A 72,089-nucleotide genomic window follows, 5' to 3' on the forward strand; every position below is an offset into this window, starting at 1 on the left:
GATGCCATGATCTTCGTTTTCTGAGTGTTGAGCTTTAAGCCAACTTTTTCACTCTCCACATTCACTTTCATCAAGAGGCTTTTGAGTTCCTCTTCACTTTCTGCCAAAGGGTGGTGTCATCTGCATATCTGAGGCTATTGATACTTCTCCCGGCAATCTTGATTCCAGCTTGTCTTTCTTCCAGTCCAGCGTTTCTCATGATGTACTCTGCATGTAAGTTAAATAAGCAGGGTGACAATATACAGCCTTGACATACTCCTTTTCCTATTTGGAACCAGTCTGTTGTTCCATGTCCAGTTCTAACGGTTGCTTCCTGACCTGCATACAGATTTCTCAAGAAGCAGATCAGGTGGTCTGGTATTCCCATCTCTTTCAGAATTTTCCACAGTTTATTGTGATCCACATAGTCAAAGGCTTTGGCATAGTCAATAAAGCAGAAATAGATGTTTTTCTGGAACTCTCTTGCTTTTTCCATGATCCAGCTGATGTTGGCAATTTGATCTATGGTTCTTCTGCTTTTTCTAAAACCAGCTTGAACATCAGGAAGTTCACGGTTCACATTTTGCTGAAGCCTGACTTGGAGAATTTTGAGCATTACTTTACTAGCGTGTGAGATGAGTGCAATTGTGTGGTAGTTTGAGCATTCTTTGGCATTGCCTTTCTTTGGGATTGGAATGAAAACTGACCTTTTCCAGTCCTGTGGCCACTGCTGAGTTTTCCAAATTTGCTGGCATATTGAGTGCAGCACTTTCACAGCATCATCTTTCAGGATTTGGAATAGCTCAACTGGAATTCTATCATCTCCACTAGCTTTGTTCGTAGTGATGCTTTCTAAGGCCCACTTGACTTCACATTTCAGGATGTCTGGCTCTAGGTCAGTGATCACACCATCATGATTATCTGGGTCATGAAGATCTTTTTTGTACAGTTCTTCTGTGTATTCTTGCCACCTCTTCTTAATATCTTCTGCTTCTGTTAGGTCCATACCATTTCTGTCCTTTATCAAGCCCATCTTTGCATGAAATGTTCCTTTGGCATCTCTGATTTTCTTGAAGAAAAAAGTCTAGTCTCTCCCACTCTGTTGTTTTCCTCTATTTCTTTGCATTGATCACTGAATTACTCAGCCATTAAAAAGAATACGTTTGAATCAGTTCTAATGAGATGGATGAAACTGGAGCCTATTATACAGAGTGAAGCAAGCCAGAAAGAAAAACACCAATACAGTATACGAACGCATATATATGGAATTTAGAAAGATGGTAATGACAACCCTGTAAGCGAGACAGCAAAACAAACACAGATGTATAGAACAGTCTTTTGGACTCTGTGGCGGGGGCGCGGGGGGATGATTTGGGAGAATGGCATTAAAACATGTATAATATCATATAAGAAACGAATCGCCAGCCCAGGTTCGATGCAGGATACAGGAAGCTTGGGGCTGGTGCGCTGGGATGACCCAGAGGGATGGTATGGGGAGGGAGATGGAAGGGGGGTTCAGGATGGGGAACATGTGTACACCCGTGGTGGATGCATGTTGATATATGGCAAAACAAATACAATATTGTAAAGTAAAAAATAATAATAATAATAATTAATTAAAAAAAGAAAAATTGATCTCTTTATGGAAAGTAAAAAAAAAAACAGAAGACATAAAATCTGAAATCTTAAGCATTTCTATTAAATTTAGAAAATTTTTAAAGATTATTTCTCTGAAAGAATGTTCATTATTCTAGTATTATCCAGGATTTCTTCTTCTGGATCCCTGAAGAAGGAGATCCCCCAAAATTCTGGATTCAATCAGATCCAGATTCTGATCTGGATCCCCCACATTCATTTTGAATCTTCTAAATCTTTAATCCATATTCTCACTCTCTCTTTCATATATGTCTCCCTGCTCTATTAAGCCTATTCTGTTTTTCACATTATTCTATCCTTTTTCTGCAAAGTATAGTGTTTCGGTGAGGAAATATAGTTAAGGGCAAACACTTGTTATGTGTTCACATGTAAATACACATATTTATGTGTGAAGTTTGCCATAGAATTTATCAGATCTTCTTTTTGCAAAAGTAAAAATGTCTATATTTCTGAGACTCTCTACTATATTTGAATTCCCTGTGCACAGCAATGGAGCTTCATCCATTAATGAAGTTATTTAAATAAATGGCACTCTATAGGATGCTTGCTTAGTATATGCCATGGCATAGAAAATGTTTGAATTTTAACTACCTTCTAACTCAAAAGTGGTGCTGTCTAAAAGACAGAAACTGGTTATATGTGGCTACTGAAATTTAAATATTGATCAATTAAGTGTAATGAAACAATATATTTATCTTATCAGTCATGCTGGTCATTTCAAATGCTCAATAGCAACATATAACTAGCAGTTATTATATTATCAGACACTTCATATACAGAACATTTCCATCACTGCACAACGTCTTACTGGTTACTGCTTCTCAAGAGGATGATATTTCAACATTATCTGTTATATTGTTGTGCAGTGACTCAGTCGTGTCTGACTCTTTGTGACCTCATGGACTGCAGCACACCAGGCTTCTCTGTCCTTCACTGTCTCCTGGAGTTTGCTCAAACTCATGTCCATTGAGTCAATGATGCCAACCAACTATCTCATCCTCAGTTGCCCCTTCATCCTCCTGCCTGCAATCTTTCCCAGCATCAGGGTCTTTTCCAATGAATCGGCTCTTCGCATCAGGTGGCCAAAGTATTGGAGCTTCAGCATCAGTCCTTCCAATGAACACCCAGGACTGATCTCCTTTAGGATTGACTGGTTTGATCTCCTTGCTGTCCAAGGGATTCTAAAGAGTCTTCTCAACATTTCAGTTCAAATCATCAGTTCTTCAGCACTCAGCTTTCTTGGTTATATATCTGGTTATATATATTTTATATATATATATATATATAATCCATAATTTTACAGTGTATTGTATATGTGCTAAGTCCTCAGTCATGTCTGACTTGTGAGACCCTATGGACTGTAGCCTGCCAGGCTCCTCTGTCCATGGGATTCTCCAGGCAAGAACACTGGAGCACGTTGCCACACATTCCTCCAGGGGACCTTCCCAACCCAGAGATCGAACCTGCATCTCTCATGTCTCCTGTACTGGCAGACAAGTTCTTTACCATTATAGCCACCTACAAGTATATCTTAAATTATCCCTAAACTATCCCTAAGACTGATCGAATTCAGGGGTCTTGGCATTTGAATCTTAAAAATAAACAAATAACCCATTAATCATCTTGAAATAGTCTAATGGGCAATTTTAGATAAACCACAGGATGCATTCAAACAACCAGTGAAAATCCTTAATACTGGCAGCATAGGAAAAAATGATCATGTTTGGAATGAAGAGACAGATTTGTTAAGTATCAGTTTGATAATGCATTACAAATGTCATAGCCCAAAGAAGGATATGATTAATACTTTCCTGGTAGGGAGAAGATGACATATAATGTTGTCTTGAGTAGAGTCTGAAAAATGGAGTAGCTATTTGCTACTTCTGTTTTGTGCAACAGGGAAGGAGAGAAGAAGTGCATTCAGGAGTAAGGAAGAAATGAACAAAGTCCAGGGTATATAAAGAATGACAAGTATGAAAAATTGGAAATATTTGAGTATGGCAATTCAAAGTGTGTGTGCCATGCATGAGCAAGTGGAAGCTGGAGAATGAGACAAAAATGTATCCATGAAGAGCTTTGGATATCTCTATGGCCCACGTTAGTTATTAATAAATAATCACTGAGAACACCACAGTTACTCTTATAGGAACATGCATAATATAATAATGAATAGTAGTTTATACAATAAAATTATATCTCTTGATGTTACTCTGTATGTTTCTTTAACTAGTTTGTGTAAAAGCACCATATAACATTTTTATCATCTGTTATATATTAACAGAGAAAAAAGATCTTAGAATAAAATGTGTAATACCAGTCAGTTCAGTCTCTCAGTCATGTCCAACTCTTTGCAATCCCATGGACTGCAACATACCAGGCTTCCCTGTTCATCACCATCTTCTGGAGCTTGCTCAAACTCATGTACATTCATTCGGTGATGCCATCCAAACATTTCATCCTTTGTCGTCCCCTTCTCTCCCTGCCTTAAATCTATCCTAGCATCAGGCTCTTTCCCAATGAGACAGTTCTTTGCATCAGGTGGCCAAATTATTGGAATTTCAGCTTCAGCATCAGTCCTTCCAATGAATATTCAGGACTGATTTGATATTGCAGTCCAAGGGACTCTCAAGAGTCTTCTTCAACACCACTGTTTAAAAGCAGTACTTCTTTGGCACTCAGCTTTCTTTATGGTCCAACTCTCACATCCATACATGACTATTGGGAAAACCATAGCTTTGACTACATGGACCTTTGTTGGCAAAGTAATATCTCTGCTTTTTAATATGCTGTCTAGGTTGGTCATAGCTTTTCTTCCAAGGAGCAAGAGTCTTTTAATTTCATGGCTGCAATCACCATCTGCAGTGATTTTGGAGCCCCCAAATATAGTCTCTCATTGTTTTCATTGTTTCCCCATCTATTTGTCATGAAGTGATGGGACCCGATGCCATGATTTTAGTTTTCTGCCTATCGAGTTTTAAGCCAGCTTTTTCACTCTCCTCTTTCAATTTCATCATGAGGGTCTTCAGTTCTTCTGAACTTTCTGCCATAGTGTGGTACCATCTGCATATCTTAGGTTATTGATATTTCTCCTGGCAATCTTGATTCCAGCTTGTGCTTCATCCAGCCCAGCATTTCACATGATGTACTCTGCATATAAGTTAAATAAGTAGGGTGACAATATATAGTCTTGACATACTCCTTTCCTGATTTGGAACCAGCCTGTTATTCCGTGTCCAGTTCTAACTGCTGCTTCTTGAGCTGCATACAGATTTCTCAGGAGGCAGGCATTCCACAGTTTGTTGTGATCCATACAGTCAAAGGCTTTGACATAGCCAATAAAGCAGAAATAGATGTTTTTTCTGGGACTCTTTTTCTTTCTATGATCTAATGGTTGTTGGCAATTCAATCTCTGGTTCCTCTCCTTTTCTAAATCCAGCTTGAACATCTGGAAGTTCTCTGTTCATGTGTTGTTGATGCCTCGTTTGGAGAATTTTGAGCATTAATTTGCTAGCGTGTGAGATGAGAGCAATTGTGTGGTAGTTTGAACATTCTTTGGCTTTGCCTTTCTGTGGGATTGGAATGAAAACTGAATTTTTTCTGCTTTGTGGCCACTGCTGAGCTTTCCAAATTTGCTGGCATATTGAGTGCAGCACTTTCACAGCATCATCTTTTAGGGCTTGAAACAGCTCAGCTGGATTTCCATCACGTCCACTAGCTTTGTTTGTAGTGATGCTTCCTAAAGCCCATTTGACTTTGTGTTCCAGGATGTCTGGCTCTAGGTGAGGGATCACACCATCATAATATCTGGGTCTTTAAGATCTTTTTTTGTATAGCTCTTCTGTATATTCTATAGGAAAGTGAAGTGAAGTTGCCCAGTCGTGTCCAACTCTTTGCGACCCATGGACTGTAGCCCACCAAGCTCCTCTGTCCATGGGATTCTCCAGGCAAGAATACTGGAGTGGGATGCCATTTCCTTCTCCAGGGGATCTTCCCAACCCAGGGATCAAACCCAGGTCTCCCACATTGCAGGCAGATGCTTTAACCTCTGTGCCACCAGGGAAGCCCAAGAATATGCTTATTACACATGTAAGATACACTCTCATGATGTTAAGCAACAGCAAGGAGCTGCAACTCCAGTAACCACATGATCACAGGGTAAACAAACAATACACTTACAACCATTCTGTACCCAGGCAGCCATTCTGTTTTTCACTTTCATACTGTATTCAATAAATTACATGAGATATTCAGCACTTTATTAGAAAATAGGTTTTGTGTTAGATGCTTTTGCCAAATTATAGGCTAATCTAAGCGTGTAAGTATTCTGAGTGTGTTTAAGGTAGGCTAGGCTAAGCTATGATGTTCTGGAAGTTACATGAATTAAGTGCATTTTTAACATATACTATTTTCAACTTTCAGCGGGTTAATCAGGACATAATTCCACGGTAAGTCAAAGAAGATCTGTGTATAAAACTAGAAGGAAGAGTGACCTATCACTCAGCTTTAACTATCTTAATCACATGGCCAATCATGTTTCAGTATACTCCCTTACTATTGCATTATTTAAAATCAACCCAAGACAACATATTCCTTTTGTAAATTTTCATTATGCATTTCTAAGAGATAAGGGGTTTTGAAAAGCATGAATGCCATTATCATATCAAAGTGAATTAAAATTTTTTATCTTATAAAATACCCAGCCAATATTTGCATTTAGCCAGTTGTCTTATAAATATTTTTTTATTTGGTTGGTTGATTTTGCCATTTGCTTGAAATAGGATCCAAATAAGGTCCAGATAGTACAATCTTTTAACAAGCATCTTAAGTCTTTCAATCTTTAGGTTCTACTTTTCTCTGTTCTTTTTGCTTGCAATGTTTGTTATTCTTGCTATTGAAGAAATTAGATTTTTTTATCATGTTTAGTTTGCCATGGTCTGAATTTTGCTGATTATAATCTTGTAATGCTTTTCCAAGTATTTTCCTGTTCCTTTTTATACCTGAAAATAAATTAGAAGTTTGATTAAGAGGCTTAATCAGATTCCATTTCAATGTTATATAAGAGGGATGATATACTATATTTCCACTAGGAGTGCAAGTTTGAATATCACTCTTTTTGGTGTACCAACCAGTGAGGATCATTGTCTGGATCCTATTAACTCACGATGAGTTGGAAAAAAATATGTATATTCTAATTCTTTCCTTTATTTTCTTACGTTATCAATAATATATCTCTAAATTAACTTCAATTTATTAACTATTTTGGATTGTCCCTGGTGACTCAGACAGTAAAGAATATTCCTGCAGTGAGGGAGACCAGGCTTCTATCCCTGTGTTGGGAAGATCCCCTGGAGAAGGGAATGGCAACCCACTCCAGTATTCTTGCCTGGAGAATCCCATGGACAGAGGAACCTGGTGAGCTACAGTTCATTGGTCACAAAGAGTCAGACACAATTGAGTGACTAACACAACACTTATTAACTATTTGGCTAAAGGATTAAGGCATTTAGTAAAGATAATTAAGATATTTAATAAAAGGCAAGAAGGCAATGGCACCCTACTCCACTACTCTTGCCTCGAAAATCCCATCGATGGAGGAGCCTAGTAGGCTGCAGTCCATGGGGTCGCGAAGAGTCGGACACGACTGAGCAACTTCACTTTCACTTTTCACTTTCATGCATTGGAGAAGGCAATGGCAACCCACTCCCGTGTTCTTGCCTGGAGAATCCCAGGGACAGGGGAGCCTAGTGGGCTGCCATCTATGGGGTTGCACAGAGTAGGACACGACTGAAGTGACTTAGCAGCAGTAGCAAGGTAAATGATTGCTTTATTATTATTTTTTTTAATCTTATAGCATGTTCTGAATTTTTAAAAAAAATTTCCAAAGATTATGAAAGCAAACTAGGATACTTTCACATGTATTAAGAACTTGTGGATTTTTTAAAAATAATTTTATTTATTTATTTCTGGCTGTGCTGGGTCTTCGTTGCTGCAGGCAAGCGGGGGCTACTCTCTAATTGCTGTTCCCAGTCTTCTCACTGCTGTGGCGTCTCTTGCTGTAGAGCATGGACTTGAGGGCATACAGGCTCAGTAGTGGCTCCCAGGCTCTAAACCACAAGCTCAATAGTTGTGCTGCATGGGCCCAGTTGCTCAAAGTCATTTGAGATCCTCCTAGATCAGGGATCAAAACTGCATGTCCTGCACTGGCAGGAGGACTTCACCAGGGAAGCCCTGAACTTGTGGATTTAAAAACATTTAATATATATTTAATCTATAGCAGTGATTATTCTTGTTGATATTTAAAATGTTCCAGTTTGGTCAATGAGTGGCTTCTTAAACTTTGAGACGTTTCTTGATATGTAGTCATGAGCCATATCCATGACAAGTATCCATGATCAGTAGTTTTTGAAAACCAACTTATTTTCTTTAATGTCAAGATATTCTGGAATCACCATGTACCCTATATCCAGAATCAGCAATTTCTCTAAGATGGGCCGGCTACTTATAGTGAGAAATAGTAAATACTGATCCCCATTTTTGTACTAGGGTTGCTTGGTGCTCTGGTTTGATTCAGGTTTCAAGTAATTTTCAATGGATGAAACTAGGAAATATGTATGTTAAGGATAAGATACATGAAACCATGAAAAATTTTCAATTCAAGGCCAAAATTTTTATATAACTTTAAAAATCTATATCGGAGAAGGCAATGGCACCCCACTTCAGTACTCTTGCCTGGAAAATCCCATGGGCGGAGGAGCCTGGTAGGCTGCAGTCCATGGGGTCGCTAAGAGTTGGACACGACTGAGCGAGTTCACTTCCACGCATTGGAGAAGGAAATGGCAACCCACTCCAGTGTTCTTGCCTGGAGAATCCCAGGGATGGGGGAGCCTGGTAGGTTGCCATCTATGGGGTCGCACAGAGCCGGACACGACTGAAGTGACTTAGCAGCAGCAGCAGCAGCAAAAATCTGTGCTACTCCGAGGCAGGGGAAGTCTCTGTTCTTGATGAACTCTCAGAATTACTCATCTGTTTTATCTAATGCATGTGCATGCTAAGTTCCTTCTGTTGTGTCTGACTCTGCAACACTGTACCATAGCTCACCAGACTCCTCTGTCCATTGGATTTTCTGGGCAAAAATACTAGCATGTGTTGCTGTGCCCTTCTCCAGGGGATTCTCCTGATTCAGGGATCAAACCTACATTTCTTATGTCTACCTGCATTGGCAGGTGGGGTCTTTATCACTAGTGCCACCTGGGAAGTCCTGTTTTATCTTATAGTACATTGACAAATTGATAACACTCTGAGAAAAATCAAGAACTAACACAAAAGATATTGCTACAGAGAAAAATCTGCTGAGAAATGTTTTAGTTGTTCAATACTTAAATTCTATAACAGCAGAGTCAAAAATTGTTTTACAGCATTTTAAAGGCATATATTTTCTACTTTATTTTTATTTAATTTTCATGATTCTTTTTAAAATTAAATTTTTATTACAATTATGCAATATGATCCATGTTATAAATTCAACAACAGTATGTTCCCAGAAATCTGTATTCTACTTTATTCTTGTCCTCTCAAATGTGTTTATTTACTTTTATAGTTAGTTTTTCTAATTTATACTTTTTTCTTCCATTTTTTCTTTAATGTGAGTAGATATATGAATACATGCATATGGCTAGAAGTGTGAATTTATACATATGTATCAGTATATGTTTAAATAAGGAGGGCACAGCAAACCACTGTAGTATTCTAATCTGGAGAGTCCTTTGGACAGAAGGGCCTGGTGGGCTACAGTCCACAGGTTTGCAAAGAGCTGGACATGACTGCAGAGACTTAGCATGCATGCATACATTTATATATTAAAACTGTAACACATACATATATATTAATTGTCAAGGCCCTAATCTTCTTCCCCAGTGATTTGCCATTCACTCAATTGAAAGCTTCTCTCTCTAGCCCTATATCCTGCTTCTATCTAGTATCAGAATTATCATTTTTGTTGTTGTTGCTCGTATTTGGACATTAGCAATTAACATTAAATAATGACACAAATTCACTGACCTGTTAAACATGTGAAACTTCATACAACTATGCTTTGATCAATCATAACCATATATATTAATACCATACATAATTCCCAGCATCCCAAAATGGAGTAAAGCAGTTCCTTGCCAATCTTTGTTTTCAACTGCAGTCTTGCAAGTAAAGACTGAAGATTTTATTTAATGGAAGCATGGTGTTGGTTTAGTTGCTAAATTGTGTTTGACTCTTGAAATCCCATGGACTGTAGCCTGCCAGGTTCCTCTGTCCATGGGATTCTCCGGGCGAGAATATTGGAGTGGATTGCCATTTCCTTCTTTAGAGGATCTTCCCAACCCAGGAATCAAACTCTGGTCTCCTGCATTTCAGGCAGATTCTTTACCAACTGAGCTATGAGGAACAAAAAATTCAAACACTCTACTTTTTAATTTGATATGAAATTCCAGAGATCATTTACTATTTTTATATTTCTTTTTTTAAAAAGTTGACCTATTGTGGTCAACTTTTATAATTATGAAATTATTATAATTTCAAATAGTAACCTATTATAAATTCAGTATAATACATTCAACCCATACGCTAATAATGAACAACTGTGCTGGTCATAGAATCATGATAGATTCTATGATAGATAGTGATTCATAGAATCTCTGTTAGAAACAGTGCTGAAAATAACAGTCATGAAAAGTATCACTTTTCATAATTTTACTAGTGTATCTTTAGGATAGGCTTCTAGTTCCAGAGTTATAAATCTTATGTAGAGGTTGCATTATTTTTGCAGTCCATACCTACAACATATGCGTGTTTGTTTTCATGCAGCTACAGCAAAATTAGAAAAAACTTGATATTTGATAAATAAATCATATTGTCAGTGTACTTTTAGCTTTCATTTCTCTTACTTTGATCAAACTAACAGTTTTTCGTACAAGAAAGAGAAATTTGAAGTTAAATTTCTTTTTCTATTGATATTCTTTCCCTGTCTCTAGTTATAGCGTTGTTGACTATTTTATTCTTTATTTGAAGAAACATTTTACTTATTACAAATATCAATTATTTTCTTTAATTTCTAAGACCCCTTGGACCTGCCCAATTTTTTTCAATATTAAACAATTATCTCAGTAAAATACTGTTCTATAATGTAATTTTAATTTAGAGTGGGAAAAATGCTTCCCACATTTTTATCACTGAGCCTTTGAAACATTTGAAATCTTTGAAATATTTATCTTAGAAAATAAATATTTATATCCCCAAGCTCTGTGACAATGAGAGTATAGTCACATGACATAATCAAGCTTAAAAAAAAAAAAAAAAAACCTGAAGAAGCAGGTACTTCTTATAATCTATCTTCAGGAAAGGGCCCAGTCTATTGCAATGAACGTGGCAGTGTATAATGGACAACCTCAGTTAGGTGAACTGTACTATGCATGTCCTGGGACAGCATCTATGGGTCATGGTTGATAGTAACATTAGTATTATTATGTGACTAGAACTCCAAACTTTTATCCTTTCAACAATTCTATGAAATTATATCATGTAACTAATGTTGATCCAGATTAGAAAAGGCAGACGAACCAGAGATCAAATTGCCGACATCTGTTGGATTATCAGAAAAGCAAGAGAGTTCCAGAAAAACATCTATTTTTGTTTTATTGACTATGCCAAAGCCTTTGACTGTGTGGATCACCAAAAACTGTGGAAAATTCTTCAAGAGATGAGAATACCAGACCACCTTACTGGCCTTTTGAAAAATCTGTATGCAGGTCAGGAAGCAACAGTTAGAACTGGACATGGAACAACAGACTCGTTCCAAATAGGAAAAAGAGTATGTCAAGGTTGTATGTTATCACCCTGCTTATTTAACTTTTATGCAGAGTACATTATGAGAAATCCTGGGCTGGATGAGGCACAAGCTAGAATCAAGATCGCCGGGAGAAATATCAATAACCTCAGATATGCAGATGACACCACCCTTATGGAAGAAAGCGAAGAGCTAAAAAGCCTCTTGATGAAAGTGAAAGAGGAGAGGGAAAAAGTTGGCTTACAATTCAACACTCAGAAAACTAAGATCATGGCATGTGGTCCCATCACTTCATGGAAAATAGATGGGGTAACTGGAAACAGTGACAGACTTTATTTTTGGGGGCTCCAAAATCACTGCAGATGGTAACTGCAGCCATGAAATTAAAAGACGCTTGTTCCTTGGAAGAAAAGTTATGACCAACCTAGATAGCATATTAAAAAGCAGAGGCATTACTTTGCCAACAAAGGTCCGTCTAGTCAAAGCTATGGTTTTTCCAATAGTCTTGTATGGATGTGAGAGTTGGACTGTGAAGAAAGCTGAGTGCTGAAGAATTGATGCTTTTGAACTGTGGTGTTGGAGAAGACTTAAGAGTCCCTTGTATTGCAAGGAGATCCAACCAGTCCATCCTAAAGGAAATCAGTCCTGAATGTTCATTGGAAGGACTGATGCTGAAGCTGAAACTCCAATACTTTGGCCACCTGATGTGAAGAAACTGACTCATTTGAAAAGACCCTGATGCTGGGAAGGATTGAAGGTGGGAGGAGAAAGGGACAACAGAGGATGAGATATTTGGATGGCATCACTAACTCAATGGACATGAGTTTGAGTAAACTCCGCAAGTTGGTGATGGACAAGGAAGCCTGGGGTCCTGCAGTCCATGGGGTCGCACAGAGTTGGACATGACTGATCGACTGAACTGAACTGACTGAAACTATAGTTGGTTAACTACCAACTCTATGGATATAGAATTTGGCCCCTGAGATGGATTATTGTAGGTAACACTCTTATGAAATGAGATTCTGATATTTCTTATGTTTTTGTGAGTCTGAAAGGCTTTAAATTCAGCCAGGAAAAGATGAGAATCTGGTAGGCTTTGACATGAAACGGGCAAATGCATGTTTTAGAACAAAGCCTGTTTGTGTTTGCCTATCAAATATAAGGTCTTAGGAGAAATCAGTAGGTTCTACCAAAGAACAGTATGTGGGACATGGAGAATATGAGGATCCAGTATGTGTTAGGTCTTCTAATTAAACTAGAGAGTTTAAATAAATAAGTTCATATGAAGTATGGCCTGATAACCAGTAACTTTCTCTGACTTGATGTGGAAGCTCTATCCTAACTTCCAAAGGGCTGAGTTTATCAGGAATTCAAAATTTAAGCACCCAAATTATCAAAATTTTCAATTGTCAAATTATATAATTTTAATAGATTTGTCAGTTTTTAATTTTCTTCTTTACTTTTTATTTTGAAATTATTTCAGACTTGCAGAAAGTTGTGGAGATCTGTCAACTCTTCATAATGAAGCTAAGGCATTTCTTAGGAAAAGATCAGTGACCTGAGAATTGAAAAAGGAGCAAATGCAGGAGTTAAAGGAATCAAATGAATGTCCCAGTTCTCCCTAATTCCCATTCCTCTGCAGAGACAGCTTCTTCCCCACCAGAAGATAGTATTAGCTTTTCTTAATGACCATGGGGCAGACTTCACAAAGGAAAGCATATCTCATTAGGCTGAACTCTCAAACTTTTCTGTGTTGCAGCACTCTGAACCCGTAATTAAACTCATATCTCAGTATACTCTGTAGCAGACTATAGTACAAATACATAATGGAATACTATAATACTTAGCCATATAAAGAGTGTGAAATAATGCCATTTTCAACAACATGGATATAACTAAAGATTATCATTCTAAGTGAAGTAATTCAGAAAGAAAGACAAATACCACATGATATCACATATATGTGCAATCTAAAATACAACACAGATGAACATATCTATGAAACAGTAACAGAATCACATACATAGAGAACAGTCTTATGGATGCTAAGAGGGAGGGAGTTGGTCTAGGGATGGAGGAAGAGGTTGGGGTTAGCATATGTAGCTTTTATATATCGAATGGACAAAGAACAAGGTCTACTGTATAGCACAGAGAACTATATTCAATATCCTGTGATAAACCATAATGGGAAAGAATATATATATATATATATATATATGTATATGTATATGTATATGTAGTGTGTGTGTGTGTGTTAGTTGCTCAGTTGTGTCTGACTCTTTGCAACATCATTGAAAGTAGACTGCCAAGGCTCCTCTGTCCATGGAATTCTCCATGCAAGAATAAGTGGGTATCTTACTGAGGATCTTACTGACCCAGGGGTTGAACCTGGATCTCCTGCATTGCAGGCAGATTTTTTACCGTCTGAGCCACCAGGGAAGCCATATATATATATATATATATATATATATATATATATATATATATATATATGTTAAAAATAATATATATGTGTATATTTATCCTATATATCATGTTAAATATTCTAAAACATTTCTAAAATATGTTTTGAATGCTGCATGTTAAAAATAACAATAATTGAATAAATAAATATTAATAATAAAATGTATTCTGATGGTGTTAAGACATTGAAGCTAGAATTTTATATCAAGTGAATGGAAAAACATGAATATACTTGTTAGAGTTTACAGTTTAACATGCTTGCTCTTGCTGTCAGGAGAGGTTTTTCTCATTTATTCATTTGAAGATTTGAAACAAGAAATCTCAAAGCTCTTCCACAATAAGTGAATTTGAAACGCTAGGGATTTATGAGTATTAGGTGGAGAAGAAATTAAAAAAAAAAGAAAAAAAAAAAAAACCTCAGAACAACAACAAAAAAGAATAATGTATTTATCATGTGTATTTATCATGTTGAGCCATTCACCAACCTCTGACTTTTACCTCAGACACTTTTACATGACACTGAGGAGAATGCCAGAATCTCTGCAACACCATATTGTTTTTCCCTTAGACTACAGGTAAATGAGAAACTCTGTAATTAAAATATTCTTGTGGCTATTGTGCTTTAGTGCTCAGCTTTCAGTTCTATCGCTTTAGTGCTCAGCTTTCAGTTCTATCTCTTTTGATACTTAGCTTGACTTTCAGAGACCTAAAGGCTAAAATCGGTTTCGTTGTATTTTGTTTGTCCTCACAGGACCCACTGGTGCTGTTTTAGGATTTAATTTGTTTTGTCAGAGATATGCACTCCAGACAGATGTGTAAAGTAGAACTGACACAGAGGCAACATATTCCATATCTTGGAAGATAGCTTGCACTTAAAAAAAATCAGTAAGTGGCAAAGTTTAATGGAGGTCTTGTAATTATAGTTTGCAAAACTGGAGTCCGGATGCTGGCAAAACACTCTCTGTCTTCAAATACCCTTTCTGCTCTAGTTATGAAGTTGTAACCTCTATGGAGTTAGATTGTCTAAGGTCCCCTTATAGGTGGTGAAAGTTATTTGTGATTTCTGGTCCCAGAATTTGTGACTCAAGAACTTTCTTCTGCTCTCCTTTGAGTGGGAACTAATCCTGGCTGTTGGCTTTGGAAACATTTCACCTCACTGAAGGGGTAAATTGTAGTCTTCTAATAGGACGTTCCCATACTGCAATTAGTTGTTTCTGAACCAGAAGTTCATAGTAAAACTATGAGAATAGTTATTCATGAAAAGGAAATGTCACATACAATCAATGGAAAAAAATTAACTTCTGAGGAAAAAAGAAAAACAAAACACTGAAAACCTGAGCAGCAATTCAACTGCTGCGTATAGAACTGATTCCACCAGATATTTAACAAAAACACTGTTCCAGTGGGGAATGTTATCCACAAGTTTGATTTTACACATAACAGAGCATGATTCTGTGATGGAACTTAAAAGATGGGCAAATTCAAAAGCCTGTAGCAGCAATTCACTATAATTACACCAAACTGTTGGCAGCACATGGTATTATATATTCAATGTAACTGATTAAGCTCAAGTTCTTTGCCAGAGAATATGTGATTCTGAGATCCACTGAAATATACCTCTCTTATGATCTGAGTGCTAATGTTAATAACTCATAGAGATAGATCCCTTGACTCCTCAAGGACTGGATTATTCAAAGGATATCCATCAGTTCAGTTCAGTTGCTCATTTGTGTCCGACTCTTTGAGACTTCATGGACTGTAGTATGCCAGGCTTCCCTGTCCATCACTAGCATCCATAACATGCTCAAACTCATGTCTATCAAGTTGGTGATGCCATCCAGCCATCTAATTCTCTGTAGTCCCCTTTGCCTCTTGCCTTCATTCTTGCCAGGATCAGAGACTTATCCAAAGAGTCGGTTCTTCCCATCAGGTGGCCAAAGTATTGGAGCTTCAGCTTCAGTATCAGTCTTTCTAATGACTATCCAGGACTGATTTATTTTAGGATTGACTGGTTCAATCTCCTTGTAGTTTAAAGGACTCTCAGGAGTCTTCTCCAACACAAGAGTTCAGTTCAGTTCAGTTCAGTTCAGTTACTCAGTCGTGTCCGACTCTTTGCGACCCCATGAATTGCAGCACGCCAGGCCTCCCTGTCCATCACCAACTCCTGGAGTTCACCCAAACCCACGCCAATCGAGTCAGTGATGCCATCCAGCCATCCCATCCTCTGCCGTCCCCTTCTCCTCCTGCTCCCAATCCCTCCCAGCATCAGTCTTTTCCAATGAGTCAACTCTTCGCATGAGGTAGCCAAAGTACTGGAGTTTCAACTTTAGCATCATTCCTTCCAAAGAACACCCAGGACTGATCTCCTTTAGAATGGACTGGTTGGATCTCCTTGCAGTCCGTGGGACTCTCAAGAGTCTTCTCCAACACCACAGTTCAAAAGCATCAAATTTTCAGCGCTCAGCTTTCTTCACAGTCCAACTCTCACATCCATACATGACCATTGGAAAAACCATAGCCTTGACTAGACAGACCTTTGTTGGCAAAGTAATGTCTCTGCTTTTGAATATGCTATCTAGGTTGGTCATAACTTTCCTTCCGAAGAGTAAGTGTCTTTTAATTTCATGGCTGTAATCACCATCTGCAGTGATTTTGGAGCCCCCCAAAATAAAGTCTGATATTGTTTCCCCACCTATTTGCCATGAAGTGATGGGACCAGATGCCATGGTGTTAGTTTTCTGACTTTGAGCTATAAGCCAACTTTTTCACTCTCTACTTTCACTTTCATCAAGAGGCTTTTTAGTTCCTCTTCACTTTGTGCTATAAGGGTGGTGTTAAAAAGTATCAATTATTCAGTGCTGAGCTTTCTTTACGGTCCAACTCACATCCATATATGACTACTGGAAAAACCATAGCTTTGACTAGATAGACCTTTGTCGGCAAAGTAACATCTCTGGTTTTTAATATGTTGTCTAGTTTGTCATAGCTTTTCTTCCAAGGAGCAAGTATCTTTTAATTTCATGGCTGCAATGATACTGCAGCCCCCAAAACTAGAGTCTCTCGCTGTTTCCAGGCTTCCCTGATAGCACAGTTGGTAAAGAATCCTGCAATGCAGGAGACCCAGTCCTATTCCTGAGTCCAGAAGATTCCCTGGAGAAAGGATAGGCTAACCACTCCAGTATTCTTGGGCTTCCCTTGTGGCTTAGCTGGTATCTTGCAATGCAGGAGACCATAGTTTGATCCCTGAGTTGGGTGGAGAAGGGAAAGGCTACCCACTCCAGTATTCTTAACTGGAGAATTCCATGGACTGGACAGTGAATCAGACATGACTCAGCAACTTTCACTCACACTGTTTCCATCATTTCCCTGTCTATCCACCATGAAGTGACGGGACTGGATACCATGATCTTAGTTTTTGAATGTTGAGTTTTAAGCCAGCTTTTTCACTTTCCTCTTTCATTTTCATCAAGAGGCTCTTTAGGTTAGTCCTAAAGGAAATCAGTTCTGAATATTCACTGGAATGGCTGATGCTGAACTTGAAGCTCCAATACTTTGGCCACCTGTTGGGAAGAATTGATTCATTGGAAAAGATCTTGATGCTGCAAAAAATTGAAGGCAGAAGGAGAACAGGACTACAGAGGATGAGATGGTTGGATGGCATCACCATCCATGTACATGAGTTGAGCAAGCTCCAGGAGTTGGCAATGGACATGGAAGACTAGTGTGCCACAATTCATGGGGTCACAAAGAGTAGGGCACGACTGAGTGACTGAACTTAAGAGGCTCTTTAGTTCCTCTTTGCTTTTTGCCATAAGGGTGGTGTCACCTACATATCTGAGGTTATTGATATTTCTCCCTGCAATCTTGATTCCAGGCTGTGCTTCATCCAGTCAAGCATTTTGCATGATCTACTCTGTATAAAAGTTAAATAAACAGGGCGACAATATACAGCCTTGAATTATCCCTTTTCCAATTTGGAATCAGTCCATTGTTCCTTATCCAGTTCTAACTGTTGCTTCTTGACCTGTATACAAATTTCTTAGGAGCCAGGTAAGGTAGTCTGGTATTCCCATCTCCTTAAGAATTTTCACAGTTTGTTGTGGTACACACAGTCAAAAGTTTTAGTGTAGTCAGTGAAGCAGAAGTAGATGTGTTTCCTGGAATTTTACCTTTGCCTTTTCTGTGACCCAACAGATGTTAACAATTTGATCTCTGGTTCCTCTTCCTTTTCTAAATCCAGCTTGAATATCTGGAATCTCTCAGTTCATGAACTGTTGAAGCCTTGTTTGGAAAATTTTAAGCATACTTTGCTAGTGAGATGCATGCAATTGTGCGGTATTTGAACATTTTTTGGCATTGCCTTTCTTTGGAATTGGAATGAAAACTGACCTTTTCCAGTCCTGGTTTTCCACTGCTGAGTTTTCCAAATTTGCTGGCATATTGAGTGCAGCATTTTAACAGCATCATCTTTTAGGATTTGAAATAGCTCAACTGGAATTCCATCACCTTCCCTAGCTTTGTTCATAGTGATATCCCCTTGACTTCATAATCCAGGATGCCTGGCTCTAGGTGAGTGATCACACAACTGTGATTATCTGGTCATTAAGATCTCTTTTGCATAGTTCTTCTGTGTATTCTTCCCACCTCTTAATATCTTCTGCTTTTGTTAGGTCCATACCATTTCTGTCCTTTATTGTGCCCATCTTTGTATGCAATGTTCCCTTGGTATTTCTAATTTTCTTGTAGATATCTCTAGTCTTACCCATTCTATTGTTTTCCTATATTTCTTTGCACTGATCACTTAGGAAGGCTTTCTTATGTCTCCTTGATATTCCTTAGAGCTCTGGTATGTGCTTAGTCACTCAGTTGTGTCCAACTTTTTGCAACCCCATGGACTGTAGCCCACCAGGCTCCTCTGCCATGGGTATTCTCCAGGCAAGAATACTGGAGTGGATTGCCATGCCCTCCTCCAGGGGATCTTCCCAACCCAGGGACTGAACCCAGGTCTCCCACATTGCAGGTGTACCTTTCCTTTTCTCCTTTGCCTTTAGCTTCTCTTCTTTTCTCAGCTATTTATAAGGCCTCCTCAGACAACCATTTTGCCTTTTTGCATTTCTTTTTCTTGGGGATGATCTTGATCTCTGCCTCCTGTACAATGTCATGAACCTCTGTTCATTGTTCTTCAGGCACTCTGTCTATTAGATCTAATCCATTGAATATATTTGTCACATCCACTGTATAATTGTAAGGGATTTGATTAGGTCATACCTGAATGGTCTAGTGGTTTTCCCTACTTCCTCCAATTTAAGTCTGAATTTGGCAATAAGGAGTTCATGATCTGAGCCATAGTCAGCTCCTGGTCTTGCTTTCACTTACTGTATAGAGCTTCTCCATCTTTTGCTGCAAAGAATATAATCAATTTGATTTTGGTATTGACCATCTGGTGATGTCCATGTGTAGAGTTGTCCCTTGTGTTTTTTGAAGTGGTGTTTGCTATGACCACTGTGTTCTCTTGGCAAATCTCTGTTAACCTTCGCCTGCTTCATTTTGTACTCTAAGACCAAATTTGCCTGTTACTCCAGGTATCTCTTGACTTCTTACTTTTGAATTCCAGTATCCTATGAAGCAAAGAACATTTTTTTTTGGCAGGGGTCGGGGTAGGGGAGTGGTGGTGTTAGTTATAGAAGGTAATTGCAATTAATCACTGAACGACTGTCAAGAGTAGAATACTGGATCCCACCAAAAAAAGATAACCCATGTCCAAGGGCAAAGGAGAAGCCCCAACAAGGTGGTAGGAGGGGTGAAATTGTGTTTAGAATCAAGCCCCATGACTGCCAGAGACACTCAGAGGGCTCCAACAAAACCTTGTGTACACCAGGACTCAGGGACCCCACAAGAGACTGAGCTAGACCCATCTTTGTGTATTTGAGTGTCTCCTGCAGAGGCATGGGTCAGCAGTGGCCTGCCACGGGGACAGGGGCTCTGGCTGCAGTAGACCTGGGAGGCATGACCTATGAATCCCACCACAGAGCCACTGAGCAGACAATCCACAAACTGGAGAACAATTATATCAAAGAATTTCTTGCACTGTTGTGAAAGTTCTAGGGCCCACAACTGATTTCTCAACCTGGGGATCTGGCAAAGAGACTGAGAACCCCCAGGGAATTTGACTTTGAAGGTCAGTGGGATTTGATTATAGAACTTCTTGTGTGCATCAGGATCCAGGAGAAAGGAGCAGTGACCCCACAAGAGACTGGGCCAGACTTCCCTGTGAGTATCCAGGAGTCTCTGGTAGAGGTGTGGGTCAAGAGTGGCCTTGGATCACAGCCTTATCTAACTCAATAAAACTATGAATCATGCCATGTAGGGCCACCTAAAATGAACAAGTCATGGTAGAGAGTTCTGACAAAACATGGTCCACTGGAGAAGAGCATAGCAAACCACTTCAGTATTCTTTCCTTGAGAACCCCATGAATGGTATGAGAATGCCAAAAGATATGACACTGACAGATGAACTCCTCAGGTTGGTAGGTACCCAATATGCTACTGCAGAAGAGTGGATAAATAGCTCCAGAAGGAATGAATAGACTGAGCCAAAGTGAAAACAACACCCAGTTGTTGATACGACTGGTGATGGAAGTAAAGTCCAATGCTGTAAAGAACAATATTGCATAGGAACCTGGAATGTTAGGTCCATGAATCAAGATAAATTGAAAGTAGTCAAACAGAGCATGTCAAGAGTGAACATTGACATTTTAGGAATCAGTGAACTAAAATGGACCGGAATGGGCAAATTTAACTCAGATAACCATGATATCTACTGTGGGCAAGAATCCCTTAGAAAAAATGAGTAGCCCTCATAGACAACAAAAGAGTCCAAAATGCAGTACTTGGGAGCAGTCTCAAAAATGACAGAATGAACTCTGTTAATTTCCAAGGCAAATCATTCAGTATCACAGTAATCCAAGTCTATAACCCAACCAATAATGCCAAAGTATATCCATATGAAGAGCCAACTCCAATGGGAGGAAATACAACAGGTATGAGCCCTTAAGAAGAGGGAGTAAATGGAGGAAAGCAACTTGAAAAAGTAATTATTTACTAACTTACTAATACTGATTAGTATTTACATTAGCTCTCTGGGTCAACACTTGAATTCACAAGGAAAACAAAACCACCATGAAGGAATTTAGTACTAAATAAGGGATTCATGCCTAATTGATCAATGCTCACAAAATAGAAGCTATTTTTGAGGTTCTCCAAGGACACAGATATTGAGATATATTAGCAAATAATTTGTGGACAAGGACAGTTTGCATTTCTCAGACAGCTTTGATAAAATATACACTTTTGAACAAGAATCTATAATGTATTTTGTCATATGTATTTTTCCAGGATGTGGAATTATTATGCTTCCTGCAGGAGAAGGCAAAATCCACATGCAATTAAAGCCCTGCTACTGCTGCTGCTAAGTGCCTTCAGTCATATCCAACTATTTTTGACCCCAAGGACAAGGGCCACCAGGCTCCTCTATCCATGGAATACTCCAGGAAAGAATACTGGGGTAGGATGCCATGCCCTCCTCAATTAAAGCCCTAAATTACCATATATTTTTTCCTAAATACTAATATTCCTTGATATTATAATTCAATTCAATTCAGTTCAGTCGTTCAGTTGTGTCTGACTCTTGGCGACCCCATGGACTGAAGCACACCATGCTTCCTTGTCCATCACTAATTCCCGGAGCTTGCTCAAACTCATGTCCATTAAGCCGGTGATGCCATCCAACCATCCCATCCTCTGTCATCCCCTTCTCCTCCTCTCTTCAATCATCCCCAGCATTAGGATCTTTTCCTATGAGTCAGTTTTTCACATCAGGTGGCCAAAGTATTGGAGTTTCAGCTTCAGCATCAGTCCTGCCAATATTCAGGACTGATTTCCTTTAGAATGGACTGGTTGGATCTCCTTGCTGTCCAATGGACTTTCAAGATTCTTCTCCAACACCATAGTTCAAAAACATCAATTCTTCAGTGTTCTGCTTTCTTTATAGTCCAACACTCACATCCATACATGACTACTGGAAAAACCATAGCTTTGACTAGATGGATCTTTGTCAGCAAAGTAATGTCTCTGCTTTTTAATATGCTGTCTAGGTTGGTCATAACTTTTCTTCCAAGGAGCAAGTGTCTTTTAATTTCACGGCTCCAGCCACCATCTGCAGTGATTTTGGAGCCCAAGAAAATAAATCCTCTCACTGTTTCTGTTGTTTCCCCATTTACAGGCCATGCAGTGATGGGACTGGATGCCATGATCTTAGTTTTCTGAATGTTGAGCTTTAAACCAACTTTTCACTCTCCTCTTTCAATTTCATCAAGAGGCTCTTCAGTTCCTCTTCACTTTCTTCCATAAGGGTGATGTCATCTGCATATCTGAGGTTATTGATATTTATCCCTGCAATCTTGATTCCAGCTTGTGCTTCATCCAGCCCAGAATTTTGCATGATGTACTCTGCATATAATTTAAACAAGCAGGGAGACAATATACAGCCTTGATGTATTCCTTCCCCATTTTGGAACCAGTCTGTTGTTCCATGTCTGGTTCCAACTGTTGTTTCTTGACCTGCATACATATTTCTCAGGAGGCAGGTAGGGTGGTCTGGTATTCCCATCTCTTGAAGAATTTTCCACAATTCGTTGTGATCTACAAAGTTAAAGGCTCTGGTGTAATCAATAAAGCAGTAGATGTTTTTCTGTTATATTCTTGCTTTTTAGATGATCCAACAGATGTTGGCAATTTGATCTCTGGTTCCTCTGCCTTTTCTACATCCATCTTGAACATCTTGAAGTTCACAGTTCACGTACTGTTGAAGCCTTCCTTGGAGAATTTTGAGCATTACTTTGCCAGCATGTGAGATGAGTGCATATTATAATTAAGTGAGCACATTCTTTTTGCAGCTGTAGCTAGCCAAGAATGGACTCTATGGCATAGAATTAATTAGTTATTCCAGGTCTCCCATTACCCAATGGCAACATGGAAAGACTAACAGCTTCCTAACAGTAACTTTTACAGACTAGTTGATCCACCCCACTTCTGATGTTTACACTCTGAACATTAATATAATCTGCAAAGGTCTCTGTGAGTTGGTCAAGTTGGTTTTTTTTTTTTTTTTCTAGTATAGTAGGGAGAAGCGATGGAAATAGTTCTAGCTGATGTATTTCCATAGATACATCCCCATAGACCTAAAATTTCCATATCTTATCTCTGTGTACTCATCTCTACTTTCTACTCCCAAAGTGACCACAGTGAATGGCCCAGGAGGTTCACATTGTTTACAATGAGGATGGCTTGATGAACGCAAACTTTAATTAACCTTTTTCATTTTTCAGAATGGTACCTTTGAGGCTCTCCTACTGTAGGTACAAGTTGAACATTAGTTATAACTGGAGTATTTGTACATTTTGTTGAATTTCTATTCTGAAAGAAGAAATTATTGTCCCATTTCTTATTCATTTTCAATGAGTTCATGTGCCCTGAAGTCACCCCTATTCATTTTCAGGAACATTCTTTGTTGCTCCAAGAAAAGGATACAGGTATGCTAATCCCCAGCAGGAATGGTAAAATTCTGGTGGCCAGGAATGGACAGGTCTTAGTCACAAAAGAAAGAAGGAAGTTCACTAGGGAAGAGGGTGTTTACATTGAATAATTCTATTTTTCTTATTTCATATAACATGAATAGGCAGACATTCTTGAACAGCCTGTGCAGTCAAAATGCAGCATGATTTTCTTGAAATGTTATTATTAGCATAATATGACTCAAAAAGATATCTTCTTTAAGAAGATAAACATCCCAGATAAGGCTTTAAGAATCCTCTCTTTCTGAAATTAACAGAAGACCTTGTTGCCTATCTTGGTGCTCTTCCTGACAGTCATATAAACTGTATCGAACTCTGTCTTCTCTGGCAGAGTAAGACTCATTTTCTCCTCTTATCTCCCAGGGTAATTGGGCTTCTAAGACTATGAACAATTGCTAAAGATCTCATTTAGAGTCATGGCCATGAGGTTTCCCTACTCACCACACCATCTTACTTAAGAATTTCAAATCTTCCAGCTGATATCAATAACATCAATATATACTTTCCCTAAGTTGCAATGTCTCCTCAAGGTCATTACCTGGGATTATTGGTCTCTTGTTTTTTGTTTTGTTTTTGTTTTTTTTTTCTGCAGGAATCTCTTCATAGTACAACTTTCTCAGCTTCTACTGCAAACTACTCTATTGAATGCTTAGGGAGTCTAAAAGAATTCTATGCACTTTGGTTTACTTCACTTAGACACTCTCAGTCTAATGATCACCATTGTGTTTTATTTACAGTGTGGATGACTGTACCCCTCGAAAAATATGCACTAAAATCTAAAGAACATAACACTTTTTATATGGGATGACTGTGGAGAGAACTTCAAAGATAAGATTCTGTAATTGATTATCTGCCCTAATTGGTAGAATGGTAGTGTATTCAAGAGGGAAAGATACCAAACTAAGTGACACAATGGAAATGAGAAATGTAAGCAAAGTGAAGGCAACTAGCTGATTATACTAGAACACTTTAAGGGAGAAAATGTCAGCACAACTTTGAAATTATTCAACTGAAATTGGCAGCAAAATAAGTTGTTGAGCTACCACTATGGAGTTCCAAATCCCTTAAGCATTCATAAAAAGTTTACATGTTGAGAGCCAGGGTTCCCTTGTTTCTATAAGATAAAACTTGAAACGTAGTTTTCTTTTCCTTATTTTTTATCCATTCCCTAAATATACTTTTGCAATTTTCTGTTGAGAATTTACACTCAAGGGTGAAAGTATGTTCAATTTATGCTCTCCCTTCAGCAAAAAATGGCTTAAATGATATTTCTTCCCACATGCTGCAATAATCTTTATGGCAGATAAATGGGAACTTCAATGTCTGAGCAAATGTAATATTCCAAGCATTTTGCATGTTAACTCACATAATTCTTCTGAACAACTCTATGAGTTGAACATTATTTTATCCCAATTTTACACTTGAGGAAACTAACACTTACATAGGTTAAACAACTTGTTCAGAATTGAAACACCCAAAGAGAGTTTTAGAGTGAAATTGACTTGTTTGCTAAGCTAAGCTTAATGCCTCCTCCATCCTTATAGGCTGCTTTAACATTCATTCAACCAGATACTGTGTACTTTTGTATCTTCATGGACTGCTGTTCTATGTTTTACTCATGGCTCCCATATTATTATTTTATCCTTTTTCCTAGTCCAGTGAATTTTAAGCAGAGTGATATGACACATTGATATGCCAATGTGAATAAAGTCCAACATGGAACTTCTGTTTCTGGCCAAGATGGAGTAACAGGAAAGATAATCTTACATATGAAGCTATAAAATAAATGGGCTAAGTAAATGAAATACAGGTATTTCCTGCTTTTCAAAAATTCACTTTATGCCACTTTTATGAAAAACTTACATTAGTACTTGTTGTGGAAAACTGAAGGAAATTTAAAGATTTTCATTTTTACAAAACTAGGTTATTGCCCCTTTGCTTTATACCATTTCAGATTACAAAAGGCTTCATTAAAAACATTCTATTTTCAGATGTGGGGAGAGACCTGTAATGGTTTTCTACACACTACATCAAGAAAAACAAATAATACTTACCCATGAGAGATGGGAAGCAAACAGGTTGAACACTGTGAATGTCCCAGCTTACTGCCTTGAGAGAGTTACCAGACTGTGGAACAAGAGAAACATCCTCAATAAATACCAAGGATTGAGTTCATAGTCCAGGAAAACAAACATAGATAGGCACCAAACAGGAAAAAGAAACACAAATATTTTAGAAAAATGTCCAGAAATATTCAGCACAATAATGAATGGTACACACAAGAGAAAATTATCCAAGACTTGGGCAACACTATTCAGAAAGATAAGAGTGCTTGCCACATACACAGTTTAGTTCAATTACTCAGTCCAGTCCAACTCTTTGTGATCCCATGGACTGCAGCATGCCATGCTTCCCTGTCCAACACCAACTCCCGGAGTTTACTCAAACTTATCCAACCATCTCATCCTCTGTTGTCCCCTTCTCCTCTAGCCTTCAATCTTTCCCAGCATCAGGGGTTTTTCAAATGAGTCAGTTCTTCACATCAGGTGGCCAAAGTATTGGAGTTTCAGCTACAGCATCAGTCGGTACAATGAACATTCAGAATTGATTTCCTTTAAGATGGACTGGTTGGATCTCCTTGCAGCCCAAGGGACTCTCAAGAATCTTCTCCAACATCACAGTTCAAAAGCATCAATTCTTCGGTGCTCAGCTTTCTTTCTAGTCCAACACTCACGTCCATATATGACTACTGGAAAAACCATAGCCTTGACTAGACAGACCTTTGTCAGCAAAGTAATGTCTCTGCTTTTTAATATGCTATCTAGGTTGGTCATAACTTTTCTTCCAAGGAGCAATTGTCTTTTAATTTCATGGCTGCAGTCACCATCTGCAGTGACTTTGGAGACGCCAAAATAAAGTCTCTCACTGTTTCCACTATTTCCCCACACACAGTATGGGGAATGCTTCATGTTTCAATCAGCTATACTGAAAAAATTTTATAATTGAGTAGAATTCTCAGAAGTATCTTCCAAGGAGAATAATCAACACTATACTAAACACGTCTTTGGTTATTCCTTAACAAATATTAATATCAGGACTACAGAGTGATGTTACTGTCTACAAGTAACTAGCCTAAAACCAGAACAAAGTTCAGAAATGTTTATTTAAATAAAAATATTCAGTACACAACTATGTAAAATTCACAATATCTTGCATCTGATTAAAAAGTATAAGACATGCAGAAACAGAATTTTACAACACAAGGATGAGAGATATCAATCAATAAAATATGATCTACTGGTAACAGAGGTGTTAGAATGAGCAGCCAAGGATATTAAAACAATTTTTTCAAGTATATGCTATTTTTTTGTTAGGAGATAAATGTATGTCATGAAAGGAGGACCTGAATTTTTTGGTGGTACAAACAAACTTTATTTAACGGTAATTAAAAGGATAGTCTCCATTCAGATAACTGAAAAATGAGGAAGGCGGGAAGAAGCTTTTACAGTAAAGAGTAAAGAACAAAGGACAAACAAAGAAAATATCTGGCTGGGGCCACTTAGCCACCTTGTTTGGGGTGAGAAGGTCCAGAGTGGTCTTGGTGTTTGGGATTTTGTTGACTGCATATAGTGTATTTCTGGTGCAGTAGAACCTTTCAGTTCAGTTCAGTTCAGTTCAGTCGCTCAGTCGTGTCCGACTCTTTGCAACCCCATGAACCGCAGCACGCCAGGCCTCCCTGTCCATCACCAACTCCCAGAGTTCACCCAGACTCATGTCCATCAAGTCAGTGATGCCATCCAGCCATCTCATCCTGTCATCCCCTTCTCCTCCTGCCCCCAATCCCTCCCAGCATCAGAGTCTTTTCCAATGAGTCAACTCTTTGCATGAGGTGGCCAAAGTACTGGAGTTTCAGCTTTAGCATCATTCCTTCCAAAGAAATCCCAGGGCTGATATCCTTCAGAATGGACTGGTTGGATCTCATGCAGTCCAAGGGACTCTCAACAGTCTTCTCCAACACCACAGTTCAAAGGCATCAATTCATCGGCGCTCAGCCTTCTTCACAGTCCAACTCTCACATCCATACATGACCACAGGAAAAACCATGGCCTTGACTAGATGAACCTTTGTTGGCAAAGCAATGTCTCTGCTTTTGAATATGCTGTCTAGGTTGGTCATAACTTTCCTTCCAAGGAGTAAGCGTCTTTTTATTTCATGGCTGCAGTCACCATCTGCAGTGATTTTGGAGCCCAGAAAAATAAAGTCTGACACTGTTTCCACTGTTTCCCCATCTATTTCCCATGAAGTGATGGAACCAGATGCCATGATTTTCATTTTCTAAATGTTGAGCTTTAAGCCAAGTTTTTCACTCTCCACTTTCACTTTCATCAAGAGGCTTTTGAGTTCCTCTTCACTGTCTGCCATAAGGGTGGTGTCATCTGCATATCTGAGGTTATTGATATTTCTCCTGGCAATCTTGATTCCAGCTTGTGTTTCTTCCAGATAATTGCTTAGAAGGGGGAAAACTGAAAGTGTGCTATTGTAGTTTTTATACATTATGTAACATTGTATAATGTCACACTGTATTGTATGTCAAAAATTCTTTACACCTGAGTTAGCATAGCAAATAGTTGTAGCAATAAAAATACCTCCAAATGAAATAATAAACACATACTTAGTAAATAAAAGAAGTCAGCAAAAGAAAAACAATAAGCAGAAAATGATAGAAAAATAGAAAAATGGATAGGACCATGACAGAAGCAAACATAACTACATCAATCATATATAAATAATATAAACATCTGATTAGACAGCTGAAATTTTTGAAATGGATTTTTAAAAAAGACTCAACTATATAATGCCTTAAAGAAAGAGACTTTGAAAATAAAGACACAAATATATTATAAATAAAAGGATGAAGATAGGCTAACAACAATCAAAAGAAGTATGGAGTAACTTTATTAATCTCAGAATAAAATAGATTTAAGATTGAAGATTAATTCAAGATGAGATTAAAGATTAAGATGAGCGATTAATGATTCAATTGAGCAAGAGGTATGACAATTCTAAAGTTTTTTTCAACTAATAATAAAAACAAATATGTGAAGTAACTATGTGCAAAGTAAATAAAAGAACTTTTAAATTTACACATTGAAGAGATAACAGAATTTGAAAATAGTTTGAACTGAATGAAAATAAAAACAAAATATTGAGCTGCTGTTATATTAGTACTTATTGGTGAATTAGGAAAAATAAAAGGTCTCAAATGAATGACCTCATTTTTGAATATAATAAAATAAACACAACCTAGGTGTAGGTTCCATGCAGGATACAGCATGCTTGGGGCTGGTGCACTGGGATGACCCTGGTACAGGGAGGGAGTGGGGAGGGGGATTCAGGATGGGGAACATGTGTACACCCATGGTGGATTCATGTCGATGTATGGCAAAATCAATACAATATTGTAAAGTAATTAGCCGCCAATTAAAATAATAAATTTAAATTAAAAAAAGAAAATAAATAAGGAAGAGGAAAAATCAGCTAAATTAAGAGAGAAGAAAAAATCAATTAAATAGATAAAAAGAATAAATGGAACCAAAATCTGGTTCACTGAGATATTTATTAAATCAATAAAATTAATAATATGAGATGATAGCTTAATATATTATTGTCCATCAGAGAGAAAAAAAATTATGCTAGGTATCATCAATATCTTATTCCAAAGTATTAATGTGAAACTCACAGACAAGATCACCAATCTGATCATTAATGGAACCAGTCTAAAGAGAGGTTTCCTGTACCTAGACTAGTGCTCACTCAACATATCCATGATGTAAACAGTTTTCACCATAAATCAAAGGAGCATTTAAATGGCTCTATATAAAATAAAAGAAAATAAAATATAATTTTTATTAACACAGTGTCATAATCACCAAACTATTTTCCTAAAACATATTTTCATTCATTTGTATTATATTTAACTTATAAATACATAGAGAGGAAAACAAGAAAAAAACATACATTTGCAAGTATAAGGGGCTTCCCTGATAGCTCAGTTGGTAAAGAATCCACCTGCAATGCAGATGACCCCAGTTCAGTTCCTGGGTTGGGAAGATCCACTGGAGACTGGATAGGCTACCCACTCCAGTATTCTTGGGCTTCCTTTGTGACTTAGCTGGTAACAATGTGCCTGCAATGCAGAAGACCTGGGTTCCCTTGGTTGGGAAGATCCCCTGGAAAAGAGAAAGGCTACCCACTCCAGTATTCTGGCCAGAAAAGTCCATGGGGTTGAAAAGAGTCAGACATGACTGAGCAACTTACACTTTCACTTTGCCAGTATAAATCAGATGGTAAAATAAAAATTTTATTTTCTATACAACATGCTAATGGGATTGAGGGTATAAATTGTATTTACAAAAGTATTATTTGTTTTTAATATGTGTAATGTGTGTAAAAAAAGGATTTTTTTAGGGTGATAAAACTATTTTGTTCAATACTGGAATGATAGACAAATAACAAGTTGGTTAAAACCCATATAACTATAAAGCACAGAAAATGAAAACAGATGAATGCAAATTAAAAAATATATATATTTAAAAGTTTGGAAATCCCAGGGTAGAATTCAAAATTCACAAAGTTTGACTATTTTAAAATGGATGAAACAACCTCATATATAAGAGTTCTGAGGGGAGGTGAGGTGCTGATATACATAACTTTGGATATTAGTGGGAAAGCAACTGCACATAACAGCTGCACTTTAGTTGATAGTTGTTTCTATGCATGTACAGGTTAATAATTCAGAACTCACTATATATATATATATATAGTAACTAAAAAGTTTAGTAAATGGATGTCTAATGATTGGAATAAGGTTTCTCACTCATTGTGAGACAGACAAGCAAGTGGAGAAGGCAGTAATTACTACCTTTTAAAATTACAAACAGTAGTATTTTAGAGTTGGGGATATAAGAATGGATTTATATTACCTTAATACACATACAGATGAATATTGAAATATTTATAAATAAGTATAATGCACAGATTTGTATACTTCATATATTGTGTTACTCTGTCAACTGAGAGTGCCTGGAAGCAAAGACACCTCAATAGTAATGAGCACACATAGAGCTCAGATCTTGGTTTCTAATACCATTATTCAGTAAAAAGGAATCAGAGCTCCTTGGAAAGATGGCTTAATCTTAAACTAGAAGAATTATACAAGACAAACATGAAGCATCTTGTATTGATAATAAGTAAAGACGTACTCAAAAACAAGAAAGCAAAGAAACAAAGCCAACTCCTAAATGGGGTATGTCAAAGGGAGTTAGAAGCAAAGAGAAATACTGGCCAGTGGCCAAACCTGAAAATAATTATAAGCAACAAAATAAATAAAATAGTATTGGATTTTAACCCTTACTATGAAGACAATACCTGTAAGTCTATATTTATATAAATAAATGGTTGAATAAATAAATAAATCAGGGAGGATGGCAGATCTCCTGTGCTGAAGAATTTAAGTGATTCAATTAGCCCCTTTCTCCTTCCTCACTCACTCCACACTCTTATCTGAGCTGTACATAGTGATTTTCTTTCAAAGATTATACCATGAAAAGGATGAAAAAAGTAACTTCACAGGAGGGAGACATTAAAAAGTATTTCAAGAGAATAATATTTTATATTTTAGGTAACAATTTTGGTAATATTTACAGGTGAGAAGAAAAACACGGAGACCAAAAGATGGATTTGAAATCTATGCATAGAACAGCTAAGAAATGGCAGTGTTTCTCGAACTACTCAGGGTAAATGCAATTTTTATGTTTCATCCTCAGTATATTTATGTGATTTTAAAATTATTTCAAGTTTTTTATCTTTAAGTAGGTGAAAGATGGTTGGATGGCATCACTGACTTGGTGGATATGTTTTTGGGCAAGCTCCGGAAGTTGGTGATGGACAGGGAGGCCTGGTGTGCTGCAGTCCAAGGGGTTGCAAAGAGTCAGACATGACTGAGGGACTGAACTGAACTGAGGTGAAACATAACAAATATAGGTGACTATTCTGTTAACACTGAATAGTTATGGGCCCTTAATTGACCAGTAACTAGTACACATGCACTCATACATATTCCATTTGAGCAGTACTAGATACCATGATCGGAGAAGGCAATGGCATCCCACTCTAGTACTCTTGCTTGGAAAATCCCATGGATGGAGGAGCTTGGAAGGCTGCAGTCCATGGGGTCGCTAAGAGTCGGACACGACTGAGCGACTTCACTTTCACCTTTCACTTTCATGCACTGGAGAAGGAAATGGCAACCCACTCCAGTGTTCTTGCCTGGAGAATCCCAGGGATGGCGGAGCCTGGTAGGCTGCAGTCCATGGGGTCGCAGAGTCGGACACGACTGAAGCGACTTAGCGACTTAGCAGCAGCAGATACCATGATAAAGACAAGCTCATTTATATTGCTTTTCCTAATCTATATGAAACTTATTGACTATTAAAAATCAAATATTTTATTTGGAGTCACTTTGTTTCTTTCATGATCATTATGTTAAAACTCTTATCATGTGCATTTTGTAACAGATCAAGCAAAATAATCAAATAAGGTCACATACTTAACTATTTTTACTTATTGATAATTGCTTATAGTTTATTGGCTTTCACCTGGACTTGATTATAAAGTTGAAGTGAACAAGACTACGTCTTTACTGAGAATTATGTATTCTTAATACATTCTAACAATTGAGTCTGAAATATCAATATCAGCTAACTTGTGGTCTAGTGAAAGTGAAAGTCACTCAGCTGTGTCTGTTTCTTTGCTACTCCATGGACTATAGCCTGCCAGGCTCCTCTGTCCATGGAATTCTCCAGGGAAGAATACTGGAGTAGGTAGCCATTCCCTTCTCCAGGGGATCTTCCCAATCCAGGGATTGAACCCAGGTCTCATGCATTGCAGGCAGATTCTTTACCATCCGAGACTCCAGGGAAGCTATTGCATTATTTTAAATATCAATATGCTTTGCTTTTAATACACTTCTAGATCAAATTTTATGTGCTGTTATTGTAATATATTATTATGTATTTCCCTGATGCAGATGCATAATTATCTTATTTAACTTGGGTCTACTCTGAACAAATGTGATAATCCATACGAACTTGTTTCACCATTTCAGCACTCACTTAAATTTGTCAAGTGGAATGTACTCCATTAATTCAGAGACACACTTTGTCAATTTGATTGCCTATCTTGTTGGTACAGCTGCTTGTTTTCATAATCCAATTGCATATTAGGGTATTTGAGTCTGTAGTTACATGACCGATCTTGTTTATTTGCTGATGATTCTCTGCTTTAATAATTGAAGTCATTAGTATGAAAATGTGTGTTTTCAAACACTATGATCTGTTGGCCAAACTGTGTGTTGGTACACTAATTAATATAATCTATATCAAAGTGCTTTAGTGAAAATGTGGTGTTACAAAATATCAGTTTTATGGCATATATTGTAATGTAAATATATGAATCAGAATAAAATATATACCAATCAATATATGTTGAGATACATCCTTCATTAAAATAGAAATTTTTAGTCAAGACAATCATTTCTCAGGATTCTTTTTTATTAATACAGCTAAGAATTCAGTGCAAAAGAATGTCTGCAGTGGCAGTCTAGGAATACAATGATTCCACGGTAGTTTAAAACATAATTTCTTTTTATTCATTCTAAACTGCCATGCTCAGCATATCATCTTGTCTTCAAGCATGTCACCTTATGTTCATTATGTGATGTAGCCACTGCTCTTCCAGGCATTGTAGCCTCATTCCTGACTAAGTGAAGAATGGGAATGGAAGCAAAGTAGGAAAGGGTAGAAAGTTTTCCTGCAAATCCTTAGTTTTAATCTCTGAAAACTTGCCACTAACTGCAGTGAATGCTGGACAGCATGTAAATTTGTCTTTATATTTGAGAATAGGTTTCAATTTACAGAAAAATTTAGAAAATTGTATGGTGAATTTTCATATACCCACTCACCTAGTTTCTCTTTATATATAATACCTTACATTAGTAGGGAGCTCTCTAGTTTCTCAGTTGTGTCTGACTCTTTGCAGCCCCATGGACTGTAACCTGTCAGGTTCTTCTGTCCATGGGATTTTTGAGGCAAGAATACTGGAGCAGGTTGCCATTTCCTATTCCAGGGAATCTTGCCAACCTAAAGGACTGAACCCACAACTATTGCATCTCCTGCATTGGCAGGCAGATTCTTTACCACTAGTGCCACCCGGGAAGCCCTAATACTATTGTTTAATAAGATCATGGCATCTGGTCCTATTACTTCATGGGAAATAGATAGGGAAACAGTGGAAACAGTGTCGGACTTTATTTTCTGGGGCTGCAAAATCACTGCGGATGGTGATTGCAGCCATGAAATTAAAAGACGCTTACTCCTTAGAAGGAAAGTCATGACCAACTGAGATAGCATATTCAAAAGCAGAGAGATTACCTTGCCAACAAAGGTCCGTCTAGTTAAGGCTATGGTTTTTCCAGTGGTCCTGTATGGATGTGAGAGTTGGACTGTGAAGAAGGCTGAGCGCCGAAGATTGATGCTTTTGAACTGTGGTGTTGAAGAAGACTCTTGATAGTCCCATGGACTGCAAGGAGATCCAACCAGTCCATCCTAAAGGAGATGGGTCCTGGGTGTTCATTGGAAGGACCGATGCTGAAGCTGAAACTCCTATACTTTGGCCACCTCATGCGAAGTGTTGACTCATTGGAAAAGATCCTGATGCTGGAAGGGATTGGGGGTAGGAGGAGAAGGGGACAACAGAGGATGAGATGGCTGGATGGCACCACCTACTCGATGCACATGAGTTTGGGTGAAATCCATGAGTTGGTGATGGACAAGGAGGCCTGGCGTGCTTCGATTCATGGGGTTGCGAAGAGTAGGACAAGGCTGAGCGACTGAACTGAACTGAACTGAATCATAATTACACACTTGTGTCCAACTCTTTGCGACCCCACGGACTGTAGCCTGCCAGGCTCCTCTGTCCATGGGATTCTCCAGGCAAGAATACTGGAGTGGATTGCTATTTCCTTCTCCATATATTACTATTAATGAATCAATATTAAATCCAGTATTTATTAGAAACTGAATCAAATATTAAATAAAATCATTCAGTTCTGCTTAATGTCTTTTTCCATTCCAGGACATTGTTTTAAATTTCATCATCATGTCTCTTTATGCTTCCTTTAGCTGTGACAATTTCTCAGAATTCTTGTTTTTCAGTAACCTTGAAAATTCTGGAGAGTATATAGGTCAGGGATTCTGAAAGATGCTCTTCTAATGAAATTTGTCTATTTTCCCCCCACATTTAGAGTGGCTCTATGATTTTTCAAGAGAAAGATCAAATATATAAAGTGTGATCTTCAACAATCTATCATGAATATACACTGTCAGTTTGATTTTATAGTTGATGATATTGACCTTGATCACCAGGTTGAGGTGGTGTCTCTCAGCTTTCTCCGCTGTATGTGCATTGTATTTTTCCCTCATACATGTGTTGTACTCTTTAGAAGAAAGCCCCATCCTTGAGGGTGAAATATCTACACAAATTTAGAATTTTCCTATAATAATTATTTAGTTTTTTTCTCTTAAACTTACTATTTATTCACTTGTTAATTTATAACCATCAAGGACACAAGCTATTTATTTTATATTTTGAGTTATAAAGCAATAATAATTTGTCATGCTGCTCAAACTGTTCCTGGTTTTGGTTTTGGGAACTCATTGGTTCTGAGTCTCTTCCTTTAATACATCAGCATCATTACAGATTTTTTTCTTTTTATTTTTAAGGATAATTTCTAATATCACAAGATACTTCAGGCTTCTTTTGGGTATTTCTTGCTCCAATATCAAAATCAATCACTTTCCAAGGAGTCTTGGTTGCTTTCATCAGGTAATGATATTAGAAATAAAGATCTGGATGATAGGCATGCTCATTGCTAAAGGGATATTGTTTTGTTTAAGACTGCCCAGCTCACACAGCAAAGAGATATATCAGCTTACTTGCTGATCTGCACAGATGTATAAATACTTCTGTATGTAACTCTTGCATCCATATTAAGCTAAATATGAACTCAAACTCATAAGTCATTGCCACATGGATAATTCTAGTCTCACTTATTGGCAAATTACCATTCCAACCATGAGAAAGCTTGCTCCCACAATTCACCAATCATTTATTTAATAGTCTAGGTTATGAATCTGCAACTCCCTCTGATGAAAATATTTTTCTTCTGATTTTATTTAGCTGGCATCTTTTCCTAAGGTGTAATTCAATTAAAATCCTTCCTCCTTAGATAGGGCCTCCCTAACAAACTGGATTACTTGTTACCTCCCAACATCTACCTCATTTTCTATCATAATATCTATGTTTTATTTTCCTTCTAACCCATATAAAATCTCTGATCCTTACATTTTTGTTATTACTTAATTTCTTCACCAGAATATAGTTTGCTTTTCTCTTTATCATGCCCTCAACATGTATCACTGTGTGTGTGTTAGTCGCTCAGTCCTGTCTGACTTCTTTGCAATCTGATACACTGAGCCCACCAGGCTCCTCTATCCATGTAATTCTCCTGGCAAGAATACTGGAGTGGTTTCCATTCCCTTCTCCAGGGGATCTTCTCAACTCAGGGATCAAAACCAGGTCTCCCACACTGCAGATTCCTTAATGTTTGAGCCATCAGGGAAGCCCCACATATATCACTGGTTCAGATTCATTTTAATTTGCAACAAATATTTGGTGAATGGATGAACAGATGGAAAAATATTTCTAAGTGACATATATAGTCACTTGTGCAGAATCATATCCATAGCTCATAATTTTCTCCTTTTTTAAGAACTTTGCTCATTTTTCATTCCTTAACTCAAAGTTTATTGTCTTCTTGAGGGCATTTAGATTACTTAAAAGTACTTTATATTTCTCTCCATTGAATCTACATAGTATTCTTCTAATAATTGTGTTTTTTCTTCATTATAAGTCTTAATTATATTTTAATTAATCCTATTATCAATTCTTATTAATCTATTGTGGGTGTGTGCACTTAATCATGTCCAACTCTTTGCAACCCCATGGACTGTAACTTGCCAGGCTCCTCTGTCCATGGATTCTTCAGGCAAAAATAGTGGAGTGGGTTGCCATTCCCTTTTCCAGGGGTTCTTCCTGTCCCAGGAACTGATCTCAGTCTTCCACATTGTGGGCAGATTCTTTACCACTGAGCCACCTGGGAAGCCCGATACAAATTAAAAAGAAAACTATGATGTGCCTGATTTTATTATGCAATATCTATAATTTCTCATCCCAAATAACTGAAAAAAAGTTTATATCTTTTAGCTCTACTTTACATCACAGCATTTAACCAGTGAAAATGTGATATTTCTCTGCATCACATTAATGAAATTGTCCTAGAAGTGTACTCATTCCATGGTCTATCTGTATCCAACTTTGTATGTACAGTAAATATTCTGATAAAGACTAGAGATTACAATGAAAGTAAATGTTTCCTTTTTTATTCCATTTTATATAAATAAAAATGATAAATTCAATATCTTAATTTTGCAACTGGTATGTGTTACATGCTTAATGACTAAATTATTGACTAAATAAATGCAAAGGGCATAACTTTTTACACTTTACAGTTCTTACAGGATGGCTTTTTACATTTAAACATCAAATTGAATTAGGTAAGAAAATAGTAAAGAAAATAATTAATAGATAAGCATCACTGCCTTTGGAACAGTATAGAAGTGACATATTCTACGTAATATAAATTCCAAAGTCAGCACAATAAATCCATATCTTACTGAGGGATAAAGGATGAATTATAGTCCTATGTTTTCATCTTTATTATATAAATATGTTGATAATCATAATTTCTAGTTAATTAATTACTGCTGTATACAAATATACTATCTATGCATGTACTCTGTTAGAATTCTCATAAGTGTGTGTTTTCTAATCATTAAATTATCTATTTATTCTCAATTTTATGTATTCTATGCATTACATGTAACTGATATCCTTATGGTTTTGTAATAAAATTTGAAATTAAAAAGTTAGAATTTAATTCTTAAATTTTCATAAGATTTTAGCATGAATTTTAAACGTATTTTCAATGCATTAACACACTAATCACTGACAACCCTATTCATAGAAAATCTTATTTCTCAGATTTATGTATTTGCAAGATTTCACAATTTTGCAACACCAGTAATTTTTCCGTTTGATATAATTAAAACCTTATTAGGGTAGTTGTAGACTTTATTCACTACTGAAAATTATACTTCTAAAATTGTTTTATTAATATCATTATTCCTAGTTTAAATTCCAATGAAAGGCAATATGAGAATTAGCCTAAATACAGGGCAATATTTTTTCAGGTTGGTTTACAATTTACAACAAAAAGAAAAAACCTGCAGTCATATACTGGAACTTTTAGCTAATAAAATATATATATATATATATATATATATAGAGAGAGAGAGAGAGAGAGAGAGAGGGGATCTTATGAGATATATTGTCTGACTGATTGAAAAATTTAAAGAATTAAGTTTCTCAACTAGGAAAAGGCAACCTTTATTACTTTTACTATACCTTATCTTGCTTTAGACATATAGTACCATATGAAATAATATTATCTTTATGAAAATGGTCAGTAAATGCATGTGTTTAGATAGTATGAGGAGTAAATAGAGTTTGAATTTAATTTTCAACAGAGGGACTTCTTCCAAGCTGATTATATTATTCTATTAATACGTATTCAGTACATGTCATCATTCAGAAAAAGAATAATCTGCAAACCATTTTTATGAGCCAGTACTGCAAAGAAGATTAGATATAAAGTTAAGTCTTTAAAAGCTGATAGTTTAGTGGGGCAAAACAGACATCAAAATAATCAAGCAAAACAGACATTAAAATAATCAAGCAACCATACATTAACATAACTACATAAAAAGTATAATGTGAGCTGTGGAATTATTAATCTCTTCCCTAGAGGCTTCACCAGTGGGCAATTCTTTACTATGATATCTTAGATAAAACTTGGCCAATACCTCTGGAGATCAAAGATGTAAAGATGATAAAGATTTAAGATACACCCAGCAAATTAGCTTATTATAACAGCATGGCACACAGTCCCTGAACCTGGACACAGATTTAGGATTCACTATTGTGTCAAAAGTTAGGAATTTACAATTTCATAATTCATCATGGATTATTAATATAAGAAACTCATGAGAGATACTCACTGAACAAGAATCATTAGTTTTACAATATAAGGTATTAATGTCTTATGAATACATCATTCCAGCTGTGTCTATTTATATGAAAATTCTAAGCTGCTTCACTACTATTGGGATGTAACTAACTGGTGCACCATAGATAATTTTAGACAAAAATAATTTGAAATCTTTATTTGCTTTTGTACAACAAATACAAATATAATTAATGAGAACTGATAGTATATCAGTTCAGTTCAGTTGCTCAGTCATGTCTGACTCTTTGGGACGCCATGAATCACAAAACGCCTGTCCATCACCAACTCCCGGAGTTCACTCAGACTCATGTCCATCAAGTCAATGATGCCATCCAGCCATCTCATCCTCTGTCGCCCCCTTCTTCTCCTGCCCTCAATCCCTCCCAGGATCAGAGTCTTTTCCAATGAGTCAACTCTTCGCATGAGGTGGCCAAAGTATAGAAGTTTCAGCTTCAGCATCAGTCCTTCCAATGAACACCCAGGACTGACCTCCTTTAGGATGGACTGGTTGGACCTCGTTGCAGTCCAAGGGACTCTCAAGAGTCTTCTCCAATACCACAGTTCAAAAGCATCAATCTTTGGTGCTCAGCTTTCTTCACAGTCCAACTCTCACATCCATACATGACCACTGGAAAAACCATAGCCTTGACTAGACAGACCTTTGTTGGCAAAGTAATGTTTCTGCTTTTGAATATGCTATCTAGGTTGGTCAGAACTTTCCTTCCAAGGAGTAAGGGTCTTTTAATTTCATGGCTGCTATCACCATCTGCAGTGATTTTGGAGCCCCCCAAAATAAAGTCTGACACTGTTTCCACTGTTTTCCCATCTATTTCCCATGAAGAGATGGGACCAGATGCCATGATCTTAGTTTTCTGAATGTTGAGCTTTAAGCCAACTTTTTCATTCTCCTCTTTAACTTTCATCAAGAGGCTTTTTAGTTCCTCTTCATTTTCTGCATAAGGGTGGTGTCATCTGCATATCTGAGCATATAGGTGCAGTTTTAAAAAAATCTAATGTATAACAAAGTACCTCCCAGCTAGCATAAGGTATTAAATATTAAAAAGTCAGATAAAACTTCTTTATCCCTCCTGTATCATAACATCTTTGGATTCTCTAACAAATATATATAAGCTTTTGAACTATCACAGTCATTTGCAAACTTTTCTAAAGTAGTACATTTTAACCTTATAGTGTATTCTCATGGATGTTTTATACTATTTTAGAGGCATTGTCAAAGAGGTCAGTGAAATATATTCAGCCCTTGAGCTCATGCATGCATGCTCAGTCACTAAGTCATGTCCAACTCTCTTGTGACCTTGTGGACTATACTCTGCCAGGCTCCTCATCCATGGTATTTCAGGCAAGAATACTAGAGTAGGTTGCCATTTCCTCCTTCAGGGGATCTTCCCAATTTGGAATCAAACGTGTCTCCTGAATTGGCAGGCAAATTTTTTACCATTGAACCACCTGGGAAGCCCTATATTCAACCTTACAAGGATGAATATTTAACATGATGTGGAAAGTAGCAATGACTTCTCCTATATAAAATTAATTATAAATATAAGTGAAGACAGTCAGTGGAGGTATGCTTTCAAATTTTAACTAAGGGTTTTATGAAACAGGATGCTTTTGCATTTTGACAAATACTTGCTTTCTTTTGACAGTAAGAAGAAAAGATTATATTTTTATTTGAAACTATAGTTAAATCTATGATAAAATTTATAAAATTACACTATTCTTACTTTATCATAAATGAGCTAAAATATAATAATGCAGCTATTTTAAAAAGAAAGACAATACTACAAGTATTTTTCAGAGGTTTATCTAGAAGTGGTAGCTAATAACTCATTTCTATCATTCGGCAACTATTCATTCCTTAATCCAAGGTCCAACTATTTGAGAAGGGTATAATCTTACTCCCTTAATATACTGTTTTTAAAAAATAAAGTATGAGTTTTTACTTTTATTAGTAGTTTGATAAACATTATCAGGTAAGGCACATATTTCTGTATAGACTTTGCTTCATAATCTTGTGATATGGGTAAAGTTTGACACAATATTTACTCTGATCTAAAAAGGACATTGAATTTGCTCTAAAGAGTCAATAAACCAATTTTTATTACTTTTCATAGCGTAGACTTTTATTTATTTGATGAAAAGCCCCTTTTTCTTAGTCTGATAACTAGGAATAATCAAGACATTCAATAGCAGCAATACAGAAAAAGACAGTTCTAACACAGGAACTCAAAGAAGGCTTTGCATTGTAGAAAATGTGTTATTTGATCTTTTCTTTAAATAATTCTCTAAAGAGATACAATTCAGATTCACATAGTGATAGGCAGATGAGTCTTAAACTCATAAACGAGTACTTAGTAAGTTCATGGTAAGTACAGTGGGCTTCCCTGGTGATTCAGACAGCAAAGAATGATTCACCTGCCAATGTGGGAGATCCAGGTAAAAATAGGTCTCTTGAATTGCAGGTGGATTCTTTACCATTTCTATTTTTACTTACTTGTTGGAGTAAAACAAAAGACTGAATATAGACTATCAATTAAAAGTGAACAAAAATTAACATAGATATCACTTACAGATAACTTACTGAAAATTTTATATATATTTTTATATTCCTAAGGAAATGGCAACCCACTCCAGTGTTCTTGCCCGGAGAATCCCAGGGACGGGGGAGCCTGGTGGGCTGCCGTCTATGGGGTCGTGCAGAGTCGGGCACGACTGAAGCGATTTAGCAGCAGCAGCGGCAGCAGCACATTCCTGTAACTTGTGCACGTGCACGTGCCTGTGCATATGTTTGAAATAAGGACCTTAGTGTATATTTATATTAAAAAATTAGGATTATGTGCTACATTTAAATAAATTATTTTGATATCTACAGATCTTTATTATTTACCTAATTATTTTTGCTTTTTGCTAAGGAAAATTGATGTTTGCCTCCGGTCTACTTTAACAGTGTATCTTGTAGTGAAAAGTAGACCACTTTTCCCTTAATATTAGCACAAGGCAAGGACATGCATTGTCATTTTTTCTATTCAATACTATAGTGGATTCCTAGATATTAAATAAGGATATAAGGAACCCACTTATACCTCAGAAAGTAGTACAACTGTCTCTATTTTCAGATGATATGATTGCTTATATGCGGAATCCTAAGGAATCTGTAAAAAATAATCTCCTAGAATTAAAAACTACAGTAACAGGGTATAGAATTTTAAAAATCAATCATTTTTATAAAAAAGAAAAATTTAAATACAATGTCAAAAATTCATTTTATATCAGTGTCAAAAGCCAAAAAAAAAAAATGTAGGAAAACAAATATGTGCAAAGTGCCAAGATGTTCATATTAAAAACTAGAAAGCATAGATAAGAAAAATTCAAGAAGACTTGAAATAAATGAAGAGATACACCTTATTCAGAAACTGGAAGTTTTAATATTGTTGTGATCTTAATTTTCCCCAAATTTGTGAATAAATGCAACAGGTTAATAAATGCAAAAATATGCTAACAGGTTTTTGGCAGAATCTGACAAGTTTCTTCTAAAAATTCTATGAAAATAGAAACAAGAGAAGAAATGGGAAAAAACAAAAAGTTTACAATTAAACAAAAAGTAAAGATAAAAACAGTTTGAAGATCAGTTTGTCATTTATTTAAAAATTTATTTACCCAATCAATGCATTTCTAACATTTATCTTGACAATCTTTTTATAGGATCTCAAACTTTTCAGAGGTGGCAGTGATCTAGACAGAACTCATTTTTGGATGTGGGGGAGATTTTGCTATCCAATTTCTGGAAATGAGGAAGTAATCTCTTAACTGGTTACTAAAAGCCCACTGTATTACCCTGCAATTTTCTTACTGGGAATTTCATAAATGTATTCTTTTTGGCTTGTTAATAAGGAAAAGCCAGCAGCTCTCTGAGTGAAAACAGAGGCTGTGAAGTTAGAATAATATGAGTTTAAATTTCAGCCTGGGACAAATCACTGACATCTAAAACATAATTTTATCATCTGTAATGTGTAATACAATTTCAAGTTCACAGGGATTAGAATAATACCTTGAAGACATAATGCACAATAAAGGCTTTCTGCTATTTGTTTTCCCCCAAAGAATCAGTTATTTTTGTGACTGAAAAGACAACATAATATCAACTTCGCAGAAATTTCTCAAGTTAATAACAGTCTCTGTGCTGAATCTACTTGATATGTAATTGGAAATATAAACAGATATTTAAATGCCCATAAAGATGACTTAACTTAAAAATATTTTTGAAAGAAATGAGAAAAGTAAAAGAAAACATTTAGAAGGAACTGTAATGTTGCTAAAATAATGTTTTATTTTAAAATCCCCCGTGGATTTTAAATAGTCCTTTGATAATGATGAATCAAGACAATTTTGAGGTGACCTATTGTAGAAACTTTATACTACATTTATATTTTCTGAGGCAAAAATAAATTTTAGACTCTGTGTAGTAATATTTCAAAATTATACTTTAAAATATTTATTATTGAAATTTAAATAAACCTCTTCTAAAATAAGAATAAGCAACAAACTAATATATCAGTTATATAGGTGGAAATGAAAGACGAATGTTGGCAATCATTTTTTCTTTTTCCTTATGGAAACATGACTTCATAGTCAAGGAAAATTTACTTTGTTCTAAACAATTTATTACTAATATGCTGTTATATAGCTGAATAGTGTGATTATTTTGGTATTGAATTTTGGGGTAGAAAACTTTATCATATATTTCCCATATTACATCACAGTATACTAAATAAAAATGTTAGCTACATGTCTCAGAATAACAAATATTTGATAAAATACACATAATAACCAAATGTTAACTAATATCTTCAATATTCTCAGTACATCAGTTTCCTTCCAAAGAAAGCACAAGATTTGGGGGGAATAATAAAGCATTTTGCTTTACAAATACATATTTACCTTTTTTAAAATTAATTTATTGATGTTTCAATTGGAGGATAATTACTTTACAAGACTGTGGTGTGTTTTGCCATACATTGACATGAATCAGCCTTTATACAATATATAGCACTGTGTAAGAACTTAGTTCTAAAGAAGCTTATAGCCATCGTTTTTTGTGACTATGCCCTGGTTTTGTATTAGTCTTTCCACAATTTATATGACATCTAGCTTTCTTTATACTTTATTTACAAAACTATTTCTATGAGATGAGTTTAAAAGTAGGATTAAGAATATAAATGCGTTCACCAGAGTTGTAGAAGACAAATTATCTTTTTCAGTATTTAAATATGCTTGATTATCAGATTTGATATTTAACTTGAAAAATGAGAGTAAATATATATGCCAGTGTATTTTTCCTTGTTACTTCAATTTATTTTTTGTCTCCTTAGTTTCTCTAGTAAAAGTTTCTCTAGTTTCTCTAGTTTCTCATTATATTTTTTAAAAAGGTAGATCATCAAGGATGGTATAAAATACATAAATTTAAGATTATTACTCATAATACAAAACACTTTTCCACAGATAAAGTATATATTTTCTAAGCATTTCTCACATTATGTGAGAAATACTTTCATCAAATGTTTTTTGGATGATTCTGTTTCTCACACACTCAACTACATATTAGAGACATGTGCAGGTAGAGACTACAGATGTAATTTCTGATTTCTGGCCCTGTTGTGTGAATGGAGGGCACAGGCACCAACAAGGAAATAAACATACCAGTTATTTCACATAGTGATAAACATCAAGGCAAGTAAAGCAGGAATACAGGGTGGAAGTAAATGTTCTGTTAGTATTTGCTGTTTGTAGAATGACGATAATAAGGTATTGTTATATTAAATATAAGTACCTCATATAAAACAGAATAAGCTGGCATATCAAACATATGGAATTTATCACGAAATATTTTGTAATAGGTTTAAAAGTATTTCTAAAAAGTAGTTGACTCATTGGAAAAGACTCTGATGCTGGGAGGGATTGGGGGCAGGAGGAGAAGGGGACGACAGAGGATGAGATGGCTGGATGGCATCACTGACTCAATGGACGTGAGTCTGAGTGAACTCTGGGAGTTGGTGATGGACAGGGAGGCCTGGCGCGCTGCGGTTCATGGGGTCACAAAGAGTCGGACATGACTGAGCGACTGAACTGAACTGAAATAAAATAAACTAGGTTTCATAAAATACGTGTTCAATTATGAGTCATCAATTACAAATAAATTTAAATGTTCATACTAAAACAACTTTTTTCAAAATAAAAACTATATTCCTTAAACTTTTAGCACTTTTGATATGACTATAATACATGTAATGCAATCAGTCTCTGAATCAACTGAATTAATGTATGATATTGTATTAATGAGAAATTTGACTTTCTTTTATGGTTATAAATATTTTTAAAAATAACAAAAGCAAATCAAAATAAGAACAAAAACACTTTTTCTGCTTTAAATAGAGCCTAAATATTTGTTTTTTCAGAAGTGTTTCCACATATGAATATTGAAACCAAGTGACATATTAGGGGTCATATGGTTTTCATAATCAATATTTCATCTCATATATACCCACAGTAACTAATGACTGCTTTTAGTGATCATATTGTCTTTGGAACAAGAGGAAACATTTGTGAGGGATGGAATTTAGTCATATCTCATATTCCCAGGGTTAATAAAAGGTGAGAAACATTACCAGGGAAGATATCCCAGAAACATGAAGAAGATCTACATTAATTTCAATATTAAGAGTGGTATAAATTAAGTAGCCCATGAGGCAAAGGTAATTGATCAGCAATTTTATGTTGTTTCATTTTGTAGCCTCAACCTCATGGTGTTTGCATTTTCCATGTTTATATTTTATTATAATAAAATTGATACCAATCACACTGTCCACATGACATGGAGATGTAAAGGGGAATAACCCATCTACTTAATAAAAGTAGTCAACACATAGAGTCTATCGTGATTGCCTAGGCATCAAGGCAAGTACTCTTTAAATACATAATTTTGCTTAATTTTCACAAAATTCATGAGAATTCTAACAGGGTAAATCTTATAATCACCCTTTTTAGTAGCTGAGGAATTTGAGACCTTAATTTCAATGACTAATGTTACATAGTAAGCAAATGGGTTAGTTATTAGTCACACTCATGGCTTTCTAATTCAGAAACTACATTGTGTATCTCCTTTGTACCACTGTGATGATGACATAATTGTAACACACTGCTATTTCAAAGTTAATTTTAATGCTTTCCTCAAAGGGTAAATATTGAATGAATTATCTTTAAGAAGAATTTAAGTTTCATGATGATATAATATATTCATGTAGAAAAGGACAAAAATGAGTATAATGAACAGAATTTTATTCAGACTATAATTTGGCAAATTGATATTTTCATGAAACAATATGACATATAGAATGAGTAATTATGAATAATTAGATAATTTGATATTAGCATACCATTGTACTTTAGGTTATGTCACTAAACAAGTGAAAAATAAATGATGTTTTTTCACTTATCTCTGAATACAAACAAAGACACTAGCTCTGGCTAATTTCAGAAGCACAGAAAAGACCAAGAGAAAACTAGAGATTTCAAAGTAAAGCTGAATATTCAAATCTCAGAATGGGGAAAAGGCCATGAAATCTAAGATGAGATCTAATTAGCAAGAATTAAAGGTAATGTCCTTGGACAACTTTCAGGATAAGTAGTGTAACAACTTATTCTTACATTATTTCTCATGAGGCAAACACTAAAAGACAGAGGCTGAGGGACTAATTTTGAATCCCATGTTCATGAACCAAATTCAGGGAAACTGAATTTACCGCATTTAGCATCAATTGAAGAAGAACTAATTCTTCAATGGAATACTCAGGAAGCAGAAAATGAGGACAAAAATGACTAGAGGTTATATAGGTAGAGAGGGAGGAAGGAGTCAGGAGCCATGAACGAAGAGAATTTCTCCATGCCATTAAACGAGGTTTTGGTTATATATTGTTTTTGCTGTGTGGCAGAAGCTCACAGATAAACCAGACTGTCTTCTAATATTTTAATCCTCTATATCATGAATTGTGGAGACAGCAATGGCACCCCACTCCAGTACTCTTGCCTGGAAAATCCCATGGATGGAGGAGCCTGGAAGGCTGCAGTCCATGGGGTCGTTAAGAGTCGGACACGATTGAGCTACTTTGCTTTCATTTTTCACTTGCATGCGTTGGAGAAGGAAATGGCAACCCACTCCAGTGTTCTTGCCTGGAGAATCCCAGGGACGGGGGAGCCTGGTGGCTGCCGTCTATGGGGTCACACAGAGTTGGACACGACTGAAGTGACTTAGCATAACAGCATAGCATATCATGGATTGAGATCAGTCTAGTCAAGGCTTGGGGACTGTTTAACTCAGCAGGTTCTAGCCACATTACTTCCTAGCTGAGACCAGATCTGAGCTCTCTGACTGATGTGGGACTGGCTCAATCTTTGTTGAGAAGTGCACTTTAAGTGGCTTTCCAAGTGGCACTACTGGTCTCAGCTAGGTGTGTGAGGAGGGCTAACAGTCAGACCAGTGTTTAAGTAGCTGGAAACAAATTCTCCCAGTTGTTACTTAGTTACTGAGACATATTCTTATGTTGCCTCCTTTTTCAAGGCATAATTTTAGGCATATAGAATTGTGTTTGATATTTATTTTTATTTTAGTACTTTAGTACTTTAAGCTGTTTTTCAACTGATTTCCTGTCTCCATTGCTTTTGACAAAAGGCTAAGCATCGCTCATAAATCTCTGGGGTTTTAGTGTGTAGTTTGTTTTATTCATCTGAGCATTTTAAAGTTTACTCTGCTTTTACTTTTGAGCAGTTTGGCTGTTTTGCATAGGTGTGGTTTTCTTTCTATGTATTTTGCTTGAGTTTTCCTGAGCTTCTGGTATCCGTGCTGCTGCTGCTGCTAAGTTGCGTCAGTCATGTCCGACTCTGTGTGACCCCATAGACGGCAGCCCACCAGGCTCCCCCGTCCCTGGGATTCTCCACGCAAGAACACTGGAGTGGGTTGCCATTTCCTTATCCAATGCATGGAAGTGAAAAGTGAAAGTGAAGTCGCTGTCATGTCTGATTCAGCGACCCCATGGACTGCGGCCTACCAGGCTCCTCTGTCTGAAATCCATAGGCTTATATTAAACAATTTGGAAAACTGTGCATCATTATTACTTCAAATACTTTTTTACTTTGGCATTTTCTCTCATCTTCTTGTAGAATTCAAATTACATATATGTAGGTTGATACTGCCCACTTATCAATGAGGCTTTTTTTACTTTTTGCCAAAATTTTTCTTTTTGGTCTTCAGTTCAATAATTTAATTTTACCTATCTCTAAGTCAATTGGCCTTATCTTTTTCATATACAGTGTAATTCTACTCAGTTAATTTTTCATTTCATATATTATAAATTTCATTTATAAAAATGTTAATTTTCTAAATGTTTATCTACTAGGATTCCTGATGTATTCTTTCTTTATTACCCTATTATCCTCTACATTAAAATATATTATAACTGGATTAATGCATTTTATGCTAATTTCATTATCTGAGTCATTTCAGGTTGTCTCTTTTGCCATCTTTTTCCATTGACTAGGCCATATATCACATTCCTTTTGAAATCTATTTATTTTATATATTTTATTATTTTATACTAGACACTGAATATGGTATGTCAAAAAGATGCTGATTTTATTATTATCTTCTGAAGAGAGATGACTATTTGACTGTGCCCTGGATTCATACATGATATGACATGCTAATTTGTTGTATAAAGACCAAAAATATATCTATTTTCTATATGTGCATTTTTATTAATTTAAACATGTGCACAGTTATTTTCCAGACTACTGTAGCTCTTCAGTAATAAATAGGGTAGCATTTTTTATGAAATTTCTGGAGGATATAGCTCCCATGAATATATCTCGTTGTCTATTGCTAATAACAGATTTGGCTAAAACTTGGAAATATTTTTACTAGATCTCACACTGTTTTAGCAAAATGTGGTAACCAAGCCTAACAAAACAATTATCTAATAGGACACACTGGGTTTGTTCCACTGATTACATTTAATTAATTCTTTATTTGGCAATTAACACAGTTTTAGAAGGAACGTTTGTATTGTTCAGCTACTCATTTATAAACTGAAATACCAGTTAAATGCTAGGGTCCTGAAGACAAAAAAGGAAACTTAAAACCAGAGGCCAGGGTTCCAGGGCTTAAATTTTTGGCACAAGATTGGGATGACATTTTCCTTCCTCTTTCTGCATCATAGCTGGAATAATAAAAAACTAAGGAATGTCTACAAAGCTTCAGATTTTACTTTTGCTTCTTTGTATATTCTCTTTTCATCTAAATCATACTTTGGCTAAGGCTTATTCCTTACTATAAAAGGGGAAAAACAGATAAATAAACTTAAGAAAACTTTCTGTAGGTTGTCCTCACTTTGCATGATAGTGCCAGAATATAAACATGATTATGAACACTGAAACCATACAAAGCTAGATTAATAATCACTGAAGAAAAAATATGATTATTCAATCTTTAAAACTGTTCTCAAAACATTAAAAATTTTATCTATGCATTTACAGTGAAATTAAAAAATATAAAGCTAATAATTATTTAATACTGAGGTTTTTTTTTCTTGACATTACTCTTGATACCAAATCATGTGGGTTTTTCATACTCTGAATCTGTGACAATGGGATATCAAAGAATTGCATTCAATTCTGACAATATGTGGAGTTTGTACAGTCTCCACAGTGTAAGAATTCAGTTCCAAAAAACTGCCACACTTCAGACACCAACTGTAAGTCCAAGGCGCCAACCATATTTTGACCTGACCATCTATAAACTCAGCAGCTCCCACAAAGGCTTCTTCAGGTTTGATAATTTGCTAGAATGACTCACAGAACTCAGGAAACACTTATGTTTGCCATTTTATTATAAAGGGCTCAACTCAGCAACAAACTGAAGAGTGCATAGGGCAAGGTACAGGGGCAGTACTTTGGTGTGTCCACCTATCCAGAAGCTCTCTGAATCAGTCCAGAGTGTTCATACATGTCAATCCTACCTCCCTATTCCTCTCCTGGAGGTCAATGGATTAAGATTTTCTGTTTTGTACTTTCAATATTGTAAAATATCTATGGAATTCTCTTAATGTTAAGTTTTTGCTGGTATCATTTCTGAGACACCGTCATTCATATTGTCACAATCACTTTCCTCATTTATGTTCATAAGTTCAACTTAATTAGTTTCTCTGGCTATATAGTCCTTCAGAGGATGGACTGCCATACTTCCATGGCCAGCTCTTTCTTCAGTATCTCCGACCCACTATAATTTCAATTCCAGCATTTTCACATTTTTTTACATTGCCACATTTTTATCATTATTGACCAATTTCATTTTTTATTTATATATTTTTATAAAACAGCAGATGACTTTATCATTAGAAGACAGGGAGGAAATAACATTGCATGCCTTGCTTCTCTATATAAGCTGAATAACAGGTGCATAGTGAACAATCACTAACAGACTGAAGAAAGTGGAAAGGCTGATCATAGATTTGAAAGCACATGCATCACTTATACAGTGATTTATGAACTGAAGAGTTACCACATATGTCTGTATTTCATGCAGAATATTCAGTTAATATTTTGTGGTAATGGAAATTTGAACCGTGTTGCTGGGGAACTGGTATTGCATAACTAAATCATGGTAATATCAATTCATACATACTGGAACCACACATAGGAAGGGCTGCCTGTTGCTCTCTTGATCTCCTGTTTGACCTCTGACTTCCCTGGATCTGTGCATGGTTTTCTATCCATCATACTATGGTGCTGAGATCTGAGAGAGATTTATGAGCTTTCTCACATATTTTACTACATATGAGTTTTACTTGATAAAGCCTTCTTTCATTTAAGTCCTCTGAATCTAACAAATTGAGAAGAAAGATGTAAAGGTTTGGAGAATGTCAATTTGTCTGAGGAAAAGAAAAAGGGGATTTCTTTTGTAGAACAAAATGAATTTACCTATATAAACAAGTATCCATTTCCACTAATGAAATATTTTATTTTAAACTTTAGACTGGTAATATTTAAGAGCTGAAATTCAGAAGTATAAAGTTGAGGTCTGAAGTTTGGTTGAGAAGATAGATAAAGATATCGTATCTATGTCCACACTCTAAGGTCTATGACGTGGGTCTTGTATCCCTAGTGATTAAAAGGTTTCCAGACACAAAATAGGTATCAAAGTTATCTTTCAAATGCACAAATAATCTGTAAATAAAATCTTAAGGATCTACCAAAATAAATGACTATTCAATACTAATTCTAAGTAATTTGAATACACAATACTATGAATCATTTTTATAACCCTGTATTATTCCAGTCTTGTATAATCAGGTAATACCTACTTAGGTAGGTAAATTGATATTTTTGCCATTTTAAGGGATTAGTAGAAATACTCATAGTTCTTCTTATTTTATTTAAATAATTGCAGTTTTGTCACAAAGAAATTTGAAGAACTGATCAGATAATATGGAAAATATGATCTTTTGTACACAAGAGAAAGATAGATCTAGGCACACAGGTTGGATATACTTTTAGAAGATCTAAAATCAGTATATGTCAAAACCTTAGATATCTTCCCATCTCTTCAGAAAACTATTCCTAAGGTGTAACACAATGAGATAGCATTAGTTAGAAGTATAAGAGATTTCTCTCCACTTATTTACTTGACTATCTTATAAGCTTTTTGTTTGTTTAATTAAGTTAGTTTTCATGATATATATGTGATATTTAAAAAATAATTCAAAACATCAATTAAAAAAGGAGAAAAACCATATGAGCATAGCAACAGATGAAATATAATATTAAAATCAACATCAATTTATGATTAAATCTAGAAAGACAAAAATAGAAAAGACAGTTCCAATTTCATAAATGACCCCTACAACAAAATAAATATCAAAATATTGAAAACTTTTGCCCTGACATTAGGAATGAGAAAATGATACTCACCATATCCACGATGTCCTATAGACAGTAGTCAGATTAATCAGGTGTTAAAAATGATTAAAGGAAATTATTTAGGTGCTGAAAACAAACTGTAACAAAACCTTCTTGACATGAACAGTGTTCTTTTGGAGAACTGCATGGGTATAAGACAGGAAGCTTTCATAAGACAAGGTTGAAAAACAAGGAAGAAACAAAAAGAAAATATCTGATTGTCTGAGGCCACACAGTCAATCTGGTTTGGGTGAGAATGATCATAGTTGGCATGGGGTTTGGGGATGAACTGACTGAATATACTACATTTCTGGTGAAGGGAAGTATTTACAGGAATACAAAAGTCATCTAAATTTCAGTTTGCTGACTAATAGAAATTACATGATTCTTATATTCTAGATTTAGAGCTATGTGTCTTTCAAATGTTTCACTCTCCCTCTGGACATATAGTTTTACTGAGGTTAGTAGAGAAAACCTAAAAACAAGGTTTCTATAAGACTCTGAATATCAGTTTCCAAGCTAGCCAATTTTCTACTACAGAGCTACTTAAAAATAAAATCGGGTAGGAATAAATTGGGAGATTGGGATTGACACATACAAACTTCTATATATAAAATAGATAACAAATAAGAACCTATTGTACAGCACAGGGAACTCGACTCTATACTCTGTAACAGCCTATATGGGAAAATAATCTTTAAAAAGAGTGTATATTTATGTACATGTATAACTGAGTCACTTTGCTGCATAACATTACAAATCAACTACACTCCAATAATTTTTTTTAAATCCTCTCACAACTTGTCAGACTTCAGTCAGTACAAGTAGCAAATATTTTTTGCAGTATTGAATGACTCCATAGGTGGAAGAGGTTTATCCTAAGAGGGTGAAAAAGATGCCATCCTTCCAAGATCCAGAAACACTCAAAAAATATACCCAAAAGAAAGAAAGACTTAGACAATTCCACTGAGAGTGGCAACAGGGAGCAAGACCCTAGCCACAAATAGAAAACAATCCACATTTCTTTCTGACCATATTTTTGGGCCCCCAATCTGAGGGTTGGACTGCTTGTGTACACAAGAACCAACAACCTGAGTGCCCCATGCAGGCAGAAAGCCAAGGCAAGTTCTCAGAACATAAAAGGAGGCAAACAAGAAGGTAATAGTTGTCCCTGGAGAGTAAGGATGTTCAACCAATAGGTAGTTAAAAGCCAGAGTCACAGGAGTCTGGATCTGGGATGGAACATGCACACGAAAGTTTACCTTCCTTTCTCGACCAGGCACTGCAGAGATGAGGGAGAACCGATTGTATGAAGAATTCCCATCCTTTCCTGGCTTCTGCCAGTTCTCCCAGGATCCCATCAGCAGGCTCTGGAGCAAGTAGCTTTAAAGAAAAGAGTTTAGCTCCAGTATCTACCAGAATTTGGCAAGGTTTTCCATTAACTTTAGTTTTAGTTTCCCCTAGGTTGTTTAAGGTAGTAACTGGTAGCATTTACTGAAGAATTCCTTGGGATCTCATCTACCCTAGGAGGGGTCCAAGTGGGGGGTTTCCTGCAAGGGTAGATATAGGGATATAAAAGTTGATATGAAAGGCTTTGCACAAAATCTTCAAGGACAATCTTTATTCTAGTATACTAGTTGATTGCAAATGAGATACCATTTTCCAGACCAGTATTTTGATGATGGGCTCTTATGAAAGTGTCATGAGGGAGGCCCAGTCATTGCTTTGGGCTTCTGGCAGTGGAGCTATTGCAGCCTGTCAGATCACTAATATGGTGAACTTTTGTTTACATTCTGATGGTCCCTTCAAAGTGGAAAGGCAATTCAGATAAAGAATGGGTAGAATGAGTATTCTAAGAGGATAGAGGGGAGTAGTAATAATCAAATGAGTCTTATAATCATTGGCTTTAGGTACCTTTTATATCTTTAATTTTTCATTAGCTTTTTGTAAGGAATCTTTCAAAAAAGCTATTTGGAATCTTGAGGCCATTTGAAGGCTTCTGCATACCAATTAAAATAGTTATCCCATATGTTTTATTTTTGAGCTCCTGCTTTTAAGTAAACTTTTCAAATGAATTATTTCATCTACTTAGAGTATTCCCATAATAGCCACTGTAATTCTAGATTGTCTTAGTAAGATTTTACCATATTTGTAGATATCTACAGCTTCCAGGACTACAGTTCTTAGACATAAAATAAGCAAGTGCATGCACACTCAGTTCTTTGAAATTTAAGGATCTTATTTCTTTAACTAAATCTTCAAGCCCTCAGAACCAAACTAAGCATGTGCCACTGAGTTGAGGATTTTATGGTGTTTTACACTGTCATTACACAGAGATCTTCTTAAGATTGGCTAGTGACCAAGAGTCAATCTAATCCGTTCCATGACCAATCTATCTCAGCATAAGAGTCTTACAGTTATGTGGAGAAAACATTAACAGTCTTTAAGAACTCCAACCATGCCCACTGATATTGTGACTTTGGCTTCTGAGAGTCCCATTAGAATAAATCTATTATTCCTTTCACTTGGAGGCTTCTTTATAGTGGTAGAAGCCCTAATATATTTTAATTGTCTGGCCTGTGCCTATTTAGATTTTAATTTTGATGGTCAAAATAGTCCGGATCTCATCTTAATTTATTTTCCCAAGTTCCCCAGCTGTTTACTGTTTTTGCTGTGTACTTAACCTAGAGGCTTTGTGAGTCCCCTGATGGCTGTCACCCAGTGGACTCCAAAATAACTACTACCCCATATTCTTTCTGAAAACAATCTCTCTCTCTCTCACATACATTCTCTTTCTCTCTCACTATATATATATATATATATATATATATATATATATATATATGTTTTTAAATAAAGGTTTTTTTTTTTTTGAATTTCAGAGTCACATGCAAGAAGTAGAACTCAAATCCAACAGTGACTTATCCAAGGCTAGAGGATCAGTGAACTCAAAGGATTCTGTGGCACCTGACCTGTGTGTCTTATCTTGCAAGCCATTAGCACTTAGATCCCATTTCTTATCTACAAAAACTTTAAAAATGATCAAAATAAACAGTATAGGTAATGCAAACAAATTTTATTTAACACATCATGAAAAGTGGACAGTCTTCTTTTGAGTAACTGCAAAATGAGATGGAAAGCAGAAAGTTATTATAGGATAAATGTTAAAGAAAAATGAAATAGATAGAAAATATCTGATTGGCTGGGACTACATAGTCAGCCTTGTTCAGGTGAGAAGGCTGAGGATTGGCTTGGTGTTTGATGATGGACTGAATGGATGTATTGCATTTCTGGCCAAGGCAAGCATTTATAGGAAGATAAATGTTTTGTTTTGCTGATGTGGTACTTGAGGTAGACGTAACTCAATCTTGGGCCTAGAAAGTTATTTCAACAAAGGCAAGGAAACAAAATTAAAATTATAAGTGTTGGTATTGGGAAATAAAAAGTCAATATTTGTAGGCAATAATATTATATATTTGCTATTGCTAAGTCACTTCAGTCGTGTCCAACTCTGTGTGACCCCATAGACGGCAGCCAACCAGGCTTCCCCGTCCCTGGGATTCTCCAGGCAAGAACACTGGAGTGGGTTGCCATTTCCTTCTCCAATGCATGAAAATGAAAAGTGAAAGTGAAGTTGCTCAGTTGTGTCCGACCCTCAGCGACCCCATGGACTGCAGCCTTCCAGGCTCCTCTGTCCATGGGATTTTCCAGGCAAGAGTACTGGAGTGGGGTGCCATTGCCTTCTCTGAATATTATATATAGGGAATTCAAAATATATTTCCAAACTACTCCAACAGCAGGAAAAAAAATTAACATATTCTCACAGTAGGATAAAAATCAAATAGATAGACAGATATAATAAAAGATATATAAGATATCTACACAAAATTTTCTTAAATATTGAGAGAAATTGAAAGCTAATTTTATAAAAGAATATTTAACAGTCATGTATTAGAAGTCTTATTGTCATATATTTATATATATATATATAAATTTTGCACAGATTGATATATACTTTAATGCAATTCTAAAGTGAAGTCACTCAGTCGTGTCCAAAACTTTGCAACCCCATGGACTATAGCCTACCAGGCTCCTCTATTCGTGGGATTTTTCCAGGCAAGATTACTGGAGTGGGTTGCCATTTCCTTCTAGTAAGGAGCTATTTTGTGAAAAAATCAACATATTGGTACAAAAATTGATAAAAACTATAAAAAGGAAAGAACAAAAAATAGCTATATAAACACAACTGGAGAAATTATACTTTGATACATGAAGATACATTATTCAGTTCAGTTCAGTTCAGTCACTCAGTCATGTCCGACATTTGCGACCCCTTGAATCGCAGCACGCCAGGCCTCCCTGTCCATCACCAACTTCCAGAGTTCACCTAAACTCACGTCCATAGAGTCGGTGATGCCATCCAGCCATCTCATCCTCTGTCATCCCCTTTTCCTCCTGCCCTGAATCCCCCCGCAGCAGCAGAGTCTTTTCCAATGAGTCAACTCTTCACATGAGGTGGCCAAAGAACTGGAATTACAGCTTTAGCATGATTCCTTCCAAAGAAATCCCAGGGCTGATCTCCTTCAGAATGGACTGGTTGGATCTCCTTGCAGTCCAAGGGACTCTCAAGAGTCTTCTCCAAAACCACAGTTCAAAAACATCAAAGCAATCTTGAGAAAGAAGAATGGAACTGGAGGAATCAACTTGCCTGACTTCAGGCTCTACTACATAGCCACAGTCATCAAGACAGTATGGTACTGGCACAAAGACAGAAATACAGATCAATGGAACAAAATAGAAAGCCCAGAGATAAATCCATGCACCTATGGACACCTTATCTTTGACAAAGGAGGCAAGCATATACAAGGGATTAAAGACAATCTCTTTAACAAGTGGTTCTGGGAAAGCTGGTCAACCACTTGTAAAAGAATGAAACTAGAACACTTTCTAATACCATACACAAAAATAAACTTAAAATGGATTAAAGATCTAAATGTAAGACCAGAAACTATAAAACTTCTAGAGGAGAACATAGGCAAAACACTCTCCGACATAGATCACAGCAGGATCCTCTAGGACCCACCTCCCAGAATATTGGAAATAAAAGTAAAAATAAACAAATGGGACCTAATTAAACTTAAAAGCTTTTGCACAACAAAGGAAACTATAAACAAGGTGAAAAGGCAGCCTTCAGAATGGGAGAAAATAATAGCTAATGAAGCAACTGACAAACAACTAATCTCAAAAAGATACAAGCAACTTCTGCAGCTCAATTCCAGAAAAATAAATGACCCAATCAAAAAATGGGCCAAAGAACTAAATAGACATTTCTCCAAAGAAGACATACAGATGGCTAACAAACACATGAAAAGATGCTCAACATCACTCATTATCAGAGAAATGCAAATCAGAACCACAATGAGGTACCATTACACGCCAGTCAGAATGGCTGCGATCCAAGTCTATAAGCAATAAATGCTGGAGAGGATGTGGACAAAAGGGAACCCTCTTACACAGTTGATGGGAATGCGAACTAGTACAGCCACTATGGAGAACAGTGTGGAGATTCCTTATAGAACTGGAAATAGATCTGCCTTATGACCCAGTAATCCCACTGCTGGGCATACACACCAAGGAAAGCAGAATTGAAGGAGACATGTGTACCCCAATGTTCATCACAGCACTGTTTATAATAGCCAGGACATGGAAGCAACCTAGATCTCCATCAGCAGACGAATGGATAAGAAAGTTGTGGTACATATACTCAATGGAGTATTACTCAGCCATTAAAAAGAATACATATAAAACAGTTCTAATGAGGTGGATGAAACTGGAGCCTATTATACAGAGTGAAGTAAGCCAGAAAGAAAAACACCCATACAGTATACTAATGCATATATATGGAATTTAGAAAGATGGTAACAATAACCCTGTAAGCAAGACAGCAAAAGAGACACAGATGTATGGAATAGTCTTTTGGACTCTGTGGGAGAGGGAGAGGGTGGGATGATTTGGGAGAATGGAATTGAAACAAGTATAATATCATATATGAAACAAATCACCAGTCCAGGTTTGATGCATTATACTGGATGCATGGGGCTGGTGCACTGGGACGACCCAGAGGGATGGTACAGGGAGGGAGGAGGGAGGGGGGTTCAGGATGTGGAACATGTGTATACCTGTGGCAGATTAATCTTGATGTATGGCAAAACCAAAACAATACTGTAAAGTAATTAACCTCCAATTAAATAAATTTATATTAAAAAATTTTTTTAAAAAGCATCAATTCTTTGGTGCTCAGCTTTCTTCACAGTCCAACTCTCACATCCATACATGATCATTGGAAAAACCATAGCTTTGACTAGATGGACCTTTGTTGGCAAAGTAATGTCTCTGCTTTTGAATATGCTACCTAGGTTGGTCATAACTTTCCTTCCAAGGAGTAAGTGTCTTTTAATTTCATGGCTGCAATCACCATCTGCAGTGATTTTGGAGCCCCCAAAATAAAGTCTGACACTGTTTCCACTGTTTCCCCATCTATTTCCCATGAAGTGATGGGCCAGATGCCATGATCTTCGTTTTCTGAATGTTGAGCTTTAAGCCAACTTTTGCACTCTCTTCTTTCATTTTCATCAAGAGGCTTTTTAGTTTCTCTTCACTTTCTGCCATAAGGGTGGTGTCATCTGCATATCTGAGGTTATTGATATTTCTCCCAGCAATCTTGATTCCAGCTTGTGCTTTTTCCAGCCCCGCATTTCTCATGATGTAGTCTGCATAGAAGTTAAATAAGCAGGGTGACAATATACAGCCTTGATGTACTTCTTTTCTTACTTGGAACCAGTCTGTTGTTCCATGTCCAGTTCTAACTGTTGCTTCCTGACCTGCATATAGGTTTCTCAAGAGGCAAGTCAGGTGGTCTGGTATTCCCATCTCTTTCAGAATTTTCCACAGTTTATTGTGATCCACACAGTCAAAGACTTTGGCATAGTCAATAAAGCAGAAATAGATGTTTTCTGGAACTCTCTTGCTTTTTCCATGATCCAGCAGATGTTGGCAATTTGATCTCTGGTTCTTTTGCCTTTTCTAAAACCAGCTTGAACATCTGGAAGTTCATGGTTCACCTATTGCTGAAGCCTGGCTTGGAGAATTTTGAGCATTACTTTACTAGTGTGTGAGATGAGTGCAATTGTGCAGTAGTTTGAGCATTTTTTGGCATTGCATTTCTTTGATATTGGAATGAAAACTGACCTTTTCTAGTCCTGTGGCCATGGCTGGGTTTTCCACATTTTCTGCATATTGAGTGCAGCACTTTCATAGCATCATTTTCCAAAATTTGAAATAGCTCTACTGGAATTCCATCAGCTCCACTAGCTTTGTTCATAGTGATGCTTTCTAAGGCCCACTTGACTTCACATTCTAGGATGTCTGGCTCTAGTTCAGTGATCACACCAACGTGATTATCTGGGTCATGAAGATCTTTTTTGTACAGTTCTTCTGTGTATTCTTGCCACCTCTTCTTAATATCTTCTGCTTCTGTTAGGTCCATACCATTTCTGTCCTTTATCAAGCCCATCTTTGCATGAAATATTCCCTTGGTATCTCTAATTTTCCTGAAGAGATCTCTAGTCTTTCCTATTCTGTTGTTTCCCTCTATTTCTTTGCATTGATCGCTGAGGAATACTTTCTTATGTCTCCTTGCTATTCTTTGGAACTCTGCATTCAAATGGGTATGTCTTTCCTTTTCTCCTTTGCTTTTTGCTTCTCTTTTTTTACAGCTATTTGAAAGGCCTCCTCTCCTTTGCTTTATTTGCATTCCTTTTTCATGGGAATGGTCTTGATCCCTGTCTCCTGTACAATGTCATGAACCTCCGTCCATAGTACATCAGACACTCTATCTATCAGATCTAGTCCCTTAAATCTATTTCTCACTTCACTGTATAATCTTAATGGATTTGATTTAGGTCATACTTGAATGGTCTAGTGGTTTTCCCTACTTTCTTCTATTTAAGTCTGAATTTGGCAATAAGGAGTTCATGATCTGAGCCACAGTCAGCTCCCGGTCTTGTTTTTGCTGACTGTATAGAACTTCTCCAAGTTACAGTAATTTGCTAAGTGCATTTTTGGTGCAAAGACAGGCACCACAGAAAAATGAGTCACTCAGACAGCTGAATCATATACCTGACCATATTATTGGTAACTTGATTTTTGTCAGAAATGACTGCAGTACAATAAGAAAGTGAACATTTCCAAGGAATCAGCCAACTTTTTCTATGAGGTGCTAAATAAACATTTTAGGTTTTTCAGACCACACAGTCTCTATTCCAGTGATTCAATTCAATCTGAAAATATCAAAAGATCTAACGCTGGGAGGGATTGGGGGCAGGATGAGAAGGGGACAACAGAGGATGAGATGGCTGGATGGCATCATCGACTCGATGGACACTGAGTTTGAGTGAACTCTGGGAGTTGGTGATGGAAATGGAGGCCTGGCATGCTTCAATTCATGGAGTTGCAAAGAGTCGGACATGACTGAGTGAGTGAACTAAACGGAACTGAAGATGTCCACAAAAGGGCTTGGGTATATATGGCAATAAAACTGTATAAATGAATAAAGAAATTTAGTCATACAATTTTCATGTTGCAAAATATTATAAACTTTTACAACTTTTGAAAAATATAAAATTTTTCTTAGCTCAGAGGTTATACAAAAACAGATTAGGCTTGATGACCATATCTTTTGATTGCTGGTGTTTTTATTAAATTGTCCATAGTCAATTAAACATTGACATGAGAACTTAATATGCCATTACCCTTCCCTGACACTATACACAAAAAATCAATTTCAGTAGGATTGTAGGCCTAAATATAACATGTAAATGGATACAGATTCTCTAGTTTAACACAGTACAATATTCTCAGTAACTTGAGGTAAGCAAATCTCTTCTTACAATGTTATTTTTAAATCATAATCTTTGCACTAAGAATATTATTTTTATAGACTTGGTGATTATTTTCAGGTCTTTTCAGTGAAAAGCCTTAAGTATTTTTTCTTTTCTTTTTTTCTAAGGCAAAGCTAACCATAAAGTTTATGATATTACTTCAAAGATATTGATGATTAGAATCTTTATGACACTTGACTTCATCAATCAAGGTAACAAAAAGTTAATAATTAAAATGTCTCATGAAATGTATAGAACAGTCTTTTGGACTCTGTAGGAGAGGAAGAGGGTGGGATGATTTGGGAGAATGGCATAGAAACATGTATAATATCATATAAGAAACGAATCCCCAGTCCAGGTTCGATGCAGGATACAGGATGCTTGGGGCTGGTGCACTGGGATGACCCAGCGGGATGGTACGGGGAGGGAGTTGGGAGGGGGGTTCAGGAAGGGGAACACGTGTACACCTGTGGCAGATTCCTGTTAATGTATGGCAAAACCAATACAATATTGTAAAGTAAATAATAATAATAATAATAATAAAGAAATGATAAATGGTTAAAAAATAAAATATAATCATCACCTAAAAAAAAAAGAAAATTTTCAATGTATATACAGGCTGTTTGTGTATTTCTGCTGGGTAATAATACACACGAATAGTCAAGATCAGAGAAGTGGACAGAGAATGAACAGAGAGCTCTACCTAATTGGTTTAATTTCCAGATTCATAATGGTAAAGTTGAAATGCCAAGTGTGTTATGCAGGAAATAATATAAGGTGTAAATGGGGGAATCTATGGCAAGAATGCCTATATAACATCACATAAATCCCCCGCATTTGTATATTGAATAAAACAGCTATAAAGAAGCTGTTGGGAAGCTTCAGCTAAATTGTGGTCAATGCTCAGGTGGGTTATTCTATAGAACAGTTTGCAATCCCAAAATTCAGAAGGGTGAACCAAAACAAATTCATGGATAAGAGTCAATGCTCACCTTAGTAAAATGGCAAAATGATAAATCTGAAGCCCTGGGCAGAAATGGCTCAAAAGCATAATGTGTATTTTGTTGACTTAGCTTTATGTTTATGTATTATAGTTATATATTTATTATGTTTATAGCTTAGCTTTATGTTTTTGTGTGCAAAAGGGTAAAACAGCATCTTTGAAATAACAATCTGAAACATGGCATAAAATATAGGTGAACATTTTCACTAGCAGATTCCATATTTACAAATCTGCTCACTTGTTAAAATGTCTTAATAATTGGAAAATCTGTTTTTACTGCACTTTCACAGTTATTCAGATATGCTCAGTATTGAAAACTTTGAATCACTTGTTCCCAACTGAGGTGAAACAAGGGGGTGCTCTGCTTCTTGTTTCAGTTTTCATGTTGTACACAAGTGTCCCTTCTGTGCTAGATTTAATGCCATATTTTTACATTTTTGTGCTTTTAAAATATGATTTCACTGTTTAAAATGCCCCCGAAGCATAGTGCGGAAGTGCTGTCTAGTGTTCCTAAGAGGGCTGTGAGGTGTCTTACAGAGAAGATAGGTGTCTAAGATAAGTTTTGTTCAGGCATGAGTTACAGAGCTGTTGGAAGTTAATTCAATGTTAATGAATACATATATGTATTAAATAAAGAGTTTGAAAAGAGAAACATACATAAAATGAGATTATGTATTGATCAATTGATAAAATATGGTAACTAGAGGCTCACAGGAGTCTAGCCCTGTTTTTCCTGTAGGATAATTGGTTCAGTACTCACTCACTCAGTATTATGGCACTATTATAGAAGATGGTGCTCAGCTTTTCAGTCATATCAGAATAGTTGCGACCCCATGGACTTCAGTCCGCTAGGCTCCTTTGTCCATGAAATTTTCCAGGCAAGAATACTGGAGTGGGTTGCCATTTCTTGCTCCAGGGAATCTTTCTGACCCAGAGATTGAACCTGACTCTCCCGCATTGGTAGGTGGATTCTTTACCACTAAGCCATGTGGGAAGGGCTCCTCCATCCATGGGATTTTCCAGGCAAGAGTGCTGGAGTGGATTGCCATTTCCTTCTCCAATTACAAAGGATAACTACTGCCAAAAAATCAATTGTAGCAGCCTTACCAACAATAGCTTATATGACTCCTACTAGCTGCTGCTGCTGCTGCTAAGTTGCTTCAGTCGTGTCCGACTCTGTGTGACCCGATAGACAGCAGCCTACCAGGCTCCCCTGTCCTTGGGATTCTCCAGGCAAGGACACTGGAGTGGGTTGCCATTTCCTTCTCCAATGCATGAAAGTGAAAAGTGAAAGTGAAGTCGCTCAGTCGTGTCCAACTCTAGCAACCCCATGGACTGCAGCCCACCAGGCTCCTCTGTCCATGGGATTTTCCAGGCAAAAGTACTGGAGTGGGGTGCCATTGCCTTCTTCAACTCCTACTAGAGTAATCTATAAATACTTCAATTTTTTCTATGGGCAGATTTTAATTACAGGCATACCTCAGGTTTGGTTTTAGATCATCACAATAAAGCAAGTCACATAGCTTTTTGATTGTTTCCCAGGGTGTATAAAGTTGTTTACATTGTAAAAGTTTATCAAGTGTACAATAGCATTATGTCTAAAAAAACTGTACATACCTTAACTAAAAAATACTGCTGTTGAAAAAAAAAATGGGGCTGATAGACTTGCTTTACACAAGGTTACCACAAACCTTCATTTGTAATAAACACATTTTCTGAATAAAGTGAAACACAATGAAACAAAGTATGCTTACATTTGGGGCTTCCCATTCCCAGGTGGTACTAGAGGTAAAGAATCTGCCTGCCAGTGCAGGAGACATAAGGAACAGGGATTCAGTTCCTGGGTTGGGAAGATTCCATGGAGGAGGTCATGGCAACCCACTCCAGTATTCTTTCCTAGAGAATTCCCATGGACAGAGGAGCCTGGCGGGGCTACAGTCCATAGGGTCGCCAAGAGTCGGACATGACTGAAGTGTCTTAGCATGCACTCATGTCTATATTTGATTATGATTTTGCTACAGTTCACTATCACTTTTTGTTACAATCAATATAATCAATTTACTGATTATCAGTGTTGGATTATTTCCTGAATTTTATAAAATAATGAGAATTATATTTATTCCCTAATGTTTATATTAATTTAAGATTTAATTAGAAAAGAAACTGAAAATAGAGTGTGTAAAAGTATCCTCATAGGATAACTAAACATTTATTTTATACATTTTAAACACTGCTTGTAAAAATTAGCGAATTGATACTAGAAGTGAAATTCAATAACATTCTCATTCTTTCATTTAAAACATATTATTATTAAATATAATTATCTTAAGGTTCTTCTGAAATTATACTTTTCAAATAGATGCAAAATAGGCCTTAGCGACTTAATGCCTTTATCAAGGTCACAGAAAAACACAAATAGATAAAAGAACCCTGATTTCAGGGCTTGGCATGATTTTTTTTCTCTTTCTAAAGAGAATAAAGTTTATCTGCCTCTTACTTTATAAAGTATTTGGACAACAAACTAATTATAACTGCAATATATAGCACTTATTTGTTGCAGGCACTGATTTAAATTGCACATATTAACTAACATTACGCTTTTAAAACACTATCATTAAATACTTTTGCCAACGAATTTAAATTACTCATGCAGATTAATGGGCCATGTTAGTGGCAGAATCAGGGAGTGAACAAGCCTCCTGTGTCTACATCCTTCCTCACCAGGTATGCTTTTTTTTTTTTCCTCTTAGTGAGAAAATCCCATGGACTGAGGAGCCTGGTAGGCTGCAGACAATGGGGTCGCGAAGAGTTGGACACGACTGAGCGCCTCGACTTTCACTTTTCCCTTTCATGCATTGGAGAAGGAAATGGCAACCCACTCCAGTGTTCTTGCCTGGAGAATCCCAGGGACGGGGGAGCCTGGAGGGCCGCCGTCTATGGGGTCGCACAGAGTCGGACACGACTGAAGTGACTTAGCAGCAGCAGCAGCAGCAGCAGGGACCCATAAATTTAATATTTACATTGTATCACCAACCCTATTTTATTGTTACTTCGCACACTTCTGAAGTGACAGCATGCTATTTTTTTCCTCATTGTTTTCCGTTAAAAAATTTAACAATTGGAAAGAGAGTTTACTTTCTGTTTTTGTTTTTCTGAATCTTTACAGAGACAACCTGTATTGCCAGGCACAGGCCACAAGGGTGCGCTCTGAGGTGAAAGGCGGCCCCTACGCCCACCCTACACCTCAGGCCTAGGCCCTGTGGCAGAGGCACTAGCTTAGGGGATTCTGTGGGTTCACAACCCGGCCTCCAGGGCAGAGAGAGGCCCAAAAAGAAGCGGCCCACGCCAGGTGGTAGATGGCAACTTAAATCAGCAAAGGAACTTACCTGGCCTGTCTTTAGCAGCTCCAAGACAAGCAGCTAGCTGTCCGCCCTGCCCGTCAGTGTCTCAGGGTTAACCGCCTTAATGGGGTCAGTCAGTCACTGCACCATCGTGAGGGTCTCAACAGCACCCTGCTTTCACAAAGCTTGACCTAGAAAAGGCCTTGGCTACGGGAATGCTGGGCAGAACATACATTCCGAGGACAGGGAGGCCTTAGGAGCTTTCCACAGCCCTGGGCAGTTCCTGGTGGGCCTGTGGTTACGTCCTCCTCCCGCAGCTTCCACGGCTCTGAGACAAGGTCTTCGCGCCGCCCCAGGGGATTGTGGGGCTTGAAGGGTGAGCCAACAGCCCAGGGGGCGCAAGGCGGGGCCCCTATCTGCTGAAGGGGTGCTCAGCGTTCTTCTTGTGGCCACCGTGGAGGTTCCCAGGTGCTCTCTCCACAATAGACGGCGAGAGAAGACAGAGGCAGCCACGAAGAATAAGGATGCTTTGAAAAGGGACTTGTTGGGGGACAGAAGAGGCGGTGCAGGCAGCCCACCCTCCGGCCGTGGCCCCCTGGGCTGTCCTTCCTCCGTGGCCCTTCAGGGCTCAGTTCTCTGGTCTTATGTCTCAAGCCTGCGTCCGGTTCTCCGTTCTTTCCTGAGGATGCTATGCCGCCTGTGAGCTCGCCTGGAATTGGAGGTAGGCAGAGGTCCTTATCCAGAGAAGGCAATGGCAAGCCACTCCAGTACTCTTGCCTAGAAAATCCCATGGATGGAGGAGCCTGGTAGGCTGCAGTCCATCGGGTCGCTCTGAGTCGGCCGCAACTGAGCGACTTCACTTTCACTTTTCACTTTCACGCAATGGGGAAGGAAACGGCAACCTACTCCAGTGTTCTTGCCTGGAGAATCCCAGGGATGGGGCAGAGCCTGGTGGACTGCTGTCTATGGGGTTGTACAGAGTCGGACACGACTGAAGCGACTTAGCAGCAGCAGCAGAGGTCATTATCCTACCTAATATATGAGGTTGGAATTCCAGCTTACAGGCTTGGTGCCACCATACTTAAAATTTATACCTGAGGTCTTTTTTGGCTTCTGTGAAGAGGATGGCACATATTTACTCAGAGGTTAGTGGCAGGAAGTAAAAAATAACATTAAAAATCTGAAGTAAAAACTAGCATTTCTTACCCGTCTAAAAATTTTCTGGAGGAGGTTAACTTAATTCTAGAGATTCAGGCACAGACAGAACGGTGCTTTAAAAAAGTCTCTGTGATTTTGTGTGTCATTTAAACTTTAAATTGTTTGCTGTTTCTTTTCTCTATACTCTTGCTAGTTCTAGCTACAATAATTGAACTGCCTTATGCTATGTTAAAAATGAATTCACATTTTTTGTAGTGCCTTACAAGCATAAAATAATATTTTGTATTTGCTAAATTATTCTGAGTAGCATCTGAAGAATAGATTTCCCCATTTCATGTTTTGTGTTTTTAAAAGTAAATGAAAAGCAAGCAAGGAAAACAATATTAAACATTGCTTCAATTTAGTGCGCATCAGTATAATTGAAACAAGCCCATTTAATCAATTTTTACCTGAAAGAGTGTAGTGCATAGAAATAAAAATCAAACACAACTATTTACCTAGTGATATAAGGAGAAGTATTATATTTTTATTAAATGCAAATGTGCAAGTAAATTAGAAATACTATTATGTGTTTTTCTTCTGAGAGTCCAGAAGAAATCAATAGAAACATTATGAAAATGTAAGTTAATTAAGATTATAAATTGCCTCACTGCAAAATTGAGATTTTTATTTTACTATAATTATTCCCTCAAGTGGTTCTTTTCACTCCTATCTTGAAAGAGAATTTACATTTTAGAATAACCAAAGATGAGAGAAAATAACCCTTTACTGGCAGAGAATCTCATCAAATGGGTAAATGCCATGGATATGCTGAAAATTCTTTATACTGAAAAATACCTTCAGAAATGGTGAATAAATTTGGCTTTAAAATGTACATAAGTGTATTATACAAATGTTAATTTACATGTATCATATGTAGATACAAACTTGCTTTTACCACCTTAATGGCAAAACAGTGTATCCATATCTTAGAGAGCCTGACATGTGCATCTGCTTGCTCTCTAAAGTATCATCTTTCCAAGAGTTAAACCTTATCTTCACTTTTAAACATAAGTGCTACTTTTGCCTGTTTTGAAATTTATGTAAATATATCATAAGTATATGATTTTTTTCTGTTGCTTTTTTGCATTCAGTATTTTTTGTGAGATATATTCATTGTTGTTGCTGGTGGCTGAACTGCAGTCATTTATATTGTTTCATAGTTTTCCTTTATGCTAGATTCTGGAGTGGGTTTTTTTTGTTTGTTTTTATTTTGAGGTGGCAAGAGTAAATGCATAGCTTTGAGGGACTATTTAAATCAAGTCAGTCATTTTCCTATATACCAACAATGAACAAGTGGACTTTGAATTTAAAAATACAATACCATTTACATTAGTATCCACCAAAATGAAATACTTAGGGTTTAAATCAAATCACTACATACTATATCACCATGGTAGACTCCCTTGCCCTCTGATTTCCCCTAGGTTCAATATACAGAAAGCCTCAACAGAAAATTAAAAACAGAGAAACACAGTATATATGTATTCTCGTTCTTGCTCCCTTCATTACCCTCATTTTAGCGATGACTGTGTTCTACAGTTTTTCAATTGGTGTCAGTCACTTTTCGAATAGCCATGAAGTCTGGGTAATACTATGTTCTTCCCTTTCGCCTTTAGGACTCAGTGTAATGACTTCTTTCTGAAGCCAGTACCTGAGTGCGTCATCAAACCCTTGTGCTTCTTTAATCTTATACACAGCTCTTTAAACTCTGCTTTCATTAAACTCTCACATTAATCCTTTAGATGAATCACTTTTGTGTCTGACAATTCTAACTGACACTGTTACAAAGCAGCTATTTGTATAGCCATATTGGTGTATAAGAAACTGAAAAATCAGATAATTTTAACATGAATATTTTCCTTAAATGCAAGACTAAGTGAGATTTACATGCCTGTATATTTGTATGTGTTTATTATTTTGTTATTTAGGCTATCTTAATTATAAAAAGAAATGTTGGGGTGTTTTACTCGTGTGAAAAAAATTGAAAATGTTTTAATTTTTACCTTTGATAATGTAGGTGTAATTCTTTGGAACACTAGAATAGAAATCAGAAATGCCACTGCTATGAGGACGTATGAAGAATTGTTTTTATACAGGTTGCTGCTGCTGCTAAGTCACTTCAGTCGTGCCTGACTCCCAGCGACCCCATGGACTGCAGCCTACCAGGCTCCTCCATCCATGGGATCTTCCAGGCAAGAGTACTGGAGTGGGGTGCCATTGCCTTCTAAGTAGTGCCAAAAGTCTAAAACCTTGAAATTACAGTTAGAGTATAATTTAACTCTAAATAGTTCAAGATTTTTCATAGTATTCTTTACTTTGCCCACTGAAAATGACTAAAATTGAGCTTCGGTTTAAAGTCTGTGGGAAGTTCAGATGAAACCTGAACATTTTGACCTTTAGTAAAGGAATGGAAGACAACTGATTTTATAAAGCACTAAATGAAAATTGCTGAGTAAAAGAAATAGGATCAAAAGGAACATAGGACATCTGCAGGCTATTTCTTTTCTTTTTTTTTTCCCTCCATGAAGTAAATCTGTAACACTGTTATTGTTTCAAGCAGAGAAATCTTTTTTTTTTTTTTTCCAATATAATAGCTGTGAAATAAAAATGTATTTGGACATTCAATGAAAAAAGTCTTAAGAAACCTATTAAAATAATTTGAATAAAGTTTTCTGTGACAATGAAGGTAACGAACAACTAATAAGATCTTTTTTTAGTGTAAACTTTGTAAAATTAAGGTTTTTCACTTCAATACTGTAAAGTCTACTTTCTCCTCACTTCCCAACAGACATGTAAACATTATTTTTACTGCAATTAGAACACATCAGTACTTTAGAGAAAACATACAGATACATACTAGAAGTTTTTTTGTTGTTGTTTAGTCGCTAAGTCGTGTCCAGCTCTTTTGCAGCCCCATGGACTATAGCCTGGTAGGCTCCCCTGTCTATGGGATTTTTCAGGCAAGAATACTGAAGTGGTTGCTATTTCCTTTTCCAGAGGATCTTCCCAACCCAGGGACTGAACCTGTCTCTCCTGCACTGGCAGGTGGATTCTTTACCATTGAGCTTCCTGGGAAGCCCATACTAGGAGTACTTTAGATACAATTAATATTAAGCAACTGAGTAAAATAAATATATAATTTAAGAAAATGCTTCCAAATCCAAGCTTCTATATATACTTTGTTCTGTGACCCTGGGACTGGGATACAGGCTCAGATGGCTTCCTGTGAGTTTATATCAAGTAGAGAGATAAGGGAGAAACTATGTAATAAACATGAGAGAAAAGACTTGATTCTTCTTGTTTTGCTTATTTTTCTTGCATCCAGAAACATCTCTTTACCTCAGCTGTAGCAGGTAAATTCAATTTTCAGCCAAAACATAGTTAAAATGATAAAAATTGATAAATTAAATATTATTAAAATGATCGAAGGAAGGTTATGACCAACCTAGATAGCATATTCAAAAGCAGAGACATTACTTTGCCAACAAAGGTCCATCTAGTCAAGGCTATGGCTTTTCCTGTGGTCATGTATGGATATGAGAGTTGGACTGTGAAGAAGACTGAGCGCCGAAGAATTAATGCTTTTGAACTGTGGTGTTGGAGAAGACTCTTGAGAGTCCCTTGGACTGCAAGGAGATCCAACCAGTCCATTCTGAGGGAGATCAGCCCTGGGATTTCTTTGGAGGGAATGATGCTGAAGCTGAAACTCCAGTACTTTGGCCACCTCATGCGAAGAGCTGACTCATTGGAAAAGACTCTGATGCTGGGAGGGATTGGGGGCAGAAAGAGAAGGGGACGACAGAGGATGAGATGGCTGGATGGCATCACTCACTCTATGGACTTGAGTCTGAGTGAACTCCAGGAGTTTGTGATGGACAGGGAGGCCTGGCGTGCTGCGATTCATAGGGTCGCAAAGAGTCGGACACGACTGAGTGACTGAACTGACTGACTGAATGTCTAATACCACATAAAAAATCTTTAACCATGATAAGGTGGGATTTACTCCAGTAATTAAAGGTTGTTTTAATATTAGTAAATCCATTACTGTTATACATCACAATAGTAGATTTAAAGAAAGAGATCTTCAAAACCACAATGAGATAATATTTTATACTCATTAGGATACAAAACCAAAAAGAACATAAAAAGAAAAAAAGCATTGGCAACGTTGTTGAGTTATTTAAATCTTTGCCATTGTTGGAGGGAATGCAAAATGCTGTAGCCACTGTGGAAACCAGGATGCAGTTTCTCAAAACATTAACCTATAATTGGCATTCATCTAGTAATTCTATTTCTATGTGCTCCAAAGAAATAAAATTAGAAAATTAAACAGGTATTTGTACTCATATGTTCACAATAGCTAAAAGTTGGAAGACAGTGTCTATCAATAATTAATGGAATTTTAAACAAATGTGCTATATGGATTTGATGGAATATCATTCAGTCTTAGAAAAGGAAGGGAATTTGGACATATGCTATGAGATGGATAAATGTTGGAGACATTATACTAAGTAGAATTAGCCTTTCACAAAATAACATATTGTTTAATTCCACTTATATACTCAAATGAGATATATAAAACAGTCAGATTCTAGAGACAGGAAGTATAATGATGGTTTCCATGGGTTTAAAGGATAGGGAAATGGGATATTAGTGTTTATAGGTACAGAGGTTAATCTGGGGAAGATGAAAAATGAATGATAGTGATGGTATCATAATAATGTGAATGTTCTTAATGTCACTGACTATTCACTTAAAAATGGTTAAAATAGTAATTTTAGTAATGTGGCTCAGATGTAAAGAATTTGCTTACAATACAGGAGACCTGGGTTCAATCCCTGGGTTAGGAAGATCCCCTGGAGAAGGTAATGGCTGCCCACTCCAGTATTTTTGCCTGGAGAATTCCATGGACAGAGGAGCCTGGAAGGCTACAGTCCATGGGGTCATGAAGAGTTGGACATGACTGAGCTGTTCTTTTCAGGTATAGGGTTTCAGCTGGGGAAGATGCAAAACTTCTGGAGATGAATGGTGGTGATGTTATCACAATAATGTGAAAGTTTTTAATGCCACTGAATGTTCACTTAAAAATGATTAAAATGGTAAATTGTATGGAATGTATATTTTACCATGATAAAAAATCAACAAAAAAGAGACAACTTATCATTTTTCTTATAGATACAGAAAAAAAGGACTCCAGTGCAATTCAGTAAACATTGTTGATAGTAAAACTTAGAGGATAGGAATTGAAGGATTATTCTTTAATAGGATACAACAGATTACTCAAGCATGAATCTTGATTTTAGTTGAAACACAAGTGATCCATCCACTGAGATTAGAAATAAGACAGCGATATCCATTATTTCTACTACTATAAACATTGTACTGAAGGTTTTAGTCAATGCAACTAGACAAGAGAAATCAGAGATTTCAGACAAAGAAAAAAGAGTTAGCATTTCCTATTTTCAGAGGATATGGTAGCATAAATGAAACAAAAGCTAGCATATATCTGACTAAAGTAATAAATAATTTGATGAGGTAGAAAGTAAAAAATTAACATACAGAAATAAATAACCTTCCATAGACACACAGTAACCAGTTAGAAGACAAAATTGTTGAAACAAAAACTCTATAATAGCCAGTGAGAAAATAAAATTCTTAGAAATAAACCTGAAATAAATGGGCAATATCTATATGAATTTTATATATATATATATTAT

The sequence above is a fragment of the Bos grunniens genome, chromosome 12, assembly GCF_055505025.1.
Source record: "Bos grunniens cultivar Pamir isolate PY7600 chromosome 12, Bosgru_T2T1.0, whole genome shotgun sequence".
NCBI lineage: Eukaryota > Metazoa > Chordata > Mammalia > Artiodactyla > Bovidae > Bos > Bos grunniens.